This window comes from Telmatherina bonti, assembly GCF_933228915.1.
Source record: "Telmatherina bonti genome assembly, chromosome: 3".
Lineage (NCBI taxonomy): Eukaryota > Metazoa > Chordata > Actinopteri > Atheriniformes > Telmatherinidae > Telmatherina > Telmatherina bonti.
This window is the reverse complement of record NC_136621.1, coordinates 19,221,258-19,293,346: the sequence shown is the minus strand read 5'-3', so window position 1 is coordinate 19,293,346 and position 72,089 is coordinate 19,221,258. Positions and strand designations below refer to the sequence as shown.

Here is a 72,089-nt window from a genome sequence, read left to right as displayed (position 1 = left end):
AAAAACATTTTCCAATGAACAATATGGCTCATGACAGTTGCTAAGATAGTGATCAAAGTGCTCTGGGTGACTCAGCCTGTGTAAGACTAAGGCTAATTGTTATTCCTGAGTCACTCAGAAAAAAACAGTCAAACCGCTGATGCACGCATTGATTTCAGGGGAAGCGTTTTGTTCTGTCCTCCAAAAGTTGTAAATCAATAGGTCCTGACAAGCCGACACTTGTATTTTGCATTTTCAAAACAGGAATGACGAGAAAGGAAGGAAATGCTGCTACTTCTGTCTAATTTGAGGCCAAGAATAAATCCAGCATTAACGTGTTAAACTAGAGTGTGACAAATTGCACTTCCAAAAGTCTCACTGTGATATGTAAGACTTTTGAAACTGTAATAACACTGCTTGGACATGCTCTGCTATTTTTATATATTTGTTTTTTTAAAAATACAAGTTTGAAATGGCCAGCGTGTGCAGGGGGTAAAATAAAGAGCAGGTTGCAACATTGCTGTTGAAATTTGTTAGACAGACTTTTGTTACATTCACTTTCTTTTAATCCATCATTTTTCTGTCATCCCATTTCCTCTGACACATCTTATTTTAATGTCATATGAAGGTCTAATTGAGAAATACATTTAAGTGTAGTTATGGGTCTTTTTTTTTTGTTCCATCAGGATAAAAGATTAGCATTTAATGTGGCTCTAGCAGCAAGAGTGACTGGTCAGCTGTGATAATTTGTTTTTCTGCTCTACTGGGCCACTCTTCCAGCAAGCAAATCTTCATCTGTGTTTACTTTCATGCCATAAAAATCAATGTGGTTCATAAAAGAAAAAATAAAAAGATCGAAAAGGTAATTTCCTGTACCCTGAAAGTCAAGCCACATTTGCACACTAATGGCTGTTTTATCTGCCACTGCAACCAACTGAGTATTTCTCTATGCACTTCCTCCCTTTCTCTGAGCGGAGGCAGTTATGCTCTGTGCTGGCTTATCTTTGTTCTTTGTTTGTCTGAGCTGCTCCACTATAAATGTAAAGTTTGGAGTCTTGATAGAGAAGGCTCCTTGATGTCTGTTCATTAGAGAAGCCTTCAGTGCCCTGGAAATGAGTCATTCTACCTGAATTCAATCAGTGATGGGACCTGAAGTCTGTTATCATGAAGTACCTCTGATGAAAGGGGACAAGGCAAACAGACGTCTCCCATCTGAGAGGAGCCGGGCGAGGAGTAATGCTAGCAAAGGCAATTTCCCTGTCGAGTGGAATTCCTGGAGAGACTCTTTAAAGAGAAGGCAGGGCACTTTTTAAAAAATTTTTTTATTGGTATTGTAGTTTGTACTAATGGATTTCTAATTGAAATGAAATAGAGATGAAGAAGCCTCTGACTGAAAATACCTAGTCCCAATGAGTGCTTTCATTAACTTTTTCATACTTATTACAGTTTTTTAACTGCATGAACTCTTGTGGATTTACTGTCCACAGGGACACCTAACACTTCAAATAGAAGATAAATGTTTTGCTCAGTCTGCAAACATCTTTAAAATGTTTATTTTGATCAAATTATTTTGTTCAAGTTGAGATAAAAGTAAAGAGTGGCACTGCTGTTCGACTTTGAAAAGGAGCACAACTTTAGAAACAATAACACCTGTTGTTTTTGAACAGCTGTCAGGTGTTACAGTTTCACTCACAAGTTTCTCACATGATGCTGCGTTCGGACAAATTTGTGACATGAGCACATGGAATCCAAAACAGACTACAATCTAAAACAGACAGACTCTTCAGTTTATGTGCCTTAATCCAGAAATTTAGCTGGTTGCACACAGCATGTTTAATGAAAGATCAATTTTCCAAGTTTTAAATGTATTTATTCAGTATTTTGCTATGGTTCCACATATGTCACAGATTACAAAACTTAAAAAGTATAAACAAACTAACTTTTAAAAAATAACAAATATACTTTAAACTCAACTTCACTATATAATAACTTTAACCATAACAGCTAAACATCATAGTTGGTAAACCAATAAAAGACAACTTTGATTTACTCAAACTTTTCCAGAAAAAAAACTTAATTTCCACTTGTTAGTGTACACGTAGTTTGCAGTTGTGGGTACATATAAAAAAAAAAAAAAAAAAAAAAAAAAAAAAAAATATATATATATATATATATATATATATATATATATATATATATATATATATATGCTTCAATAATGACAGGCTGTCGGCATTCCGGATATTTTCACCGGGCCAAATTGTTGTTTGGGCCATGCTGTTTATTTTGAGCAGAGTAATCCATAGACTCAGCAGCCCCAATTAACACTGGACCTGCCTGCTCAAATTTTAAAACTCCAACCAACTTTTGCTGTGATTTCTATGTCTGAGTTGTTTATTCATATATTCAAACAGTTAACACAGAACTTTCTTTCCTGACCACCAGCCCATTAAAGCTTTGAGCCACAGCCAACTTGTTCTCTATTTAGCTGTCACCAGGCTGAACTTACCACATACTTTAAACCTCTTTTTGTTTTTTTTCCAGTAGATGCAGCAACCTGTCACAACCAGGCTAAAGTAAACAGAGAAGAGCCATAGTAAAACTAAATGAATAAAAAAAATAAAAAAAAAAGTTGAATCACCAAAGGACCTTAGTCAGTGATGTGGATGATGGTGGTAGAAGCTGTGGTAAGCTGCACTGCTTTCACATCACTGAGGTTCTGTTCTGGGCAAGAAACCCATTAAGCCCTGCAAGTGGTCCAGGTCTGTGTAAAGGCAGTTTGTTTTTCAGTTAAGACAGAAAAAACAAAAACAAAAAAAACCCCACTTGATTTGTTTGGTGTTTTATATAATATAATCCTAACTGAACAATAGAAAAAACCTATTGTACTTTTTTCCTTGAGCCATTTTTATATTTATGTATTTATTTTTAATTTTGGCAGTTGCAGTCATCCATAGTTTTGTACTTACTGTGAGTCAGAAAATAACTGGTTTTGTTGTTGCTGAATGCTGCTGTAGGCATGGGGTTTGACTCACCTAGCATAGCAGCTGCCATAGAAACACAGCCAGACCAGGTTCAATGTGACATTCCCCTGCCCCACTTTCTCATCTGCTGTACAACAACTGACATTAGAACACAAATAATGTTAATAATAAATATAAAACATAAAAAAACACTTTTGTATGGAGTAGCCATGAAACATTTCACATGCTTTTCACAAATACCCTTTTTGTATTTCAAAAGCTTTTTTTATTTTGTTTATTATAAAAAATACTTACTTTGTTTTTTTCAATATTACAAAATAAATAGAAAAAAGTATTTTCATTTAATTATTGATGACATCATGATGACATTATGCCTAATTGGTATTGATGGGCCTGAATAGTCGACTTGAAGAATCACCTAAAACGCCCATCCAAAAGGTAATTCAAAGAAACAGGCACCAGATGCAGAAGTTGGATAAACATAATGAATGAATCAGAGAAGGAGTCCACCCCCGTTCTACTGTCTGTTGTTCTCACTGACAGCTGAGGCCTTAAAAGCTTATTTTACATACTTTAATAGCATTAACCTTGCCTTTTGACTCATCTGCCAAACTTGCACTTAATTTCACCCATCACTCTTGCTTCAAACTGTTAAATGTCAACTCAAATAGCCTTCACTCTTCACTAGCACACTTCCCCACAGCCCCACATCTCACCTCCTACGTTTCTCAATCAGCTTCACCTGCTGTTCGCTTCCTTTGCTTCGAGCCAGTAGCACCTGACGTCACAATTTCTTTAATTAACTGGTTATCTCTCTGTCTCCCTCTCTGCATACAAACACTCCAGTCCACTCCAGCCTTCCAGTCGCTCACATCCATCTCATCAGGCTGTGGGTGTCAGGCATTGCCCAATGAGTCACCAGCTGTCACCACCCATCTACATTCACACTCTTATTAGCAGCTGGCCTCGTCAGAGTGGTAATGATGCTTATGACCTCGGTGGTTATGACCTGTAAGGTCACCGAGAGACTCCACTAAGCTGATTGCTTTGTTTTTACTCTAAAAGGGGGGTTGTGTGGAAATGGGATGGTTTTTTTTGGTACCATCTAAGTGTACAGCAGAGAGGGGTTGACAGCTTTATCTGTAATTTGAGGCTCTTTCTTTCATTTTTGTTTTGGTAGTTTGTGTTATAGTTTAGATATTTTAGTAAGAGTATGAAATTTGTGAAAGAGAGGTGAGAAAAGTGATGCTTTAAAACCTTTAGCGACTAAAATGGGTCAAACCTTGGCTATGATGAGGATCAACAGTAGTGATGGAAAACTTTTTTTTTTCTTAAAAACTTTATAGCTTAATTAGTTTGCCATGTTGTACTTTCCCTTAAAGGCAGGTGGTTTCTGTTTTTGTTGTAAATTCCCCTGCAGAGGAAACAGGTGTGTCGTGGTAATGCTGCTTTTAGAGCTTGCTCTTAACTTAAACAGATATTTTATTTTTTTAACTTGACATGCCAGTAGTTGGACAAATATCCTGGTGTTCATTTAAGTAGTACAAATATCTTTTAAATCTAGAACAAATCCTTTGACAAGGGGGTTCTAACTAAAAAAAAAAAAAGTGCATGTGTCTTTCTTCTTGTGGATGAAGTGATCTTGCAAAGCATTTACCTTTTTTTGTGTGGAAAAATGAAGAGAATGGAAATGTTTTAAAAATATTTCATGCACATGGACTGAAAGGATCAACAAGTTCAGGACTTTCTGTAAAATAAAACTGTGGATTCAGCAGTAACACAAATCAGATTAGAAAGGTTATCTAAACATTCCTCTAAACAATGTTTAGCATGCTGGAGGGAACAGTTTCCTGTTGGTACGCTTCCTGTCCTCACTGCAAGTGACGCTAAATTTCCTCTATAACAGGAAATCACTTGTCTTTTGTCAGGAGGGCGGGGAGTCGGGGTTGGTAGTCATCTTTGGATCAGGGAGGGATTTTTTTTCTCTCTTTTTTTTTTCTTTCTTAAACTTGTCATTTTTAACTCACTCATTGCAAAGAACACACATCACTACTTACTTTTTCAAAGTGTTTTGACAACATGTTGTAAACATTTTTGTATAAACTTCATATCTTTGAGAGGTATCTGAAAAGAGAAATGCTTTGTATATAACCTTACTGAAACTCAGGTGATAATGACAGTAAAGCTGACAGTGAGATAAGTAAAATATTTCATTGATCTGTGAATGGAAATCATTAGAATTTTATAACTTGACCAGTGCTTGACCAATTATCAATTATGAGCGTCTTTGTAACTAATTGTGAACACTGTTAAAATGAGCTTTTCAACTGCATTGTAAGTTTTAATTATAAAACCTAGTGATCTGCTGAACAAGTTTAACATTTATTGAAAGGGCAAATATAGTAGAAATACTGCTTAAATTAAATCTATAAAAAGTTTGGTGTTTTCAGCATTATATATTTGTGACTTTACAAGTACTGTACATTAAAAGTATTACTGTTTTCACAGAAAACGCTTGTGTAGTAAATTTTCTGTTACAAATGAATAAAATACTAAAAACAACAGAAAGTACTTTAGCAGATTTTTGCAATAATTTGCCTCTTATTGATGACTAATTTGGCATCCTGCATCCAATATAAGTCATATCCTGTTGCCCCATCTCTTGCTAAGTTTCTCTCCCTTTCTTTTACCTCCTTGTCTTCTTGAATGTCTTTGCTGAATCAGTCCCAGTGTGCGCTCAAAACCGGCCAATATATTTATGTCCACTTGCTGGTATGTGACAAGTGTGTAGAGTGAAACTCAGCTGCAATGTCATGTGGAGTCCTGAAAGAAAACGTTGTATTGTCCGGTTTGTCCACCTCGGGCGGCTGCTGGGCAGCGATAGCTTCAGAAATGCAAAACTGATGTTACTGTGCCAGAAGTCGTAAACATATAAGCATATACTTAGAAGTTGGAAACTTATGTTGTTTTATGTTAGGTTAACTGATTACTCTAAATTGTCCCTAGGAGTGAGTATGTGTATGGAGGTTTGTCTCTCTGTGTTGTCCCTGGGATGGATATCAACCTGTCCAAGGTGTACCCTTCCTCTCACTTAATGATTGCTATGATAGCCTCCAGCTTCCCGCGATTATGAATTGGACTAAGCAGTTCAGAAAATGGCTGGATGTAAACTTATATCATGCTTCAATAAATGTGCTGTACTAAACAGGAGTGTCTTGAGGTCTAAAAGTGCATGAATGTTTTCTGTCAAAGGGTTGTCAAACATTGTTGCACAATGATTTACTTGCGTAGATATTTGTACCATTTAAGACAAATTTCTGAAACAGATATATCAAACCCAGTCCTTTTTATTTTGTTCTTATCTTGCTATTCAGTTGTGTAACTTTCTGTAGCTGGCTTTATTCGCATGCCTTATCTAACTCTGAACATTCTCTGTCAAATTGTCTGGATCCTGGGGGGAAGGAAACAGACATGGGACATGGTATCTGGGCCTAACACTGTCTGCCCCTGTTTACCCACCAACATCCTGCGCGAACAGGCCTGCCTCAGAGTCTTCTGACAACAGTGAATAATCTTGACCAATCTGCTCTTCCATTCCTTTGGCTTCTGCTTCCTCCCAGCAAGCTGTAGCCCTGAGCCAGGAGCTCAGCTGGCGTCACACAGAGCTGCAGGGCGAGAGGTCTGCGTGTTGTATGCGCACACAGCCCACCTGGCTGTTAAACTGGTTGGAATCTGTGAGGATGATGGTAATGGGGACTGGTGTCAGTTAGTGTGGTCATAACAAAGCTGATATATTGCAACAAATGGTATTTCATCTGAGGAGAAATGCTGAGTAGTGTTTCAGCTGCTGAATTGGATCCAAAGTATTACAGGAAACATGTTTTTATGTGTTTCAGCCAAATGTCTGTGTTTGAAATCAGGAAATGAATCCAATGATGCTTTTTCCATTGTCCTCAGATTATGTCTAAAACCATATAGTCCAGTTACGCTGCACTGATACACTGATAATGCCCCCCCCCCCCCCCCCCATACGTTCTATACATACCAAAGGAACAGTGGAATAAAATCTTGTGAGCAGAGGCTGTGGTTACTCTATTTAGCTATCATATAGGAAGTTATATACATTGGCAGTATAGCCGGTTATTAGTATTAAATGAAACTATACTCTATAAAAGAAGTTTTAGGGAAATAGTATTAAAAATTGAGCGTGGGACTCGGCTTATTCCCATAATAAGGTGGTTGGTTCAGTTTAACATGAGGCATTCACTTTCAGTCCCAGGACACAGAAATAATTTGTTTTTACAAAATAGAGAGTGTTGCTAGGCGAGGCTCAGATCTGTGACTCAGCCATGACAAGTTTACTTGCTAATGAGTTTCTACAAAAATTAAGTCATCAGGATTTATCTGTTGCACAGGTATCAGACTCCTGTCCAGGCGGGGTCAGTATCCTGCAGGTTTTTGTTGTTTCCATGCTCCAACACGATTTGAATAAAGTGTGTTGGTGCAGGGAAACAACAAAAACCTGCCGGATACCGGTCCTTGAAGTCTGGAGTTTGAAACCCCTGATCTACTGTTTTCTTTTGAGCACAATAATTATTACACCAGTGTGTAATAATTACCCCCATCTAGTGGTGCACTGGCGCCTCACCATTTAAATGCATTGTTAGCGTTAGCGAAGCCATGGAGAGTCACAAACGTGAAAATGTCAACACCTTGCACAAGTTAGAGTGTCCTGTCAGGTAATGCAATACAGAACAATACATAATTCTGTTTAGTTATTAATACCGATACGTTACAGGCATGTATTTGGTACCACGCTACTGCTAAAAGCTAATGTCATGTATTTAATTGTGTGACTAGAGAGGAGACATCAATCCTAATCCCCTTTGAAAAACTCTCAGAAAATATCACTGAAAGAAGCACATGGTCAGCTGCTGTATGACTTATGTGAAGAGTAACAGCAACTGAAAATCTTTGCAATGTAGCTTTTCCACTGGAGGCTAACTAACAAATTAGGTGTCTCTGCAATTTTATACAGAAAGTGACAGTAAATTATCCAACTCAAACAAGAAGATAAAGAAGTTTCTGGACTACCTTCACTGTTTTTTTTAACATTTATCCAAATTAAACTCCACTGTTCGACTGAATTAACTTACCTGTACAGCAGAAAGCTGCAACCTCCACATCCATATTTAAAGATGGCGATGCAACAAGGCAGCCTGATGTTGGGTGCGCAACCAGATCTACACATGTGGATAGAATGGTTTGATGAAGTAAAAATGTTGAAGTGAACTCGTAATATTATATAGTAAAAAGTAAGTTTCTTTTATTCATAATAGCAATTGAAAAAGGAGAAAAGATTCTCAATAAGTAACCCGTCTTTGTAAGAAAACTTATCCAAGTAAATGCACTGATTATTATTGATCGAGTCATCTATGATCAGCTACTTTGGTCTTGAAATATAAAAACAGCTATGGAGTAGTGTATATGGTACTGTAATAATAGAGTTTGTTGCCCATTTGAAACTACAGCTTCAATTTACAGTTTATTTACAAAACAGTCAAGCAGCCATCAGCAAAGCTAACTGCTGTTAAAGTTTCAGTCTAAAAATGTTTTTTAGACGAGGCAGGCCTGCGTCGGATGACCCATAAGGCTCATCAAGTTAATTCATTCATTCATTCATTCATTCATTGTCTAAACTGCAAAGTCCAATCCAGAGTTGGAGTGAAGCTGGACCTTGTCACAGCAATTGGCAGGCAAGAGGCAGGCTACACTCTGGTCAGGCTGCAGTCAATCTCAGTCAAGTTGTTTTGCTAAAACTACTACTACTACTAACACTTTGGCTTAATCCCAGGATGAAACTCTCAGTAAAATTTTACTCAGCCTTAAGGCAACAGCCCTGCTTATGCAGGACATTTAGAAAAAAAAAAGCACCCTATCAAAAAGACAAAAAAAAACCCAAAACAAAACAGTTACCTCAAACAGTAGCTTCTCACCAATGACCCAATTAAAAAAGTGCTTTTAGGAAACAATGAAAACATTTGAAAGTAAAAGTAAACCTTCACACACTGCCTTCTGCAATAAATCTGATGGTAACATTGCGACTTGCAAAATGACTATGGTGCATTTTGCTAAAGTCGGTTGTTCATCTTCCTCTAACTGAATCCTCCTGTCCCTTCAGTATCTGAAGTCATTCACCTGCTTCAGGATAGCCTCCTTTCCTTTAGGCATAGATATGTCTCTGAGGTACTGGCTGAGTTTTTAAAGTTTGTTACACATGCTGCGAGAAATGGGAACTTTTTTCTTGTTCTTGAGGCCACAGGGGGCAAATGGGGATGTCTGTGTATTTACAGTACATGCAATGAACAACTGATCTGGTTATTTCTGTTAACGTGGAACTTCCTCCGTGGAAGGGTGGGCTTGTGCACGGGGCGGTGTCCTTGTCCTTACATGCTTTGTGTTGTATAGATTTTCGTACTTTCTCACCACCTCAACCAGCTTTTCATTAAAGGAATCCGTTCAACCTTGCATTGGAAAATGCAGAAGGAACAACTTTCCACTTCATGCTTTACCGTACTAAACAATGCCCACCTCAAATGTCCGACCAATGACACTGTCAGGAGGCACTAGCTTCTTTTGACATATTTTCAGTAATGTCAGTCATTCCTTTGCTAAGACAGTTTTTCTTCATTGACAGGGCCTGCCTACAATCAGTGCTGTTGCAGAGTGTGAATGGGCGGGTCTTGTTCTTCATTGAATAACTGATGGGGAGTGATTAGGGGTACAAAGATAACCACTGAAAAGTATATGAATGTTGAAATTAACCTTTTTGTATTATGAATTCGTGTGCTGAATTATGGAAAGTCAGCTGTTTTCAAAATCATGTTTTGTGATTAATATATATATATATATATTTATATATATATATATATTTATATATATATATATATATATATATAGGAGATGCTGCCTTGCAGACTGGTTGGTCTGTCCAGGGGAAACTTAGCAGTTGTGCAGTGATCAATGTTAAAATAAATGAAAAAGTGAATTTCTACCACTCCTTGGTTGAAAAATGGTCTTATTCTTCCTTTTGGATATGTCGTCGTACCACACACACAATTCTTCTCAGAGCTCCACGACAAGAAAGTTAATATTGAAAACAAGCTGCAAGATGTCCCCAATCAAGCCTGTCAGAACAAAATGATGTAGCTTTGTTCCCTCTCATGAATTGACCGGACCAAAGCAAACTTTGTCTTGTTGTTGCGGAGCTCTGGAGGAAGAACAAAGTTCTCGCTTTTTGTAGAGTATGTAACATACTTAAATATGCTAGTCTTGAAGCCTTAAAGATTTCTTTACTATTACAACAGCCTGAGGTGGTCTTGACCAAAATCCTTCACCACATACATGTCTATGTTCCTTTTTAAGACAACGTAATTTTAAAGAATTGAAAGTAATAACAAAAGATATACCTTGCAAGAGAAAGGATAATAAAGAAAGATATCACACATATCTAGGAAAGAGAAAAAGGAGCAAGAGAGAGAGTTATGCGCAACACCCAGACAGACAGGAAGTGGCTGACGGAAGATAAAGTCCAGCCGTTTGGAACAATGTGAGGCAGAATGAATGCAGGACCACAAATAAAACATTTATATAAACCTTTTCCTCTCCAAATGAATAAGAAACAAACATCCAAAAGACATTTTAAAAGGAACTTCTTTTTTTAAAATTTTTTTTATGTAAGATACGATGCAAGTAAGAAGTCGTAGTTGTGACTGTGCTCAAGCAACAACATCTGAACAAAGCACAGAGTCATTGTGTGTCTGGCACGTACTCTTAGTTTATGATGCCGTTCCTCTACAGTTGCCATCTTAGGCAGCAGTGAAAATGTGGCCTGAAACCCCAAGGGACTCGCCCTCTCCCTCGGGTCTTTTGATGACTCATGCCCTGATGTAGTTGTCTCCAGCTGGGGAGACAGTTTTGTTATCTCAGCCTCTCTTTGCAGAAGCTCTGTGAAAGCCAGAGTCGTCACCACCACTGCTTCACAACCTCCCACAAGCCCCCAGACGGCCTTTAAGGAAAGTTAGGTCCCACAGTGGGAGATGAAGGATGGGGTGTTATTTTGAGCTCCTGGCTTACGTATGAAGGTGTATCATTACGCAAAACTGTGTTAAGCCGCTGCTATGAACTGAAAAAAAACAAAAACTGTACTTAGACAAACATACGCAGTACAGATATACGCTGTTCTTTATAGCATAACTGGATAAATCACAGTTGTCTGCATTTTTAAACCTCCTCTGAATCTGTAGCGGCTTTAAAGTAATGTGGTTGTGTGATGAGCTTATTTAAATGTGTTCACATGGATGTCTTCAAAAGGTTTATGAATGACAAACCAGTCTCAGGAATCTGCTGTAAACAAACATTACACAAGTAGAAAAACACGTTTTGCCAGTGACACGCTTTAGTTCAACTCCAACACCAGCTGTTCCACACAGAAGATGCAGTAGGTGTTGCCAGAGGTAGTGTTATTGTAAAATGAAATATCCTAGTCTGGGTTATGCAAGCTGCAAGGTTTAACCAGTGATGAGATATTGTAATGTAAAAGTCTACCAAACATTTTATCAGTGTAGGAAGTAGACATTTTATATTCCATGATGCATGAACTAAAATAGTAACCTTTGAGACAAACACAGTGATTATATCTACCATGTCCGACGGTGGATCAGCTCCCCAGCTGCTGCAGCCTTGCAGCCACTCAGCACCATTCATCAGACAGCATCACTGCCTCCTTTGTCTGCTCCAGTTTGCTTGATGCAAAGTCATCAGTGACATCATTACAGTACACCTGCCTGCAGGCGCTGAGTTTATACAAGCAATTACAATGACAAGTGCAGTAAACCATCAAATCCCTGCCTCCTATCTTCAATCTAGAGGCAGTTTTCTTTGTCATTCACTGCCTCAGCACAAGTCACAGCTGAATGATGATGTCAAGCAGCACGCCCTCTGTCCTCACATCAAGTTCACAGTTTTTTTTTTAAAGAGTTAAACAAGTATAAATGACAGTGTTATCCTCTTGATCCACATAGAAATCCTGCTTCTTTGATAAGCTACTTTTACCAGCTGAAAGTGCTTCCAAGAAAAACTCATATAGATACAGTGTGTGAAAAATCTATATTTCTACATAAATTTATATTCTTAGTGAAATTTGCAAATGACTGTGTTTATCCTTCCATTTAGTTCAGAGAAATTCATGGTTTATACTTCATTCACACGTTATAATACGTTCAAACACGCAGTCCTCCAGACATACACAAATCAAGAAAGAGACAGAATCCTGCAGGGATTACCATAAACAAAATAAAGAAAAAGAAAGATGGAGTTAAAGAAAAACGCTTGCAGGGATTAGCACCCATTCAACGAAAGAAAATAAGGCAACAAAGACAGCGAAAGAAAAGGGAGAAGCAGCACACACAGAGGAAAAGGTTGTAGTATATAATTAACTGGTGACTCAGGCTCTTTGTTAAACCAGTCACATGCATGTCCGTGCGTACGCATGTAACCACACAGAACTGCTGCTGCATTTCTTTGTTAGCTCTTTTCAAATAGCAAATGAAGGAGGCAAGCTGCTGGAGGCCTGTGAGGCAAAGTGACCCTCCATTCAAAACTGGCTTGACGTAACTGGATGCAACCTACTCAGCTTTCTCTTTAAGATCACAACCATACAACTGAGTGCGTTTCCACTGGGCTTTTTCACCCTTCAAACTCCTTTTACTTTTTTCTTTTAAATTCTTCTTCCTTCAGAAACTACCCTTCAGGCTTGGTCCCATTACTTCCACTTGTTTTGCACAAGTGGAAGTATGGTGTAAATCTAGTTTGAAGTCAGTGAAGCTTTGCATTTTGACTAAACCTGGCAAAGAACCAACTCTTGGCTGAGAAAGAATGGTGAAGAACATCACCAAATTTGATCTTTCATAAGAGATACGCAAAAGAGGAGCTGATAAAAAATAAAAAATCTCTGCTACTTTACTTATTCTGAAGCAGTGGAGGCTTCTTAGAAAACACAAGATGCCCTGCCACAAATTTTGTATTGAGCTGCGTGGTGATGACATGGCTGCGTTCCTTGTGTGATTCACCCTTCCTCATGTTTTCTGTTGACCACTCAACGACAGCCCAAAGCCCCACAAGAATCACGGCAGACAGTGAGCAGCGTGTGGGGATCAGAGGCAGATGAAGTAGTGAAAACGTGACTGCTGCATCATCATGGATGCAGTCACCACGGAGAGTTCTCATTAGTGTGTGATATGATAAGGTGCGAATGACGCAGTGTCAGGCGTTCCAGATCTTACACTGTCACAGACTCGTATCTAATTAGACTGGTGGCAGCTTTACCCATGTTATTGTTGCTGTTGTTGTTGTTTGAGGGAGACGCGGCTTACTGCAGGATGCTCAGAGCCGAGGAGGAGAAAAAAAAAACAAAGGAATGTCTGTGATATCCTTTCACACAAAAGGCAAACCCACGCAGGATCCGACGACTAGCCACAATGATGATCACACAAATGAGTGCACTTGTTTTACAACAAAAATAAAAGAAAGAGAGAGAGAGTGTGAATGCTACACACACACAAATCCTCGAACTCAAAGCTGTGGTAGATGACTTGCTAAGTTTGAATTTTATTAACACAGTTTTTTGTACCTCTACTGTAAGATGCGGCGTTGTGGGGGTGTTCCTACTGCCACTGATGTAGCAATTAGCCCTCATTTGCTTCAGTATTACAGCTAATCCTAAGATTAGGCCCACAGAAGAAGACTTAGTCATCTTTATCATCATATAGTCATCGGTTGTGCAGACATGTTCATATAGGAGTAACAAATGTGATGACGAAAGGAGGGGGGGAGTGAATTACTGAAACTTCCTGTGGTTTTCACTTGCAATGATGCAGCTGCTAAAATTTCTGAATAACACCTGTATGACCAGCCGCTGCTATTCAAGCTAATTGTATTTGAGGATCACAGAGATTGTTTCAGTTTTGTACACAGGATCTAATATTATCAGTCATCTGTCTTTTCTTACAAGCCATTTTTTTGTAGCTCCAGACTATATGTTAATGTGCAAAGAGCTGGTCTTTCATACTTATTGCATCTTTTCAGACAGTGGTCTCCAAAGAAGGAGGTGCCAAAGCATTTATTTGCATTTATTCAGGGTCCTAAATATTAGGTGATTTGTTGAAGGGTCCTGTTAAATTCTGTAACAGACTTATAAATAGGGCTGCACGGTGGCCTCACAGCAAGAAGGTCACTGGTTCGATCCTTGGCTGGGGAGGGGACTTATAAACATGACACTGAGTATGAAGAATGACAGATATTAATTCTCTTTTTTTTTAATATTGAGTAAAATCTATTCACCTATTGTTAACAGTGATTCCAATAAGGATTAGGTTAAATTATGAATATTTATTTAATGACGAAAAATTGATAAATGTTTGGTCATGGAATTTGGTTCAAGTTCACAGATGACACACACTTGTTACCTATAACATACCTGTCTATGGACAAAATGGCATCATGAATGATGGGAGATATTCTGATCCAAAGTGTTTTCTGTCATTTAATTAACTGATGTTTTTTTTTTTTTTTTTAAGAATAAGGAAATGTCTGTGATGGACAGGCGACCTGTCCAGGATGTACCCCGCCTCTCGCCCAAAGACTGCTGGGATAGGCTCCAGCTCCCCCACGACTGTTAATCGAACGAGAAGCTTGGATAATAAATGAATGAAGAACGAAGTGTCTTTGTTCTGTGGCAAGATGCCCACTGTTACCATGTTTTATTTAGTTATGTTTGGCTTTTCTGAGTACATTTCTATCAGCTAATCTCTTACAATTCAGTATGTTTCCTTATGTTTTTTTACTTATATGATATTTTTTGCAGCTCTTTCCTTTGTGTCTGTACTTGTCTCTGTTTTAACTGACAGCTCTGTTGCTGGTTTCATGTTGCCTTTCAGAGATTTACAATGAATCAAACCAGGCGTTTGTCAGTAGTTAGCCTAAGATAATATTTGAATAAACATGTTAAAAGCTGAGATCTGTGTTTAACTGAATTGTGGAGGGAAATTTTTTACTGCTTTCAGTTGTTTTGCTAATGATTTTTTAGGACATGTCTGAATCTAAAACCCATAAAAAACAGTGGGATTTGTCTATAAAGTGAGAAAAAAGCTCAGCCTAATGTCATGAATAAGTCTACCATGATGTATGAGCCTTGGAATAACAACTAGCTAATCAACTGTTCGACAATCAAAACACTGAGATAACACCAGACATTAGATGAACAAATGATACACTTACCACAGACTTGAATTCAGATACCAAACTAAGTTCAAGTTACTTTGCTGTTTGTTCCAGGTGACTGGCGTCATGTTTGGGAAGGACTCATGCTGCAGAAGGCTTGAACGTGTTAAAGGGACTTTAAAGGGACAATTGATTTGTAGCTGTTTTGGAGGAGTGAACTGGCTCTGTGGGAACGGTGATGACTGAAGACAAGTGTGTGTTAATCCTGGGATCAGGTCCAGCTGCAGAAGGAGAGGAAGGTTAAGCCAAGTGAGAACAGGTGGAGTCAGGAAGGCAGAGTTTGACATAAAATCTTTCCTTCCTGTTTCAGTCCTGACATTAGAGACAAACATGTTTGACCAAAGTTTATACATGCAAGTCAACCTCCATCTCATGTAATGGTAAATATAATCAGGAAGAACATCCAGTATAGCTTTGTACATGAAAATGTCCCAATTTCCCAAACAGCCAGTCAACACTGAAATACAAGACTCAGTAGTGAATGAAACGTCTGAGATTTCAAGCAAATTTGAAAAACTGTGGTTTAGAGAATCGAGCTTTATGAGATAATTTGTTGGGGCATTAATATATAAAAGATCACAGTAATCCAGAACTGGTATAAATCAGTTCTTATTTCTTTAGAAGAAGCTAAACTTCAGTCTTTTCACCAGGTTATAAAGTCAGACACACATCCAACTAGATTAACAAGTATCAACAGTTTGTAACTATCTATTAACAACTACCATGACTGACTGAGAAGAGGAGCACGTAGCATAACGAGATGTTCATTTGTTGGTGATTTTTAAGTCTGACAAAATGAGGTAAACCTGTAATGTTATGTTTGGGAGCAAGTCCACGCCTCGGCCACGCCGCTAAACATCTGGTGAGCTTTCTCATACCTGGTTCGCCCACTCTCAACCTTTCCCCTACCCATCTCTGTCCTCAGTCCAGATGTCTCATTTCTTTACAACCGCCCTCATATACCCATCCATATTTCCCTCCTTTGTCCATTCATCCATCTTCACCCCCTCACATTTATTCATCCTTTCTTCCTTCTGTCACCTATTCATCCCGCTTTACTTTCTCTTCATTACCTTTCCTCATCTGTCCAATGATCCCTCTCACATCCATCCATCCATCTTTCCCTTCCTTGTCATCCTTCTTTCTCCATCTATCAGTTCAACCTTCTCCCTGTCATCATCCTCACCTGTCGTCCATCAAGTCTTCCAACCTTTCTCCCTCATACATTTGTCCTTCCTAATCCGCCCATCCTTCATTCCCTTCCTCTCATATCCTTTACCTCATCCTGACATTTTTCTCTCTTCATATCATTCATTTGTTTTTTTTTGTATGTTCCAGTTACCATCTGTGGGGTCCTGAGCTGATTTTGGTCACTGACATCCTGAGTTAGTTTCCTCCTTCTGGTGATAAACCAGTCAGAGAACTTTCAGATCGCTCCATAACTTCACCCATACTATTCATTTAACCAGTTAACCCACATTGTTGAGGTGTGGTCATTACTAATAACCGTGTTACAAAGGGTTTTTGGTAACGTGTCTTGGTGTTGCCCAAACGTAACACAAAAGAGGAAAAACCAGTTATGGTTTGTCAGAATTTGTATCCCATGGTTAAAAAAACGCTGAACATTATCACTTTTTCCATTCTTCATTCTTGCCTCTTTTATTGTAAAGACTTTAGGGTTGAATAATGTTTGCTCCGATGTGGAAATGCTCCAATGAATCATATTTTCCTCTGGCTACGGGTGATAGATCAGGAAACGCCCCAATAAGGGAGATTTAAAGACAGGGTGGGAAATGTGTTCCAGGAGCATTTTTATTTTATTGCTTAATCCATAAAGACCAAATAAATCAATTTTTCAATTTTTTTTTAAAATATGAGGTTTTTATTTGTCCCTTTAAAAAAAATCTAAAATAAAAAGTATCAAAACTTTTGCAGGGATTTTTGTGATACTTCAAAATTGTACTGTGACTTTCTGCTTTCTGGTGATCATTAAGGTGCAGAAGACAAAAACCTGATTTTGTTTCACTGGATTTTGATCAAAGGTTGAAGCATAAAGTGATGCTAATTTTCTCAGAAACTGTATGTATCATATATGTAATGCTGTATTCTTATGGGTTAAAACCCCCGTCACACCCAGACTGCAGAAGGTTAATTAAATGCTCTAAAAACCTGAGAAAAGGATAGGACTGAAAAAAAAGCACAATCCAATAATTTTAACTGGCCCATTCTGAGCGATGAATGGTGATATGTCTATCAAACTCAACATCTGTCCCTAACCCCCCAACCCTCTGTGCACACATTACATGCTCTCAGAGGTTTGAAGCGCTTGAAAAGGCAACGCAGTGAGAGCCAAAGCTTGGCTAGCAACATTAGCATTTTACATCAGAACATGGCACACACTTTGAAGGCGTGGCTTCGGGGGAAAGCTGTAGCTTTCTCACACCATTTTTCCAGGATCTCCCCTCTACGTTTGTGAATGAAAAAACATTTTATTTAGTTTTGATTGGAAAACTTCTTGTATTGAAAGAACCTGCACCATTCAGAAAGCCTTAATTATCTTTGCCCCCCCCCCATGAGTAAAAGAATCATACCCTCAGCAACATGTGGAACTGAAACCCACCCACATAGACAAACATCAGACGCCTGTGGATGATGTGACACGGACACTTTCCATGATGCAATCCCACCTCAGTGCTGAAATCTTTGCCGTTGTACTCAGACCGCCCTGCGCTCACTCAGTGTACAACAAACACAGAGCTACAATCACAAATCTGCTTTCATAAAAACAAACCAGGTGAACTTCTGGTGAATCAGCTAAGCAGATGTGAAGCAGCAGGTGTGTCAGTGGCATATTCAAACCGCCTTTTGTTAAGAATACTGTCTAAGATATCAGTCCTCTTAAGTCATCTTTCATTATATATTTGTTAAATTCATCCCTCATTCAAAGACAACAACCTCAGTTTAAATGTTAATGTAAATGGAGAATACTGCATTCCTTCAGTGAGACAGATACTCTACATGACGTGACGCTTGCTCATCATCCAAACAGGCATGTGGCTGTAGACATCACCTACCAAGCCCTGAGAGTCTGACTCAACAATGTTCGTGTGGATGATCATCATGTGAGACATCTTCAGGGCAGATGCTCCAGCTCGCTCAGTTCTCTTTCCATCCTGTGTCTTTTGAAGCTAAAAGAAAACCACACACACACACACGGAGTAATAGGGGGGATTTTGTGTGGTAAGCCCTGTGTTAGTGGATATCCCAACAATAAAAGAGCTCAGGATGAGGACAGGACCGAGCCCGATGGTTTTGTATTTTTGTGAGGTGGTGCTGCAGAATAAAAATGAAAGAGAAAAAAACTACACATACATCAATACTCACCAACACCGAAATGATCTAATCAATATATTCTTCCACTTGAAATCACTCACCCCGCATCTCCATTTCTTATAAAAACAGTCATTAAACAATTATTTAATTCAATTTAAGTGTTGGTATTTAAGGATAGAAAAACCTGAATCAAACCCTTTTAACACGGGCAGAACCACAAAGGAAAAACAAACCAATTTCATATTAGAGGCTGAAAATTTGTTCAGTACTTATTTTCCTCAGTGGTGTGATTCAGCTGCTGTCACACTTACTGATGGTGGTGAAACGATTTATTTTTACCCGACTTATGGTGTGTCTGCACCGAGGCAATATCGGCCACTTGATGTGAAAATGCAGACAATCAACTTTATGCCAAATAATCGTCTTTTGCTTTCTTTGGCTTTAAGTGTGACACAAAATGTTTTCCACAGTTTGTCACTTCTTTACTTTAACTTTATTTACTATTATTTACCATTTAATTTATTTACTATTGTAGAAGTTAGAAATGAATTTACCGCAAAAAGAGAAGGAAAGATTGGCGTTTGGTTGCTGGAAAAATACAGGAAGAAATCAAACAGTGAAATTACAGAAAAATAATAGGAGCTCAGGTTTTAATTTAGCGGTTTATTATTTTGTGAAAGTTTTTGGCTTGTATAATAATAATTTCTTTTGTCAGTTTAGGGACTTTAATCTGGTTTCTCCAGCCCCAAATCCACCTCCTTAATCACTACTTAAATACTTCACAAGTAGTTCCAAAAATTGCATTTATATGAAATTTTGGTACATCTGAAAATGTCTTCATATTCAGGTTACATTGTTACAGACTTCTCAAGTTCAATTTTAATGCTCAATTCTAACATTAAACAACTAAAAACTGAACTTTAAACTATAGTTTGTGACAAGCATGAGCTTGCATAACATACTTTTAACCAATCAAAATTAACCAACCAAAGCACCAGAAATGTGTGAAAACTGGCCTCGTTTCATGAGGAATATAGTGCAACGATTAACTCATTGTTTACCCAAGATATTAATGGCAATTATTCATTTATTTTCATTTTACTTTACCAGGCAAAACATTCAGAACAAGTTCTATTTTTCCAGTTGTAGAAATTTCAGCTGATCTTATAGTTAAGGAAAGACAAAGACTCTGATGCATGAGAGCCTGGATGAGTCTGGAGAATTGAATAATTTTACCAAAAAGAAAACTTTAAATTGAAATTAAATGAACCAGAATGATTTATGTCGTAAAATGTTGTTCATGACGAGTGTTGTGAGTCTCCACAACAAGAGGGAAGAAGTCGCGTATTCATGTTTGGAATACAAGTAAGTAAGTAAAGTTTATTTATAAAGCGCTTTTCACAGATAAAAATCACAAAGTGCTGTACATAAAAATGGGTACAATAACACAATCAGCAACAATCAGCAAAAATTAAAATCATCAATCAATACAAACACTGTGCTGGGACCAAGATGGAAAACTTTGGACACTTCAAGGACTCTACCTGCACCATGGCATGCCTCATTCAGCCCCATCAGTAGCACACAGGTTGGATCCTTTCATTCCTGATGTGGCCCATCAGGTCTGCGTCATCTGCATATTTGAAGTTTGACTAATTATTACTAAGAAATGTATTGTTAAGGCTCAGGCTGTATTGTAAGTATCCTGCAGGGCTGCATCATATGGTTAGATTTCACTGCTCTCTTTGTCATTCGGTAGTTGCAAACAGCCTTATTAGTGTTGCGGCTCCACGTGTTCCTGCTTACTGTTGTGCTGAACCGTCACCAGTTCATGTAGAGAAGAAGAAGAAGAGTGCTCTATCAATGAGAAGAAGGGGATGCAGTCAAGGATAAGAGAAGCAAAGTTGATCTTTTTGAAAATCTTTTGCCTCACTAGAGGCTATGAGCACTGACAGACAACGCTATGGAGATGAAAAACAAAGCAGTTTATAACACAGTTAAATACTAAAATGCAAAAGGCAGTAAACATTTGAGCTCTTACATAAATGCTCCCACCAAACCTCAAGTGTCTAACAATGACAGACTGTCTGTGTGACATCGTGACCAAGTCGGTGCAATGGGAAAGTGTGTGTGCAACCAAAATGTGTCAGTGGTTGTCTATGTAAAAGTGTAATGGGTGTGTGTGAGTGAAGCAGGACAGTGGAAATAACACATCACTCCATCAGCAAAGTGCTACTTTGCAATATTCATCACTAAAGAGATGGTGCTCAGCAAAACAGAGAGGGTAGAGGGGAGTTCAGGGCGGGAGGGAGGACCTTCACCCACACAGGAACCAGATTCGTCATTGCTGTTCATGCCGCTCTGAGAGGCAGAGAGGCAGAGAGAAAGGAATCAAACAGCGGCTGTTAGTCATTGAAAGCATTTTGTTTGTCCCATGCTGCTGCTTATTTTGAGTCATTTGCATATGAGCCACACATGTGATGTTAAATGTTGAGACGTGTTGTTTTACGTTTTATTTGGGATTAGAATTATTAGGTGGAAAGAAAAAAAACCTGGAAAACCTCAATATCCAGAAAGAAGGACACACTGCTCATTTCAGCGATTAAATTGAACCTGTAACTTAGTTTGAGAGCAGAACCACATCCCAACCGCACCTCTTGTCTGGTGAGCTTTCATAAGCTCACTCCCCCTGACTCCTTTAATATTCTCTCGACCCAACTTCGTCCAACCTCTCCTCCCTCATCCATTCATCCATCCTTCCCCTAAAAAGTCAGACTCACGAACATCTGCGATGCTAAGCCACATCATTCAGTCTTCTTCACCTGGCACGTCATCACAATTCCCCAGATGATCCACAGTATGGCACCTTGGTAATCAGATCCCTGAGAAAACATTTAAAACTCTTTTTACTAGCAGTAAATTCAAATAAACACAAAAAAACAAGAACAAACAACTCTAAACTAACTTGGATAGTCTTTCTATTCAGTTGAGTTTAAGGTTTATTCATACACATTTCATCACTAATGTAACTTTTATTGGAGTGAGATTGTGTTTTATTAAATTGTTCTTTAAAAGCATTTAAAGTATCTTTCATAAAGTAACAGTGTAAATGAGTTACAAGAATTCACAGAAATGTTTTAGTGGTAATTTAGACAGACAGCATGTCAGAAAGGGATGCATGATTGCTTCTGCTGTTATTAAACTGCTGACTGGTTTGATTGGTTGTGCTTTCATCTATCTGAGGTTGCTCTGATGGGCTCTAAGATTTCAGAAGCTGATAAGTTTCTGAATTATCTGCTAAATTGCTAATAAAAAAAAAAAGGCCTTGGTGTGCATTATGATGGGCCAGCATGCAAAATGAAGGGCCCCATTTAAAAATAAAACAAAATGTTTATTCTCATTTAAAAAAAAATCTTATTGACTGCTTATCTACAGGCAAAAATGCGTTGACAGCTTCTGTGGTCACATGAAACAAAGAACACTCATTTTTACTAAAGACATGTAAACATCACTGGAATTAATAAATAATAAAAATCCAGAAATGCTGTTTAATTTAATTTATACTTACATGCTCAGCAATGGTTTACAGCCTTTCATCAAAATGAATGAACAGCTTGCCTTCAAATGAGTCCACCTGTCTCCTTCGGCTTCTCCACCTGCTCAACAGGGAATGTCTTTATAGGCATGCGAATGGCTTATAGGAACATTTGTCGTGCTGCCAACCTCCTCTGCATGCACACGAACACAAAAGTATGCCCAGATTTATTCACAGAATGCACTGAGCACTTTAAGAAGTATTTCTTAACGCCTCACACTGCCCAACAGATGATGGAGGAGCCAACGAAACTTCCCAACTATTTTAAGGTTGTTTCAGTGGGAGTACAGGATGATCTGTGGACTTTTCCTACTCCTGCCAGTAGGATGTCAGTAAAAGCATCAGTCCAGAGAGCTGCAAGCACCATTTGCATGCATCAAACCAGCTTTTCATTTTGCAGGATGAGCATGAACACGGTAAACAACAACTGCATCAGAAAACACTCAAACATTTTCTGTTTGGTCTTGCTGACTTAACGGGTCACAGCCTGCAAAGTTTCCATCCAGGCTTTCCTCATTGTGTCAGCCTGGGGTCTGAAAAAAACGGAACTATGTGAGTTGAGGGACAGATCTACATGCCTGCTGGGTTTCCTCTTTCTGACAGCACGACTAAAGCCGCGGCAGAGACAACGGGGAAGGCTTGTGATGATTGGGTGCCCTGGAGCCTGGTTAGGGCATGACGTCGACCAGCCTCCAAAACCTGCCCTTCTCCCTGCAAATGCAATTACTCTCAATGTCTGTCACATCGCCATCACTCTATCTCTCTGTCACAGACAGCATACACACCTGCCCCCTTGTTTCAGAATAACAACACACCTCAGGTTTGACTAAGTGCTGCCAGTCTACGTAGAGGTTTAACACGTAACTCTTAGCGTGACCACCTCCCTCATCTTCCAGCATTGAAGGACATTTGTGGGGAATTGCTTTCCGGCTCTGATAAGACTGCTGTGATGTCAGCAGCTCAATCACCGTGGGGATGGTGACTCATGCACCGGAGGAACCCCATACCCCCTCCTTCTCCTGTAACATACCCCCCCCCCTCCTCCCCATACACAAAGCCCCACTGCCCTGCTTAATTTTACCTCCTCTTAAACCCCTGGAGCCTCCCACTGCTCTGTCAGTGCAGTAATTGGATGCATGGGTTTGCTCCCCCGCATGAGGACTTGGGTGGGGTGTTGAACAGCAGCTACAATATGTAGATGTGGTCCAGAGAATGACTCACAAAGGAAGTGAAGGCGCAAACATTCCTTCAAACAGGACATCTCTAGTATGTGTTAATGAAGGAAGGTGACCTTGACTGAAGTGCAACCAGCCGTGATGTGATAAAAAAAAATAAAAGCATTTCCATGCTCACCTACTGTGACTCTTTAACCCCAGTTCCCAGGCAGAGAAACACATCTTTAAAAAGAATAAATAAATACCAGCAGCAGCAGTTTGCTGATTTTACCTGGGTATAATCAGCCACTGACTGAGGGCTGATTTGCACCATAAGACGACATTATAATTAATATACGTAACACAGGAGATGTAGCATGAAATCTGATGCAGCATCTCGATTTAAGTGCTGACTGAGTCATGACATGTTTTGTATTATTGCTGACAGCTCTGTGTGGAAAGTTAAATAAATGTAAATACCTTAAACTGAGACTGAGCATTTTTAACTGCAGCAGCAGCCGAAGGGAAGGCACTTCAGTGGAAAGCCAGCAGCTATTATTGATGACATTTCTAGGACGGCAACATCACCGACAAAAGTAAAAATTCATGATGTGGAGTGCCTGCAGATCATGTTAAGATTCAGCCCAGGAATTTGTCTGTGAACTTTTATAATGTTTCTTAATTGTTGACATATTTTTTTTTTTTATAATCTGGTGATCCTTTAACATGAACTGACTCTCCCACATCTCTGTTCATTTTTAATATATTTTTAAGAAGCACTGGAATCCTGACAGATGGATAATTGTCGGCTAGAAACATTGTGTTGGTTTCTCTTTGATCAAGAGTCATACACTGCATTGTTTTGTACCAGCTATGCATTTTTCATTCTCTGATGACACAGGCAAGATGGGTGAATGTGACATTTTTAGTTGTATAGATTGATGGTTTTTGATGTAAGTTGGCGTCTGTGGCTCTAGGTTTTTGTCATATTTCTAGAAAACAGAAACTAATAGTTCCCATTATAATGTGGCAACTCTTCACACCCACTCTATTTTTTATTGTTTTCAATCACAGCTGATTTTTTTCTGATAGTTTCCAGTTTTCTGTCAGTTATGAGTCAGTTTTCTCTAAGTTATGGTTTGAAGTGTGTTTGTGCAGCCTAGTGGTGCAACTACACATTACAACTTCTAGTGAGGTTTGAGAGCTGTCACTTACGACTTGCAAGCATCACAGTCTTATTTAATTTCTGTCTAAAAGACAATTCAATTTTTCACAGTTTCAGTATGATAATCCAAAAGTCTGACAGCTGCTGAGTCTGTCAACAAGCCAAGCATCATGGTCACAGCTATAAAAGGAGGCTTAAAGGACCAGGAAACATGCCACTAAAAGAGAAACAGTGTAAGAGCAAAAAGCTGTTGTGAAAGGAAGTTAACAGCTGCTTGTGCTACATTCATCAGCAAAAACCAGCTGCAACCAAACACCTCTGATGACATATAATCACACCACTGAGAGATTTCTCCTGCAGGAGCATCTAATTCTGGTCCAAACTTGGAAAAGGACACAAAACCTTTACTGTGTCTTGTGAGGAATCCAGAGGTTCACAGATTCTTTTGTTTGGATCTTTGTCATGTTTATTAGTGATGACGCAACACTCTGTTTAGGGTTTTAATGCTGTATTTATGCTGCCCTTCTTTTAAAGGACCAACACATGAAGAAGATGCAACTTCTGAGGCAAGACTTGATGAGAGTGCATATTAAAATCCTTCATCCTCATCTGGATTTCATCAGTTTAGATTAATCCAGACCTTGAATCATATAAGACAAGTCCAGTCTGCACGAGTTCTTGCTGATCAGTTGAGCACTTAAAATCCTCTACTGCCCCCTAGTGGTTAATGTTGTACCGTCATACAGAGGTTTGGGTTTAGAAGATGTACAACAGCTGTGTTTGTTTTTCATGTTGCTTATTTTGAACACATTGATAGTCTGAAGTTATTACATATAGAGACACGATTGCTTCCTGGGATCTGAGTGGATCCTCAGTAGGCTGGCGGCTAGTAGGAACTCAAAGTGAATGCATCTGTCTGTGTGGGTGTGTGAATGTGTATGGGTCAGGTCTGAGACCTGTCTTCCTCTTGTCCATCTGGGCTATCCCCGAAGAGGAGGAGGTGAGGAGAAGCTTTGAGTATGGGGGGGGGGGGGGATCTGGTGGATGGGAGAGGTGGTCAGTAGGGGTGGGAGACCTGGGAACATTTCCCCGTCCCTGGAGCTGATAATCTTAGTTTTATTCTAAAAAAAAAAAAGCAAAAAAAAAACAACAAAAAAACTGGGTTTTACCATTAAACTAATAAATAGTCTGACCTCATTGTCTCTGGCCATTATATAAGAGACACATGGCAAACAGTGAACTCTACTGGTAGCTGGAGATCTGAGTGGGACCAGATCACCATCGATTATTCCTATCCAGCTCATTTTAAATGGCATTACTGATCTCTGGCAGTTTTTGGTGCCCCTGATGATGGATAATATAATGTCATTCTGGCATCTGGCCTTTTTTCTGAGCTCTCTCAAGCCAGTAAAAGTCAGTCCAATGTTGTCGCTTGGCTAGCCCTACCTCTTACTCTGCTATGTTCTCTATTTCCTTTTTTTTTTTTTTTTGCTTTCTCTATCGTCCTCTTGGGTTCCTTTGAATCAGACATGGTACACATCCAAATTGGCCATTCCGTTAAAATACAGCTGCTGTAATGTGACATAGTGCTGAAACCACAACAAGTTTGTCATGTGATGCCCGGACTGGGCATAAAAACACTGCAGAGTGGATGTTGTCATGCAGGAGGACCATGACAGCTCCAGGAACGTGTTTTGGGAAAATCAAAACATGTCAGAAACTCAAAGTTTTAAAATATGAAGGGCTTTAAGCTCATTATATTAATTCATTTTCTTCTTAAAAAAAAACAAAAACAAAAAACAACTATACAGAAGATGTTCAATTTTGATGAACGCAGACACATCCCCATGGTAATTATTCCTGCCAGAGTGGGAATCTAACTTTCTCATGACTGGAGGTAATAATTTTCCTCTGGTTACTGAGAAAAAAATATAGACATGATGCTGAGCCATTTTTCTGTTTAGAAAATAAATGTAAAGAAAATCAAATATAGTAATTAAAAGTTTTTTTCTTATACTACACATGACATACAGATGTTGCCACTGGTGTGAGCTGTTTCCAGCCTAAAAAGATTTAAGAGTGAATTAAAAATAGACAAAGGGTGAAAAAAAACAAAACAAAAGTGCATTCGTATGAATAATTTTGACTGTCTCATAACTTTGGTTTTGAGGATATAAAAGAAAGTTAGTTACATCGACAGAAACTATTGACAGCTATTGTCCACTAGGTGGCAGCATTTTGCCAGGTGTAATGCAAAGTAAAGAAAGTTTCCCACTGTTGGGTATTAAATAAATGGTTTTGAGACAATAGTTTGTTTCTCAACAATAAACACATTTTGCCCCTAGAAACAGGAAATAAATATGACTCTGATCATGGACATGATTCACAGCATTACTCATATTCAATTATGCAAATGTGTTGATCACTGCAACCATGAACATGTAGACGTATTCATTTAGATTCAGTATAAACTCAGGTATTTTTTCACTGTTAATGTTAACATAATATGTATATTTAATCATAAAACATATTGTCTCCACTTTTTTATTTTTTCACTTTTAGATATTAGACATCTAACATGGAAACAGAGTTGTCGAGTGTCACATCTAGAACTTAGGTGTAGATGCAATCAAACCCAGATTGCCTGAAGTCACAGTGAGTTCCTCCTTATGTGTGAAAAGCTACATCTCCATTATCACACATACTCTGAAGTAACACAGCACTTCTGTACAGCAGGAAAAACTGAGTTTCTAAATCTTATTTTCACAAACTGACCTTTAAAGAGTGATAACACATTAAGTACGTGCACATGCGGTTTGTTATTATTAAAAAAGATAAAGGATCCCGAGTTCTTCATGTGATGTTAAACAGATTTACAGCATGTGTGGATTGCTGGGAGTTGACTAAAAACAATGAGCACAGTGCTGAATTAAATGAAGACAATGATACTGTGGCTGCATAGTGATGGTGTGGTGGCCACTTCTGTCCTCTCACAGCAACATGGTTCCCAATTTAAATCTTAGTTCATGTTCTCCTTTGACATATGTACAGTGTGATATCTCCATGTGACTCCTACAATCCAAAACCAGGCATGTCAAGGATAACTGGTGATTCTGAATAGGGTTGTCTGTCTCTGTGATGGACAGACAACTTGTCCAGCATGCACCCTGCAGCTGAGAAAGGTTTCAGCCACCTTCATATGAACTGGAGAAAGTGGTTATTTGACTTTTTTTTTTTTCCATTTCTTTTAAAAAAATATTTTTCCAGCCTTTAAAGGAACGTGACAAGCCCGACTGTCTTTCTTTTATTGTGTGTGTGTGTGTTCTCGTGTGTTAAGAGTCAGAGTGCTCTCAGTTTTATGAATCAGGAGGTTGTACGATAGCTGAAAGCTTCTTGGAACGAGAATGGAGTCCTCAAAAAGATATTTTTCACTAATCTAAAACTCAAACCTCTAAAACGTATAAGTGGTTCAAGTGGACAACATACTGTGGCTTAATAAGTCACTTCTGCATCACATAGTTTCTCTGTTGCCACACACTGTTGCATAAAGATGCAGCAAACTGAGGTGCATGTTGCAACCAAGACTTTCTTTGGTTGATAAAATGTAGAAGCAAGATTTTAAAAAGCTTCCAACCCACAGAAGAGGTTTATATAAGGTAAAGAAATTAAAACTGGTTTAACACTACAGTGGGGCAAACAGAGCAGTATAACAAAACAATAAAAAAAAACCTTTAGTTTTTTTTTTTGTTTTGTTTTTTTTAATACACAGTGTTTTACAGTCACAACTTTTATTCATCGTTGTCAAAGTGAGCCGCTGCTCTACAGTACATTCAGAATGGAGACAATGTATTAACTTCAGTCCTTCAGGTTTGGAAATCTTGGTGTTTTTATTATAAGTATTGCATCTTCAACTTACAGGCTAGAATCATCACCATCGGAGAGCATTTTATCTTTTTTTTTTTTTTTTTTTTTTTTTTTAAAAACAAAGGATGGCCACAGGTTGAGAACAACAGGAAGGGCCCTACTGCACGCAGGACTAGCTTACCGAGTTAGGCTGACCCGTCTTCACAGACCCGTTTGCACGCTAGGGTGCAGCTTACAGGCAACACCGCAACATTCACCTCATCAGGTCGCTTCACTTCTGGCTGAGCTGCAAAACAAGAACTCGACTCTAACCAAAAGTTGAAACTTTAAACAGAATATATAGCTCTGTGGTTACCAGCTTATGAATCTGCAGCACAGCTAGAAATGCTCAGACCTTCCAGTCAGCTGATCCAGGACCAGTCCTCAATAAATTCTCAGTGCAACTTTGCAGCTGCAACTGGACAGATTTGTCATTTTATGATTAACATTCTTCAGCAGCCTGATATTCACCGCACGGCAGTCTGAAAAGGTCTGCACAGACCAGTCCTGGATCAGGAGCCGTTCTAAAGCTCAGCCTTAGTAAGAAAAAGAAGACACACACACACACACACACACACATACTGTACACACTCACATGAGAAAGGAGAGACCTGCTTCAGTCAAACCAGCTCTTAAAAGTTTGTGTCAAGTCATTTCTGAACACTATAAAGAGTACAGCGTTTACAAAGACTCAGATTTGTCCCAGTGCAGTAAAACAACATGTTTACACAGGTTAAAACTCAAGCCTCCGATTCCGGTCTGAACAGGGGAGTGAAACACATCTGTTGTCAAACATGGGACCCTTCTCTTGTCAGCAGTGCACGTTCATAAAACCGATATATGAAGAAGACAACAAAGCAACAATAAGATGAAGGTTAATAACTTAAGCGGGGCAGAATAAATGTAAACTGTCCCTCAGAGAGAGATAAAGAGAGGACACTGAGGTGTTCTGAGGTGTTTTTTGGCATGTTTTTTTTTTTCCCGTTTTTTTCTTTTTTAATATTCAGGCACCAGAAGCGGTGACTTCCTGATTCATTGCCAAAGCCCAACAACCTCAACAGGTTTCTGCAAAGAGTTTAAAAGTCAAACTCCAACACCTTAGCGACGTCCTTCAGAGAAACCAAAACTTTGTTCTGTTGTATTTAAATTTTCTTTAAATCCTCAGTCAGAGGCCTTTGTAAATGTAAGACACATTTTGTCAACTAAAACACAAGTCTAATAGAGACTACAGTCCTCCTAACAGAGGAAAGTGGAGGCTTAGACCCCTTTTTATTGTGTAGTAGCTGGCTCAGTATTTGCCAGTAAAGTCTTGGCTTTTGGTGAGTCTTGAGCAGAGCCAACTCCCCCCCCCCCGGCTCACTTTCCCGGTCTGTATTAGTTGTCGCTGGAGGAGGGGAGGCAGGGGGGGGGAAGCAGCTCTGGACAAGGCTGGTGACTCTAAACAGGCGAGGCTCAGCACTAGGAGCAGCTTAGGGGCCAATTACATTTCAAGTGTCCATTGAACAAAACATCAGAAAATGCAAACTAAATGGCTACAATATTTTTTTTTTCTTTTTAACATCCCCTCCCACCCTCCCCATGAAGAAAATAAAACACAATGACCCATAAAATATATAATTCTTAAAATAAGGAATGAAGAATATGCATCCAAAAATAATAGGAGTAAAACAAAATAAAACCAAAATAAGTTACTTTTTTCCATTTGTTGTGCTCTTTTAGGGATGGAGAAATAAATATTTAAAATGGCGGAGGTGTTTGTTTTTTGTTTTTTTATATCTTTTCACACACAAATGAATGGATTACAGCCAGACAATGGAATTGAGAATAAAGAAAATTGTGGTTGAAGTGCAATTCTTAATGCCAGTGGAGATGGAGATCTTTGACATCATACAACCCGTTTTCTTCTTGCCACTCTTCATGAAACACCCGAACCCACCAGTGGAATGACACGTGCAGCTTCTTACCCCAGGTTATGAGTCACACAAACAGTGAGGGGAGGGGGTCTACTAAATAAAAACAGTGCCAAAGAAAATCTACATTCCCCACAGGGAGTCTTACTGGATGGGAAGCTGCTCCGTCGTTTTATAACATGGGTTTTATGAATGTTTCAACCAGCTAACAGATGGTGCATTCACTGTCATTCAGAAAAAATAAGGAGATTTTCAAAAAAAATTTGAATTTAAAATACACAATAAACATAAGTCAAACAGCAACAGAGGAAATACTTCTAAGCACAAGCTCTAACTTTTATAAAACTTATTTTTAAAGTTTTGTTTGTTAAACTATTTGTATATACAAAAAAAAAAAAGACCCAAAAAAAAAGACCCAAAAAAAAATTTGAAACTTGTATTTTTTTTTTCTCGTTTTGGACGGTCACAAAAAACATGAACAGGAAAGAGTTCAAACCAAGGAGACAAAAACAACCAGGAGTTATTGCTTATTACTGCTGGATAAAAGGATGGTTATTTATTCCAAAATTTGTAGCTGTTTGGAGTTTTTTTTTCCTTGTTGCTGCTGCTGTTTTTTTTGTGTTGTTTACATTTCTTGACTTGTGCCTTTTCAGCTCTAAAGTAAGCAAGAGCGGGATGGCTTGTAGCTGTTTATCGAGGGGAAAGAAACCAAAACAAAACACATACACAGAAAGTTACAATTTCCACTCTGAAAAATGCACAAAGAACCCACGTTGGACAGGAATGATGTTTTTTATAAACCTTTTTTTTTTGTTGTTGTTTTTCTTAGTTTGTTCATCCTCTCTCGTGGCCATTTTCCTGCACATCTGGTTGAAGACAAGTACGGCAGACACCCTCTGTTTGCTTTAAAAGCTCAGCGGTGATGGATCTGACTGATCTGCTTCCCCGTCCGTTGGTTTGTTTCACAATAGCACCAATTCAAGAGTTTGATTTTCTGCCGTGTCCTGCAGAGGTCGTAAGCAAATAAGACAGGGATCAGATTCAGGGGGCCGAGCTATAGCTGTGTTGATATGGCAAAGATGACCCTTCTGGCTGATCCGGGCCCAAGAGCAGGATGTTTAGATGATACATCAGGATCAACTCAACACACACCCACAATACCAATAACTAAATAGAAACTCTGAATTACTTCCATATCATAAGAATTTAAGTGCATTTCAAGTTAAATAGGGGCTCGTTGAACTTTTAAAATCTAATTTCATGGTTCAGACATAACAGAAGTAAAATCCAACTACTCTTTTTTTTCTTGTGGGTTTAAACATGAAGATGATGTGTTTCTGTGAAGCGTCTGATCTCCCTTTAAAATAAGCTTCAAACCAGTTTGCAGTCTCGCATCACTGCGTCTGAGTCCCTTGTACCGGCGTTGGTCCGGGGGGCTCAAAGTTCAGAGGCAAAGGAGGACTCTCAGAGGAGCTCCTCCAACAGTAGGTTCAACAGCATGGCTGGAAGGACGGACAGCAACTAAAAGGCTCAGATGGGGGAGAAAGAAAAAAGGAGGGTGAGGCGGTGCAGTGGGAATGCCCGTTAGCTGGGGGCGTGCCCGTCGTCGCAGGTGATGGCATGGCTGGATGGATAAACAGATGGGAGGGCAGGCGGGTTTGGCAGGGGTGGTTGGTGGTCGTGGCGGCGTGGGGTTCTAGGAGGAGAAGGCAAGTTTGACACTGCAGGAGGAGTAGCCCTCGTCACTGGCCATGCTCTGCAGGCTGCTGTGGTCGTCCAGGTCGCTGGTGCTGGCTGTGCTCACACTGTCCAGGTCTCCATGGGAGAACTCGGTGCTTTCCACGTCAACCTCAATCTCTTCTGCAGGAGAGGATGGAAAATTGAACAGATGATAAAGTGGTTTATTTTTCTGAAATCAGTTCTGCAATGACAAAGAGAAAAATTCTGTGCTGTGTTGCATCAGCTGGAGATTATTCATTTGTTGCGTGATGATACATGTGTTGTGATTCCAGTTACTTCCTTTTATCACATGAAGTATGTTAACTATATGTACATATAAAAGAAACTGTCTCCTGAAGACCAGGCGGAAGTGATAAAATTAACATCTATCTCTGGACATGCTTCTGCTTTACTGTGAAAGTTCAGCAAAGCAATACAAAGCAAACACAATTCTTCACACTTTAACAGACTGGTACCAAAAAAGAAAAGAAAAGAAAAGAAAAACAAATTGTATTTTTTCTCTCTCGTTCCTGATATTTATTTCCAGTTTCCAGGTCCAGAAGACTTTGGACCCAACCGTCCTCTGTGTTGTAAAATGAACCTGAGAGCAGCTATAAGCAGGGATCTCGCTCACCTTGATCAGAGTCAGAGCGATCGGAGCAGAGGGTGGAGCCCACGCTGTCCATGCGTATCCTCTCTCCCTCCCCCAGGCTGCTCTGGACTGCATCGTCGCCACCTCCCCTCAGCAGCTCCAGCTGGCGCTGGAGGTGCCTCTGCTCGCGCTCCAGAGACTCCAACTGGTACTGGCTCTTCCTGTCTGCCTCTTCAAGTTTCTGGTCGGGACAAAGAGGAAATGTTCACCGTGGTGATGAAGAAATTCAACTCGACAGCATGCAGATGCAGTTTAACTGTTTCATTTCCACACTTCATCATCAACAAGTGAAAAAGTGTTTATTTAGAACGTGTTTCTGTGTCTGAGGCCTTTAACAGGAATGAAACTCAACACAGAAATAAATATTAAAGACTCTCAAACCGTCATACCATCCTATAACATCTATATTTAGAGTGCTCAGGGCTTATCTCATTAGAGAGTCAAGAGACAGCAAGGTGGGATGACATCCAGTAAAAGGCTCAAAACTGGTCCTTTGTACTTTTTCATACATTCAGCCACTTAACTACTCGTGTCCTCTGATTCTTGTCCTGCCAGCTCTGATGCCCTTTAATGATTTTCCTCACTTGCTTTATTTACACCGCATTGACTCGGGACCTCCATTTACGCCTAACGCCATTACAATACAAGCAATGGCCATGGCAGTGCCTGATACAGCAGCGTTGTGCTCTAACGTCGTAGCCTTATGTCACGGTCGCCAACGCTAACAAGCCTGACTCCCAGCAACAGCTAAACAATGGGCCATCAATAAGCAAGTGAGAGACTCCAGTTGACAGCAGCAGAAGTGCAGAGTGGTGGTAGTGGAGAGGAACAATATTGGCTTTATACTCCCACCCCACCCCGCCTCTGTCACGTGAATACTACTGAACCAGACTTTTCACATGCAGACTGATCAGTCTGAGGCAGTCACATGCTTGTATTTACAGTGGATAGGAAAGTGTACTGCAGAATGTCTCCGTGGTTTCTGCAACTCTCAAATATTAATTATCGTTCCAGCAAACAGGTGGTCCGCTACCTTACTTTCTGGTATTAACTATCAATACAGTCATTTACTAAATAACTATTATAGGGATTATGATATAAGCAGTTAGTGTAACTTAAAAGGAGCATAGTACAGTTAAAAAAAAACATGTAAAGCTGCATGTGCAGGGAAGGGCGAGAGACCTGAGGATTGTGCAACCAGCAGCGCAGGACAAAACACAGACTATACTGTTCTGTAAAAGTTTATATTTTTGAGGAATTTTAATCAGTAAATACTGATAGTGACAGCTTTTCATTCTGTTGTTAAAAAATAATTCAAGCAGGGTTTAAATTTCAGGGAGTTTTGATGTATTTGGTTCCTTCAAGTGGAAAATAAAATCAAACATCATGTCAGGTAATGTAGTTCCATTTACTTGCCCTTTAAAGACGCATTACGCAACTTTCTGACCTTAAAACTCCGAGGCTTGGCCTCGCTCTATGACACAATGACAACTATTGTGCATATTTCTAGAGCCGCTGCTACCCAGCAGCGTCCTGGCTGAGAAACCGCACCGTGCAACTTTTACATTCAGGACGTGACGTGACGTTGCAGCAGAGTTTCGCTTCCCGGTGTAATAAAGAACTGGCTGTTTTGAACACGCCACATCGCTGATTCAGCAAAGAAAAAGCAAAAAGATTAAAAGAGACAAAATGACAAAGTGAGAGTCATTGTTAGATCGTCTTTTTCAGGCTGGAGAGAGCTAACAGCTCAGGTAGGATCAGGGCCGGATTCAAAGTGCACAGGCCCCTGGGCCCAGAATGTTCCAGGGGCCCCCCTTCCCCACCGCAACATTGTGAAAAGTGATTCTATTCTATTCTATTCTATTCTATTCTATTCTACAGTCATTTAGCAGACGCTTTTATCCAAAGCGACTTACATAAGAATGCAAGTGGGAATGATACACTGTGAAACTACATTTCTAACATCTCTCAGCCAATGGTACCAGTAGCAATACACTAGACACTGTGGTGTAGCTATCTGGCTGTTATGTACATTTTGTTTCATGTCCAAAATGCTGGTATTTGCCCCACATTGGCTGCACATGGGCCCCTGGGTCTGTGCCCATAATGCCCATTGGATAATCCGACCTTGGATAGGATGCAAGATGGATGCCGAAATAGCTGTCAATGGGAGGGGCGTGTGACGGGGAAAATTATAAAAGTTCTCTAGTGTGTCTTTAGTCAGTGAAACCATGCAGGTGGTTTTGATCTCTAAATGAAGAAAGGCATACTTTTGTATTTTTCTTTTTTCTGTATACAAGTTCAGGAATTTACACCACAGTACTCAGCAGGTGAAGATGTTAGGCGCGTGCACAGCCAATTAAAGAATGCAACAAATGGAGAGCATCACCGGTTACAAGACCTGACTGTCAACGTCTGCATCGTGGCGGCTCAACTATGGCTATGATTAATATTTGGTCTTTGCATCAGGAAGATGGCACCATCCGTACGGGATGCTACAGGAAGTGAAATTGCTCCAAAGAGACACAAAAGCTGAATACGCACAGTGTATGAGCAGAGCAGATGTTAAGCTAACAGAGCTCACGTCTCAATAAATGAGCCTAATTCTAGTGTACACCTGACGGTGTGATCCAGTATGTTAACTATATGTACGTATAAAATAAACTAAGTAGCATTTTTCAACTGTACTTCAGCTTCAGTATATGTACCTTTATATGTGCTTTGGCTTTGGTGAGTAGGCCCAGGGTGGTGTGGCGGGTGCAGTCAGGTCCAAGAGGTATGAGGGCCTTCAACCGCTCCAGACACAGCCTCAGGTGAGCTCGTCTACAAAGGGAAGACAAACAGAGAGATACACATAACGATTGGATGATAGTCTCGAGCCTTGTTTTCCGGACTCTGCAGGTCATGTGGTCATTTTAATTCGCCACAAAGAGGTTAAACACATCTACCGTGTCGTCCATTACAACCCTGAAAATAGAATCTCCAATTTTCAGGTCAAGAAGACAGAAGGTCACATCTGATGCACGTCTAACACAAAGCCTCAAGGTGATATGTTGCGTTCTGTATGTGCTCCTTGTGCCCTGCTTTAGCTGGTCTTCTCATCTGCATTGCAAACCAGATCCAACTGGTCTGGATATGAGGGCTGCGGCTGCTGGTGGTTGTGGTGCTGTAATGGTATTTTCCTGGATCCTGCTCGGCTCATGAGCTCCATCACCCTGACAGTACCTTATTCTGTGAGTGGAGACAGACACCAGGTACTATCTATCCTGCTAATGGACCAGAGCTGAGAGGTAAAGGGAGATAATTGTAGCTTTAACACAATCAGTGCTCCATTAGTCAAGATGCCCTTACAGCTAGCCTGTAGGGAAGGGTGGAGAGACATTAAGAGTTCGGTGGAGTGACCCAGACTTAGGAATGATCTCCAGGGAGCCAAAAGGAGACAAACCCAGAGGACCAGAGCAGGAATTCTCTGCACACGCTGGGTTGTTCAGCTCTCTGATATGCTCTGCTGCTTATAGACTGGCAAATATGTGCAAATGCTAACGAGAGCAGCAGTTCTCAACCTTTTTGCAACACGATACCCCTTATAAAATATTTTTTCAGCCAAGTACCCCCTAACCCCTGCAAAGTGTTTTTGGTTAAGAAAAAACATGAAATAGAAGACTTTGTCATTTGTGTTTGGTTTATTAAACTTTAACCGTGCAAAATCTCTACTACGCTTTAACCATTGTTTGTGTTGTCAAGGCAACAGTGACTGACGGATATGATTTGGCTCGTAACGGGTGGGGTTCTATACACGCCGGAACGTGGAATTTAGAGAGGAATGAAATGGTATAAATCTAAATGTAAATTCAGTTTATGAATGTATATTTACATTTATTGAAATATATTCAATATTTATATATTGTATTTGTATTATTTTGTTTAAGGGTGTTTTTAAAAAAAAAAAAAAAAGAAAAAAAAAAAAAGATATGTTTTCAAAAAAATTTAATGTACCCCCATGAATTCGCGTACCCCCATTTGAGAAACTGTGAACTAGAGCATACCTGCTTATGGGTTTGTAGTGGGTCAGCGATGCATGGATGGTGCTGATAAGAACATAAAAGCCAGCCATTCCAGTAATTACACAAGTATTATATGGGTTATTGTAGGTAAACCAGCGCTGCATGGTTGCAGCATCAACAAAAAGGTGCCCTAACACAGCCTGTGGTACTACAAGTTTGGAAGTTACAAGACACACACACACACACACACACACACATGCAGAGCCTTTAATACTGAAGGTCTGTGTGATGCCTATCAGTCTGGCTTTGGTCCTCCATGTTTAATCACTTCTATTCAACCCATCTTTTCTCTTCATCTGCAAAATGTCTTATCTGTAGCTTTCATGCACACATAACACAGATATCAATCACCACCTATTCACAACCTACTCTTTAACAGCCTGAGGGAGGATGCACACAGCCACAGCTTGGAGACAGACAAAACATGGCAGAGTATTTATCACTAATCGCGTTTTTTACCATTGTGATGCTGTAATCATAATAATTAGTTCTGAGGAAATGCAACATTCAGTGCATTGAACTGCGATGTGCCGTATTTGCCATTTCGCCACATAAGGTAGGCCATACACGTGGAATGTTTCAGCACAGCATACGTTTCAATAAATCATTCATCCCAATTCCGTGGCTGAAGACTTGACACAAATATAATTTGACATAACACCAACATTACATTTTTAGCTTATGCTCTCACTTCTCATACACAGAGACACTTCAAGGGCATGTCGGCCATTAACAACTTAGTACCTAGTTATAAATACAAACATTTTTATTCACAAATAGTCTGATAAAGAGAGAAGTAAGAATGGAGTAATTGTGGATCGGGCATAAAATGAACTAACCATTGACTTTGGAGACTCTAATTTGAGATTTAAATACCTATTTTGGCAGACAAACCTAGACAACCCATATTTACAGGTCTCTTGTTCTTCTGCCCTTCACCCTCCACCCTGACCTGCTGATATTACAAATGTTCAGAGGGAAAAGCAACACTAACTGCACAAGCACCTGAGTGCAACCGCATTTACATCTGAAATATTTCATTATGGCTCTTCAGACCTACACCATAACAAGAGGTGGTGTATGAGGTGTCAGTCAATAGGTTTGCTAATCACCACTTTTTGGCTGAACCGGAATAAAACCACATACCGGTACGTCCCTCTGCTTGTTTCAGAGCAGTTTGAAGAAATGTCTGGCAGCATTCAGACACCCTGACTGTATTTCTTATTGATGGTCAGATATGAAAGATGGTCGCTGGCATTTTATCTAATCTGTAATGTGAATGACACACTCTACTGTGTAGCACTTTGATCATTACAGATGGCAAAGAAGCCCAGAAAGCATTAGAAGGGATGTCCAACAAGCAGTGTGTGACTGTGAAAAAAACGAAACAAACAACTGCATTACTGAAACTCACGACAATCACACTGGACAGCCAGAAAATTAACCCTCAAACTGTAAATTTCAAGCGTTTCCATGCAAAAAAAAAATCACCTGCATGATCTCTAAAACTATCCAGAAAGTAAATGCCCAAATGTTTAAGGTAAAAGACTTTTTTTTTTTTTTTTTTTTTTTAAAAGATAACCTTTAAATGTCGACATCTTTATTTTCTTTAGAAGAAATGCCAATTAAGCAGATGCATTTTGACCTCCAGATTTAGACCCCTGTTTAATAGCGTCGGTACGAATGAGGTAAAACTGCTTTACTGAGGGGCTAAAGGCCATTAGCTCCCGGTGATGCCCACCAACACACACGTTAAGCCCTGAAAAAGGCTTATCATGTAGACTCACAGCCAAAAAAGCTTAAACCACGCACGGCTTAAAATATGAGTGGCAGCTTGTGACCATAAATACCTGCGTGCTGCAGGCAAAAAAAAAAAAAAAAAATCTGTTTTTGCCTCCGCCCTCTTGAAGCTGCGCAACAGGCAACAGATCCTGCTGTTTCCAGAGTTCCTAGAAAAGACTGATGCTAGTTACATAAACAGCTATGGATTTACTGCGAGCTCTCATAACTTTGTGTCCTCATCTGCTGAGGCCAAGGATCAGTTAAGTACACCTGGTTAAAGGATGTGACATCACTGGATCACAGGTAGTTTTAGTGGATGGCTGCTAATGCAGCTGATGGGGAGTCACCACCACTATGAGCTGGTTTTTTTTGTTTTTTTTAAAGGGGTAAAACTTTCTATTGAACAAATCAAGATGATATATTATGGAGTCTGGTTCTTCAACACCAGCTTTTCCTCTAACTTCTAAGCAGATGCTGAGAAGATTAAGACAAATATCAACATTTAAGCTGAGATATGAACAAGATCAAATGCATTTAAAATCAATCCACAAATGCAAAACAACAGCCAATTACAGGTCTGTAGCTGAGAAGTCCTGTGCACTTTGAACTTCCCGTGTCAAGTCTCTGATGAATGGCACGGTAAGATGCAGGTTGCCTGAATGAGGAACTCTCCATCTGTGGCGGATTACATAACACGGGGCTAGTTGCAACCAGGACCTTTGGCTCCAAACCGTCACGCACAGCAGGGATATCAAATTCCTCACTGTCAGTGAAACAACGTAGGCAAAACAGCTTTCTGATGCCCGAGAATCTAAACAAATATAACAGCGCAACCCTCTTTTGTGCTGTGTGGGTACACCGAGGCAAACGGGCGCTTTTGAAACTGCTCTCTTTGACAGTGACCATCTATGAACAGATCGATCTATAATGTAACTGACTATTCAAAGAAAGGCACATCTGAAGCTGCTGCTGTAGCTGCCGATCTCCCACAAGTTCACGCACCTCACAGAGAAAACATTCAAAGCATTTATGAAAGAGCTTTTCTTACTTTAACCAACAAAGTGGTGAAATGTCATTTACTTTGTAGATTTAAACAAAACAAACACGCAAGCACTTAAACTTAGTTGTTTATGCCACTTTCTCCGCTTATTCCGTCGTTTGTCGGAGGACTTTGCTGCATTTATTTTCATGACAGCTTTGCAAACAAACTTTTTTCACCAGAAAAATCTGAGCAAATGATGTCATTTAATGTTTTGATCTGAATCTAACTACCCGGCTACTGTGCACAAATACAGCTGAAACAATCAGCTCATTTATCAATTTCTAGCTCAGAAAAGATAAAACTAGAGTGACATGCACTCCTCTCCTATATCCCTAATAAAAGCTTGGAAAACAGCCAGCCTTCCTCTTCCTCCTGAGCGTTTCCACTCTACCAACTCCACCAATGTAAATTTGCATGTGTTGCCTGAGATTATGTGTGTATTCTTGTGTTCCTGACAGGCCCCAGATGGGTTCGCAGGCAGGCAGCTCTGCCTTTTGGCTCTGACATGTGAGCAAGCGGCCAGCCAGCACTGGGTCTCTGCACCGCACCTTTCCTCCGTATCTGCCCTGCTCTCTGAACCAGACTGCTCATGAATCATGGGCGCATTATTTTCTTTCTCCAAATCTCACAACTTGTCGCGTTTTTTTATGCTTCTTTCCCTTCTCTCTACATCCAGTATCTCTCTTTGGAAAGCGAAACTGACCGATTCCAAGATTATTTTTAATGGTGATTGAGTATAAATTATTCCAAATTTCTGCTGTCATATCTGAAATGCCATTTCATTTCCCACTGAAATGCATCAAACTGCTTTCAGTGTGATTGAAGCGGAGATTTTTGAGACGTGGCCTTTGAAGCTCTCCCTGCTGGTATGGAAGCGCTGCCCACCATAACTCTTACAGAACCTACGCACATCCTATGCGCAACAGCTCAGCACTCACCTCCCATTGTTCCTGCGTCATCCATGCACACAATGCAGAGCACAAACCTTTAGAGGGGTACTGAAAGGCACACACACACACACACACACACTGCTGTGTGCATGCTGAATATTCTCAAATACACAATGGTAGAATCGCAGCACAAAGACAGAAAAAAGCACTTTAAATATTAGGTAATGTGATGTGAAAAAAGAAAAAAAAAAGTTGTCATTCTCACATCACCCAAATGACAAAAAAAGAAGAGGAGCAGCTGCGGTCTCTTGGACATTTCACAGACTGTGGTGGAATAATGCACAAGAGAAATGTGAGAATATCACAAACAGCAGCCAGAAAAGTAACACAAGCAGCTTTTGTATTTTCATTACAAACCGATCCAATGCCGACACCACCAAGCCAGTTAAGGTGATAAACTGAAAGTTAGACTTCATCTATCTGACAAACACAAATATTTGTTGCCTCCCTGCTCTTGAGGTTTAAAAAGAGATTTCCTCCATTTCTCGCTGGTAAAATGCTGATTCCCAGTTATGATAACCTGCTTTTTGACAGTTCTCTGGAAGTGAACATAAACAGCAATTAAAAAAAACAACAACACCTAAATATGAGGAGGGATGCAAATAGACATACATATGTGTATAAAGACAGAGCTGCCCTAGATTCAGAACTTGTGAATACATAAATAATTTATCACTTCTCAAGCTGCCCAAGATGTCTGACATAATTACTGGACATGCTTTTAAAATACAGGGTCAGATTCCCAGCTCTGATACCAGTCAATATGCTTCTCTTTGACAAATCCCCCACTCTCCGAAACCCTTTTAACACTCACACACACACACACACACACACACACACACACACACACACACACACACACACACACACACACACACACACACACACACACACACACACACAATTTGACCTACTTCTAATGCATGTCAAGACCTGAAATGTGACCATTTACCCAGTTATTATACTAATTACAGATCATCAATGACTGCCTGTGAGATAAATCTCTTAAATTGACATAAGAAAGGAAATGAATACATCATTACATGGGTCTTGTTAAACGGGGGTGAAAAAAGTTGAATTTATGAGGGATCTAGGTCTCCTCCTCTGCCTTTCTCCATCGGCAGCAGCATGAGAAGTCTGAAGAAGCCACACATTAAGATTCACAGGGAGGTCAAAGATTATTGGAGCGATTAGAGTATCATTTAAGGCAAAGTCTCATTTAAAGCACACTAAGCCCTGTCTACTGAGCTCGACATCAAATCGACAACTAATTATCTCACTGTATGAAGGGGGCGGGGGGCGGGGGGTGATTCAATCAATACGAATATGTGGTACTGAGAATTTTTTCCCTTTCAGTGCATTAGGAAATATTTTTATTTTTCCAACATTTTCCAAATTATTAAAACAGGCTTCACCTCCCATCTCATACATAGTGAGTACATGAAGGATTGGAGCCACGTTGCAGATGGTAACATGCAATATACATGGAGTGGGGCAGGTCTAAAGCCACTCGCTAACCCATACATTCATCCTCCATGATGCTCGGCTCTGACTGTGGCAAATGAACAGATTGCAGCGGGTAAATTTGGGTAAATTTCAATTCATGGCGGTAAATAAGAAATTTAATGCATGTGCTGGGTGCGTGTTACCACAAATGGGGAGAGCCGTCTTTTATCTGACAGCGGTGCCTCGTCTAGGATCCTGTTTGTTATGTCTTTCTCTCGTTCTTTGATGTGGTGGTGATTTACCTCCCTTCCCCATTCTGCTCTTTCATACGACTCCTCTAAAGTCACATGTTTACCCATACAGAAAATGGCACCTGACTACACAGATTATCATTTTCCTCCATGGCTACTCGCTCGGTTAGATGATGGAAAAAAAAAAAGTCATCAAAGAGGCACCAGCCTGGCTGCAAAACTGGAGCTGTTCTTATGTGTTTCGGCCAATTACAGCTTTATTATCCGAGCTAAATATAGCAAGTTGATGAAATGAAAAATGCAGCAGGAGCCCAGATCAAATGTCGACAACGTCTGGATCAGAAAGTCATAATTCTTGCTTTACTTTCATGTGACAAACTTTGTAATACCAAGTTATAATTTGATAGCTGCTTAAAGCATTGGTCCATAGCTGATTTGTGACATTTTTTGTCATTAATACCCAGTGAACTGTAAATAGCTGTTATAATCTACGCAGCTTTAACATTTAAAAAGCCCAAGAAACCTTTCTACCAGGACCGTGATAATTGAGACTAATGTGGTGAGTTTCATTTCACCCATTAGCTTGTTTGGAACATTTCACCCACAAGATTAGAGCGATCATTGCCCGTCAGCGACTGTAGGTTAGTTTTACTTGTGGGTTTCCCCCCCCCCTTCATCTGACTCCTTCCTCATCTACTCTATGAAACATGGACAGATGGAGTAGATGTAGAGAAAATCGGAGTGAGATAGAGAGGGTGAGACATATAGAGTGGGGGAGGAAGGAGAGTGTTCTGTCTGTATAATCTGCCCAGAAACTAGCCATGGGCACAAACACAAGCCAATCCATCAGGAATTCCTACTGGGTTTAGTCACGGCAAACAACAAAAAAAAAAAAAAGATCTACACGGTTTACACTAAGTTTCCATCTCGTATCCCAACATAAACGCAACATGTCACATGACAACAAATATGTGCCTTCCTTTAACTAGGAGTGCTTTTACCCATTTATGGTATGCCCTTTTTTTTTTTAAAAGCATTTTCACAGTGAAAGCAGCTGAGTGCTCACTAAGCTGCTTCAAGTTTAAATAGTGCAGGGAGGGAGGGAGGTGGTTTATTGTTGATCTGGCGGTAAGTACAGAACATCTGCATGACACAACACAAAACTTTTCCTCCATTCTACAACTACGGCTGTCCCTCTGCTGCTCATCACAGCAGAAACAAGAAAATGTTGATGCACTGATGTTGTCTTTTGTGGCAGCTCACATCCTGAGAGGCTCTAGCACCATCTAAAAGTTTTACACTGCTCCCTGAACTGATGACCCAATCCTAAATATGATGAAAAAGGAATGAAAAAGCAAAGCTGTGTTTTAGAATGAACAATTATTAACAAGTTTTGGAACTGGATGGGAGCGATGCAGCATGACTGAAGCAGGAACTAAAAAAATAAAAGGAGGCTGGGTGAAAATCCGTTGGTGTGTGTGGTTGACTGGGAATGAGATTTCTGAACATTTAGGCAGTTGTGACCTCAATCCCGAAAACAGAGATTCAGTGTGTAGCAAAAGATTTTTCCAACAGGCAGAAAGCACCCACTAAAAAATTCATTTGGGCTTGTGGTTAAAACCACACCAGTAAGTGAAAGTAATAAAATGCAAATGAGAGTTCAAAAATCAATGTGAATCTGAACATCCTCAAAAAAACCAATCCCACAGGTCACAAGTAGTAAATAAAGTGCAACACAGTTAATTACTATGTAAAACAATGCTGCTGTCACATGAAACCCACGGAGGCCATGTTTCTGACACATGGCAACGATGCAAAGGAGGGGTGGGGGTAGACCGAGCAGAGATGGAAAACATACAAACAAACATGAAGTAGAATGACTGAGAGCAGAAAGGATGAAAGAATATTGCTGCAATTTGCCCTTCGCAAGCAGCCGCCATTGACACAAACACGTGCTCACACACATACACACATGTTTGGAGTGTGCTGGAGTTGAAAGGGGGGGGGGGGGGTGCACTCTGCATGGCTGGGCTGAGAGACTCTGGGGCTGAAACCCATCACTAACGCACGGATTAGTTCACACGTGCACACTGCCTTTTAATCTGCTCCACTGACAAAGGTTGTAAAAACGAGCTGAAGAAAGGAGGAGAGACAAAGCAATGGAGGAAACGAAAAGGACGGCGGTAGAAACCGAGCCAGAACAAAGGTGATACGAGGAGGGAGATGGAGTTGGTGTAACAAAAACCGAGATGTAGGGGGGTGGGGGGGGCATGCTTTTAGGTTCACAAAAGGTGAGAGGAATAATGTGATCGATTTATTTATCTGTAGCAAATCCCATTCATGACATGGTTTATATGGCTGGATTATCTGCTCAGAACAAATGACAACCCCCCCCACCCCCCCGCGCGTGTCGGGGCACCACCTTTAATGACGCACTTGCAACTACTCACATCCACTTTCTTTCTGAATGCAAACCTGCACAACATCGCTCGCCCACCCCGAGCCCGCTAACCTTCTGTGAGTGGACGAGTGTGGGCAGAAACTTTGGATTAGAAGTCCAATGTGGCCTGGCTCCAAAAGTGAGCCTAGTTTAAAGCCAGGGAGATCTAGCCAGATGTTGGTTCTGCAGGCAGGTTGGAGGATGGGTTGGTGTGTGTGTGTGTGTGTGTGTGTGTGTGTGTGTGTGTGTGTGTAAGTTAAGGGGTTGTTCTGTCAGCACATGACCTTTGGTGGGGGTAGGACTATAATGCAAATATTCTACAATAATTTTCAATGTGCATGTTACATCTTCTAACAGTGCACATACAACTGTGTCTGAACACACACACACAAACACACACACACGCACACGTATACATATATTCTGATTCAATCTAAGAAAAATGACATCACCAAGTCACTTATCACTGTTGGTGGCAGGTAGATGCACTGGGTACTGCACCTCGGTTATCAATTAAATGTCAAATAATGACATTCAGTAAATGCTTTGATGATGGGAAAGTACGTGATGTAGCTTTGGTGGTAGAAAGGGGTGGAGACTTTTCTCGCCTGCTGCTTCAGCTCGCTGATCTCATTGGCGAAAAGATAACCTCTCTGATTGGTCAAAAGGCGGTGGTGTTTCCCCCTTTTCCTCAGCTGTGCTGCTAAAAATAGAAGCCAGAGTCAGATTTACCCTAATTGAGAGAGTCCTGCGTGTTCGAGAAGCACTTTTATTTTTTCCCCCCTTCTATCCAACCTAAGATAATAATTTAGCATGGCAGGTAATGTAAGAAACAGCTCCAGGAATTAGAAAAGAAAACTAACAGGGGAATTTCTTCTGCAGCCCAGTCGTGTCACGATGGAACAGGTTGTCCAGAAAACACAGCCCATGCAGGAAGAACTGAACAATTTGCTGAAGCAGAGGAAGCAGTCCCTACCAAAACCGACTGATGGAAACAACCACATGCAAAATGGAAACTAAAACAAGCTGAACAGACAGTCTAACAGTTTATAACTGCTAACTAATTTTATATCCAGCTTTATTGACCATATAGTCACGCTGTCCCTCTGCAGATGGCTACATGTACACTTTGGCATGATAAGGACACAACAGGAAGGCGCCACGACGATCTGAGACAAGGGTTATCAGAGCAAGACGTGAGTGATGGGTGAGCCATTAAGTGGCGACATCCCATCCACTCCGTGGGACATTCTTTAACTTTGTGTACAGCACATCTGTGTGGGGATGGTTCCTGAAGCAGGCCAAAGGTGACCTTTATGTTGCACACTGTCCTCTACCTTTTGACAGTAAGCCAGTGGGGACGTCAGGATATGCCAGATTTTTACAGGTGCGCACTCCTACTAAAGCTCCTATGAGGTGCTTTGTCAGCACATTTTTTTTTCAACCTCACCTTTGATAAAGCATTTAATGCAGAAATTATGCACATAAAAAAGAAATGCTGATTCAGACAAATAAAGAAAGGAATGGTGTAGTTAAATGCCATTACTCCACACACGCACCAACATTCTCTATAAAGTTGCTTTGAAGCAGCTGCAAGACCTGTAGTCTACTCTAACAATAGATTCTGTGCAAATTTTCAACTCATTTTTTCCATTTTTCATCCTCCAACTGGTTTTTCCACTTCTTAGTAAACCCTTAATGACCCAGTTACTTTGATTAGAAGTTTAATAAGTGCTCTATTTGTTTTGATTTGTTGGTTTCCTTATGGCAAAGGGTGGACTTTGACACATTCTGAAAACATCATATTACAAAATGGTTAGCAAGCCAGAAAGCTGAAAACTGAATAGGAATCTGCTGCTTGAAGTTGCAGCTATACAAGATAAAATTAACTTGTTATGACTATATAGTTGTCTGGTTTGATGGTAACGCGTGAACTTCTGAGCAAATTGCATGAGTTATAAGTCAGGTAAACCTTTAGAAAACACAGTAGTTTGGGGTCTTCGACTGTAGTAGGGATAAAAAAGGCAGCTGAAACCACAATCTGACTGGGGTGGCAGGTGTCAATATCCTACCCTGATAATGGCTCATCCCTCAGTGTGGTAATTACAGAGCAGAAATGCTCACAGTATGCAAATCGGGAGCACAGATTGGGCTTGCGTGCTCGAGGCTTCCATTTGTCAGGTGTGTTTGTCCGATCACACTACTAATAATATCACCCTGTCAATTACTTCCATGCCTCTGAGACTATTGCTAGCTAAGCCAAAGCCAATACAGGCTGTTAAGAACAAGTACGTGTAGGCTCCGAGAGAGGGGAGCTGAAATGCTCCAGCACGTGCGCATGCTCTAGCTGGACTCACCAGACCAAAGATCAAGTCCCTTAAGCTGCTTTTATGTGCCAAGAAAAGCTTATAAGTTGTCACGTTGGTCAGAACAAATGGTTCCAGTTTTAGGCCCTGCAGCAGAGCCTGAGAATAGGCAGCACTCACTGGGCAGGCAGCAGAAAAACTGGAGAAGCAGATTTGCTTTCTTCAAGAAGCATCAGCACAACCAGAAAAAGTAACCCAAGCTCATTCTCGTTTAACTGCTTAACCAAGCCCAGGGCTGAAAGGACGCTTCTGACTTTCTGGTTCACTGCTTACTGAGAATAAATACGCAAAAGTTTTCAAATTCAACAAACATATAAGCCATTTGAAGTTTGCCGTTGGCAGCCAGTCTTATTCAGGTTCAAGCTACATGCACAAAATCTTGTGGTCACATTTTTATTTGGAGATGATGACTAAAAATAAGCAACTTGAGGGGGTGATGGGAAAATATACCTTCAGATTGTCCAATAATTGATCTTGGTTGTAAAAAGGAAAAAGGTTGTTTTTTTTTGTTGCTTTTTTTACTGAAGCATTGTTTACCTTTTCCTTTTACTTTAATATCCAAATAAAAATCTAAATCACCCTCACAAAAGCTTCCTTATATATAAACAGACACATACTGGATATATAACCAATTTTTCTTCCATGGAAATAAAATACTTTTTCTAATTCTCCTTATTTGTGTAAGTAACTTAATATAAAAGCACCAAATAACTCATAACTAAAACAAATTCTAGCATCATTGATACGCCTACGTGCCATTGTAGCAGGGCAACCCGGGCCAAGAGTTGGCCTTTTTAATATTCCACAGTCAAACAATGAAATGTGTTTAACTTGTTTGTTCTGCTCCTACAGAATCAAGCTGACAAAATAATAATACATCCACTACCTAGTTATTACTTGCCAGGATGACTGGAATAATAATACTAGTGCCAGTAAAAAAAAAAAAAAATAAATAAAATGACCAAGTTGAAATAGATAAGGAACAAAAATGACAAAGGTTCTTGCAGATTTAATTAAAAGCTTGTATTGATTATCCATAAGTGCAGTCAGGCAGCAACAAGCATGTACAGACTAAAAGCTGAGTAATCAAAATCAGTGCCATGAACACACATAGCAACACAAAAATCAACAACTGGAGCTTTTGGGAATTTATTATAAACATGTTCAAAAGCAAATGACTATGAGGCACGAGGGTAGATCAAAGTGGTAGAGATGTAGGCCTGCAAGCCTTTTCCTGTTAAACCCGACTAAGGTAGAGTAATTTAGCAGCGACATGTGGAAGTTAAATAGCACTGTTAGGAAGCACAAGATCAAAGCAGCAGTGCCACCACTTTATCTGGTCCCACCGCAGAGGCTAAGTATCTGCAATGTGTATGTGTGTGTGCACATATATTTTTTATTTTTCTTTCTCCTTCCAGCGACTCATCCTTCTTCCGAGGTCTCGGCTGTCACGACAAGGCTACATGTTCCAGAGGTTATCAAGACCTGTGCTAACCACACAAGCCCAAACACCTCACTGGCTGTGAATAGAACGGGCCGATGAGTGTTGGAAAACATTTTGGTCTGTTCTGTCTAGAAGGGGAAAAAAAAAAGAAAAAAAAAAAGACTGCCGCTGCTGTTGTAGAATCACCATACAAGTCTGATACACTTGGGTGAGCGACTATACCGGATACGTATAACTTACAGACGGGCAGGGGAATTGGATTAGCTGCTGGGAAAATAGGGGGGATTATAAATGAGGCTGACTTTAAATGCAGTTCTTAAAAGATGGATTACCATGTACATCTAGACATCCTTTCTTTGCCAACAGAAATCTTAATCACCATCCATGAGCATCATGCTCGCTGTATCAAGCTGAAAAAGTCTAAAGTAAAAAAAAAAAAATGCCTGGTACGTATGTAGATTTGGAACAATAAAGAGGTATGGATCTGTCTGTTCGTGGTGCTCTCATTCAGCTCCATTTCAGTGATTTTGCAGATCTCAGTATGTGGAAATATAAATATATAAAATCCCAAACTAATGTTGTTTAATGCACAAATAAATAGGCAAACCTTTGGAGTCCCATTGTACATTTGGCTAAGTAATTACCACTTTTCAAATGAATTTGAACCTAATGGTTACAATAATATGCAGTAGCCTTCCTTCACTCTATGCCCCCACTCTTAACCAGTTCCCAGTGATCCTTTCCGTCCTGCCATCTCCAGGCTTTGCTGTAGCTGGTGGAGATGGAGACATGCTTTAAATGGCCATAGTAACAGACCATACGACGACTAATTTGGAACAGAGCTTCAAACATAGTCTTGATTATTTGTTGTAGGAACACACAAATAAGCTGGTACCTTTTTTCTGACATGTATCTGCGTGGGTGGAGTGCTGAAAAATGCAACCCTGCATTTGTGCCGCAATCTGCTGAGGCCAGTCAGCCGAACGGCTGGCCTTAGCTGGCTATGCGTATGAGCACCAAGATGACACAACAACTCTTGTCTATATTTAACTCACTGGATCTCCTTCCAATGTTCCCATCCTTTCAGAGTAGGCTGCCAGGGAGCATGGTGAGAAAAGCAGGCTGAAGTGATATGTAATTACGCTGAATTGATTCAGCCTCCTACATCCCATCATTGTACCCACACATTTTGAGATAATGAAACGGAAAGCACGCATTTTATTCTATTTATCATAAGTCCTCTAAATAAGCCACTCTTCCTCAGGGATTCTACAAAAACCCTTACAGCTCGACTTTTCAAGTCTGCAAAGTCCCAAGAAATAAACACCAGCAAGCATCCTGGTGGTAGCAATTTCAGTCAGATAAGAACTTCTTCAAAAACCAACTCTTGCTCTTTTCAGGAGATGCAGTGATGGCTATTACAAATAAAGGTCTCTCTGAGTGTTCCACTTCTTACATTATAGATAGATATCATATTAAATATTGAGCTCAAACTTTGTATACAAGCATATTACGCTGAAAAACATGTTGTTGTTTTTTTTATCTGATTTATAATTGGTTTTGTTGCAACAACATACTGTAATATGATGCAACATGCACTTACTTTTTTTTTTTTTTTTTTTGCTCTTTGCCAGCAGATGCAACTCAAATGCCCACAAGCTTTCAGGTCAGACACTGATTGCAGTTTGTTCTAATTACTTCCATCCAGCTGTATTTAATAGCACAACTGGCTGGGTGAATAGTCGGGATGGGTGACGCTTAGGTCATACTCACAAGAGAACATGTTGGTGACCACTTGACAACCAACAACCAAGAGACCTTTGTTGTTTTTGCCCAAACAGCAAGAAAAACTCAATAAGACACGTGCAAGACAGCTTAAAGAGAATAGGCCTTGAGGTGGTGAAATACAGCGTACACATCTACTCAGCTGTGTGTTCTCAAACGTTCAGGTCCATGCAGACACAGATACTGACATTTGCATCACATGAACCACACAGGCTCACAGACGCAACCGAAGTGTTGCGCACTCAATGTCTGCACAAAAGGTTGCAAAGAGTGCAAAAGAAGGAAAAAACGAGGAGGACGGACATAGTTTAGCAATCTCTTCTATACAGCTTTAATGGCTTGTTGAAGAGTGTGCGTTTACATGAAAGAACGCAGAAACCCTGCAGAGCAAATTGTGAGAATAGGACATAAAAGACTTGTAGAGATATAAGGGTGTGATGCAAATGTGGGCGGCAGTGGCTTAAGAGGTAGACCAGGTCGCCCAATCACGGGAAGGCTGGCCAGACACTTCACCCTCCCTGCCTCCAGTGTCGGCAACGCTGGTGTATAAATGTGAATGAATGTTTCGGTGGTGGTCGGAGAGGCCGCTGGCATTAGCATTGGCTGCCGCATTTCCGTCAGTCTGCTCCAGAGCAGCTGTGGCCAGACATGCTGCTTACCATCACCAAGTATGAATAAGGACTGAATGAATAATGGATTCACTGCAAAGCGCATCAGGTGCCTTGAAAAGCCATATATAAACCTCATTCATTAATGTTGTGTAAAGAAATCGTGCTTTGTGATGAAAAGAAAATCTAATACTATATAAGAATTATCATTAACTCACCTGTTCTTTTCCAGCTCATTATGTGTTGACCTGTAAAAAAAATAGAAAACATAAGCTGTCAAATAAAAAGACACTGTAGACATTTAAACACTGGACAAGCTAAATATAAATCTTGTGTATATATAGAGGTCAAATCAGATCAGATGAGAAAACTGTTGTGAAGTGAAGACAGTAAGTATAAGATATCTACAAACGTGGGCTCAAATGGTACATGGTGAACTGGGATGTCTAAAATGAATTATGAGTTTATCAACTAATCCCAAAAAAGTCTGTTTTTAAGTCCAGCGCACCAATGCTTTTATACCAACAAATGTCAACATGGCATCCAGGGATGCACTCCGGCATTATATAGTCTCTTCCTCAACAATACACAACATGACACTGGGAGGGTGTGTGTGTGGCACTGCAGGCGCACGTCCACAGAGCATTAAAAGGACTGCGTGTGTGTGTGTGTCTATATGCTGATGGGCAGGTACAAGCATGCACATACACACAAGCAGCTGTGGTTCAGTGCTCTGTTAATAATGTAAAGTGAATCAGCTGGTGCCTGAGAGAGTCTTTGTGTGGCAACATGGGAACACAAAGTTCTCTACAACACAAACAGCACCCCACATCATCTGAGTGGCCACAGGGCTGATGGATGCTGTAATGAACAGGTTTGTTCATTACGGGTTCACGCAAGCACTTTGCACATTGCACTTTAAAATATTCACAGCATTTAGTTATTCACTCTGCACTTGGGGAAGTGCTAATTTGCACATAAAGAAATTGCACATGATTGTCGTTTTAAAATAAATATATTTGTTTGTTGGGATGTTTGTTGCCCGTGGGTCCGGCCGGGGAGGCGTCACTTCCGGTAATGGCGGCCGCCGGTCCTGCGGGGCAGCACGACAGTTATGATGGGATAAGTGCAATATATGTGTACATCTTTTAAATTGGTACTTTCTTTTAGGTGTGGGGCACATGCGTGAATGTTCGAAGTGTGGAGTGTAGGTGAGAGTGTATGTCGGGTTTTGTTTTTATTTATGTCCTCCTCTTGTGTCCAGGGAGGCGGTGTCTGGCCAAAAGATTTCCCGGGGACCAGACGCCGCTGGAGAACGTTCCGGGCTGGACCAAGGGGAGGAACGCGACGGGGGGGGGTGGTGGTTTTAGGATGTAGTATTATTTAGTCTTTAGTTATCATCTGCGTGGTTTTGTTTGGGGGTATATTTCGGTTGGGGGTTTTCTTTTTGTTAGTTTTGGTTATGGTTTGGCGTTAGAGAGTCTACATATGAGTTTATGGTTAATGTTGTTTTGTGTTACCCCTGTAGAGTTTTATGGTTTATCCAATTTCAGCAGATGGCATTTAAAGCACCGTGAACAGATCAGGTTTTTTTTTTTTTCTGTCTTCGGCTGCTGGAGAAGCCATCTTCTGGTTTTAACTCTCTGATGCACTTTATTGCACTTGGCCCTTTACAAAGAAAATAAAAAGAAAAGACGTGGACCACCTTCAGCCTGCCTCTGCCTCCCCTCGTTAATGGTACTCACTCCACCGCTCGTGTCTTTCCTGGCTTACAGATGCAATGTAACAAAACACGTCTTCATTTTCTGGTAGATCAATACTGCAATATTTATACTATTCCCAATACTGTTATATTTTAAAAATACCAAGCTTGCCTGAAGAACTGACATATATAAAGATGCAGGTAACGTGAAATGCAGAAAATAACTAAACAGAGGACTAGTTGACTGTCTATCACCATATTTAGTCTGATCAACTTGGTCCTACATCATGGCAAATTATTGTTCTCAAGATGAATTATTTATTTTATGCAAGTCACATCACAAAAGCACCATGTCAACATGAGAAAGCATTGTTAATTTCGTAGGTTGGGTATAAACAGATCGCATAATGAGTTAACCACGGCAGTAAATTTGATTTAACACAAAAAGACTAAGTCGTTTCTATTATGGCAAAACACATGGCTCACATGGAAGCTGGTTTCTAGAAAATCTATAAGTGCTTAAGTGCTCACATGTGCACTCTCGATATGTTTTCACACACGACAACTACAACTAGACTTCCATGGTTGTTATCGTTGGCTGCGTTCACATCCTGGTTTTTGCGGTCAAAAAACACAGAAAATCACATAAGTGTTTAATCTAAACTCGTGTCTCAGTTGTTTAGCTTCTACCTTCACGTCAGAAGATGAGCTGATGGTTCAAACATGTGCTCTTCGTTGGAAAAAAAAAAGGCAGTCTTGAGTTTAATGTATACTTTTGGACATGCGTTGCTATTTTCTAATGGCAGTGTGCAGGCCTGATGTCTGATTCCATCAGAACATTACTTTTGCTAAAAGATTATGAATATTTACTTAATTTGAATCATCTACATCAGATGCTGACACAGTGAATGTAATGCATCTGATTTTTAGTAAATTTACAAAGCAATTTGTGAAACTTACAACCTTCTATGAAATTATTTTACCAGGTCATTAATGCTATAACTATGCCTGCATCAGCTGATTATAAAGCAGTGAAAACTTTTTTAAAGAAGCATAAATAACTGTTGAATTAGATGTCAACCTTACAGTGATGCGTATCTTATTTTATTACTGCCCAAATCAGGTGGGCCTTCGGTCTGCAGCCCCTTGAATTCAAGCTACAAAAACACATGGTTTATCTTGTGTTTAGAGAATCTGTTAAGTTAGTTTCTCATCAGCTTTTACCATCGCAAATCCTTTCCCTGCCCCCTGAATCAGATATCTGCAAGTCTGGAGTGTGCCAACAATACAATACAGATTATAAACTGGCTCAAGGCTCCACGTAACAACATCAAGCTTCCTCCTGCTGTCGTACATGTGTACGTGAATGTGTGCATGTATGCGCATAGCGCACACGCAGAGTGGGTCAACCAGATAAAACATCCCTGCTATAAACGGTAGGCAGGAGAGGACAGAGTCAGATAAGCTTTAAGCCTCAATGTGCTACTGAGAAGGGAGCTATAACTGGAACAAGCAAGTAACAGTAAAATGTGTGTGTCAACTTCTAAGGTTGATGTATTTGTTGTAATAAGTGCATTATAATAATCTCTTATAAAACTGTTAATTATTTGGAAAGTCTTAACTGTGGTTGTTAGTGAGGAATAGACAAGAGCATTTCCCACCGAAGTGCAGCTACATAATGTCATTCATGAAATTACATTTCTTTCCCATCTTAAATATGCAGAAACAGAAGACGAGAAAAGTTGTCGATATTCAAGCATCTCTTATAATACGTGACACCTTTATGTATTTGAGAAGTGTAATTTGCCATGAGAATATAGTCAAATTACTCACATTTATCACCAATTTGAAAAAATACCCCCCCTGCATTGACTAGTCATGTATGTATGTATAGGAAAACTTCATTAAAGTTATTCACTACTGGCAGAACATAAGCAAGCCTGACATCAGCAGTGAAATCCAAATAATGCCATTTTTGTTGGTCTGCGAGGTGCGCAATTCAACTGGGAACATAATGAGTCATATCACAATATGCACATCTGAAATAGTGTTGGATAGTAAATGCGTCAAATAACAGGGTGAGTTGTGAACACTCCTGCAAAGTCTAATCTTTAGCGCTTCTCTGTGTTATTACGCTTTTAAAGACCATATCTGTGCTGTTTTGCTGCCATTTCTGTTCCTTCGAAACGCAGTCTTAAAAGTTGCCCTTCTTTCTGTACCGATTTAAGAGCAAAGATGCTCATCGGATTTAGTTTACGTTCAACAGCAAATTCCTCAAAAACACAATCTCTTGAGGTATTGCTTTAACACAATTCGTTTTGGAATAAATTCATACAAACCACTATAAATAGTGCTGCAGTCTTACAGTTTATCTGATCATGACTGTTGCCATGCAGAAAAAGGCAACATTCAGGGCTTATGATGAGTAATGCACAGTTCCTGTTTGTGGTCCCTCTCATACATTAATATTAAAAGGCTCTGAGAGAGCCAGAGAGGAACTTGTATTTGATGTATGACTGTCAATGGGCAGATTAAAGTAAGCACCCTAACACCAAGGGAAAACACAATAACGGCAGGTCTTAACTTGGGAAATCCTCTCTACTTCCACCACTACATACTACAAGTTCCTCTCTTTCTATGTGCCAAGTAATGAAGCGTGCTCGTAAAGTCTTATGTCAACCTAAACAGCAAAGCATAATATGGTGGAGGTTTCACTTTCGGTTGCTTGAAAACAACACCACCCATAAATAGCAACAATTCCTAATGGTCTATGAGAGAAAGGTCAGCTGCCAAATCAAAGCTCATCTTTGCAGTAACATTTTAGGTAAAGGTATGATGGTAGTTCATGACAAATGTAGCATGTCATTAAAAAAACCCCTGCTTTCACAGAGATCCCTAACCTGGGCCACTGTAGTACATCTCAAGCAGCTGGTGAAATACCTCAAAACAATGGAGTAGATGGCCAGATGTACACATTGGTATTTGAGAAATACTCTATGAAAATCCAATCAGACTTATCTCACACATAAACTAGCAATCTTGACATAGTGTAAAATTATTAAGGCAGTATTTGATTACAGCTCGCCTGTTTATCAGACATGCTGGCGGCGATCACATGGTGTCTGCGGTTCAGTCTTCCAGCAAACTGACGTGTAAAAACCTGTCCTAATATCGGAAACACCAACAAATATGTCGAGCTAAAAATAACAAAAACGAAACTACTCCGTCATTTTCTCAGGACTATGAGGAGAAAGATTGTTTCTTACCTGTTGTGGTTACTGTTGAACTTCTTATTTCGGAATTTTCTTTGCCTCTGGTAGCTTGTGCTCTGGTTTGATGGGAAGGTCGACGCGTACCCGTGTTCACACTCTGTTAAAAGAAAACCGTGCATTAAAGCAAAAGCCATCGGCACGTTTTGTTACTTCTTTCAGCTATAGACCTTAGATGACAAGAAGGAATGAGAAATTATCTCCAGATGACGGAGGCGTTTTTTTCTGACACTTCTCTCTCTTTTTTTTTTTTTTTTTTATCCATAACGTATCAAATTTTTAAGCAGTTAAATGTGACATCTAAACAGATAATCACCTCTTTCTCTTCTTTCTAGATATTCCGCTGCCTCCAGTAACCGCTGAATGTTTATTAGCTGTACAGCAGTCATCTTTCCTGAGACTGGCCGCCGCGGTTCTTGGGTCAATTCAGCGTTCAAAGTTAGCTTTGTAAACAGGGACGACCCGTCAGTTTTCAATAAAAGGAGGACGATACATCAGTACACGACGTTATGATCTTGACAAGTACTTTTAGTATCTATTTGCTGAAATGAATGGGGAAAAGTCCAGTGTTTAGAAGCTAGCAAGCTACAGCCAATCCTCGCAAGACTTCTTTGTTAAAAATGTAAAAAAAATTGAATGTAAAGTATTACAATTTTCTAGGAAACGGGATATTAAATATATACAAAACAAATATAAACTATATAAAATTTCGCCTATGGAACCGAAAGCCAGCAGTGTGCCTGCTCGTTTCCTCTGCTCTCCTGTTTGTTTACCTAGCTGCTCAGCTGGGAGGCGGGACATGGCGGAGAAGAGGCCGGTTTAACCGCAATGTATTCTGGGGATCTGAGTTTTTCAATACATTTGAGAAATACAGGGAAACACAAATTTTATTATTTAAACTCAACTAATCGGGCATCCTTTGTTTTATTGTCATAGACTATTAATACTGCAGTATGGCAACCTAATTAATAAATGTCTCCGTCAATACTGGGGATGCACAATTATACCTGGAGCCACTATTTACAGAAACAATTTACTATCTAATCTGGGAGCTTGAAGTAGGTTACTGTTGCATGTAACTACAATGAGGAGACGTGTGAAAATGAAATAATACTTTTCAAATTTCTTAACTGGTGCATTTGTTTATTGTGTGTTCAGGTTAGGCTTAAACATTAATAGCATTTCGTCGAGTCATCAGACAGTCTCCCCGCACGAAAGGAAAAAAAAAGACAGCAATTCCCAACATCAACTGGGACTGTGGGAGGGTATTTGCCTGTTGAAGCCAGGCCCAGCAACACATGACGTAGATGAAGAACGGGCAGCTGATTGGCGGATGTCTTTGACAGGCATTGAGGGTTGAGCTCGATCCTGACCAACCGCAGAGGAGGTTTGCGCCATGTGGAAACCAAGGCGACACGCCTCCAAATAGCAGGAAGCAAACAATCGAGACGAGAGCTGTCTCCTGCGATATTATTAGATTTCCCACGTTTCATCATAAGCGGCGAAATTACATAAAAGCACTCTCTATGCTAGCGTCTGCTCACGTGATCGACATTTCCTCACAGTAAAGGTCCTTCATGTATTTATGACCAATTATTTATTGGTCTTAATAAACCATGATTGGTCGACGAAACATGCGCAACATGAATAAATATACTAAGAAATCGACTTTACTAGTGCAATTCTTCAATGTCATTGGATTAAATGAAGCCATTTTAAGAGATTTGCCATCTGGAATAAGTCCCATAACTTATTAACAGTGCTTAGTCCTTACAGACATATAATGTGGTGGTTTTAAAAGCCATGCCACTTATTATCTTTTCTATGAAATATATATTTCATATTTACCTGTGTCCTCTGTTTGTATCTATATACAGTAGTGTTTTTCGATCGAGCCTGCGGGGGCACAATGACATCATCCTAAAACTGAGCAGGAGGACGCCGCAATGTGATCAGATTTATTATAACGCACTGGGAGCCAACATCCACACTCACAAACATCTAATCATTATTAGGCTATGTCATGCTTTAGGCTATCTATCCTGCAAAGGGGGATACTGATTTCTCGTTAGAGAGTTGTGAAACCGCAGAATGTCTAAGCACGCAGAAAATGCACATGGAAATAGTCCATGGATTAATTATTATTAAAGCTTGCAGTTTTATCCTCTCCAATAAGCGCATTTTTCTATAGATCACCCACAATTGTCTGATGCCCTGTCATACGCTGTGCTTATTGCCAGCAGAAGTGCTTAGTTGAATGAACTCAGCCCTTTGTTGTCTGAGTCTGTTGACAATGAAGTCTTGTTTTTTTTTTTTCGTTTTTTTTTTTTTTTCTGTAATTCAGAAGAAAAAACATGTAAAGGATCAAACGCAGCACAAAATAAACTCACTTCCGTCCTTCCGCTCGGCGCTCTCAAGAAATCTAGCAGCCTCCAGCAAAACTTGGACATTTTTCAGAAAAGTGTTGATCTGCTCCATTTCGGAGTCTTTGGAGTTGAAGACGTCATTGAAAGGACAGCTAGACATATCTAAATCTTGCTGATCCAAGAGAGATGCCTCGGAATCAAAGAAGAACTCCTCACTCTTCAAACTTCTTCTTTGCCTCTCAGTTTTGGCCATTTTTTCCTCTAGTTTCAGCGGTTTATGGCGACGTGCTGAGCGTAAGGAGTGAGGCAGCGGCCAGTGGACAGTGCTCTTGTTAGAGGGTTTCTCGTTTCTGTTCTTTTTCTTTTTTTCTTTTTATGAATGCAGGGTGTTTAATGTAGAGCAGGGGCCAATGTCAGTGGATGCTGGTGCATGGGAAAACGAGAGCCCGGCCCCTCTGTGCCCAACAATTCCGCGTGGTCCTTAAGCCCGCCACTTTCTGTCATATTCAGGCGACATAAGAAACCAAAGAAAGAATAGTCACATAGTTATATGACAGCATTTTGCAATAAAAGTAAGAAACTACATAGCAAAATTCTGGTAGTAATAGCAGAATAAGCCTCAACATTATTAATGAGATGTCATTTTAAGCAATGTATCAATGTAAGCAATGTAAGCAGAAACATTTTATATTTCATCAATGTGGCACATTGGGTTAGGGGTGTCCAAAGTCTGTCCTCGATGGCCACAGTTCTGCATGTTTTCAGTGTGCCTGCACAGAACCAGATGATTTTCCGGTCCAAGCCTGGGAGACACCCTGAGCTCAGGCTGGTGAAACTCTTAAAGATGCATTCTGTAACTTTTTGACCTTAAAACTCCACATCCCAGACTTGTTTGATAACACAGTGACATCCATCATATGCTACATCATGTGTCAAAAATGGCAAATGATCATGGTCTATTTCTCCGAGTGCTTTTCTAGTATTAGGTTAGGTTTGAACATGTCACTCGGAGAACGCAAACCTCTACCACGGGCCAATGGCCCTGCCTCACAATGTTAAAGAATCCTTTAAAAAAATTCCTGAATCCAAATGGTGATCCTGATCTTCACCAAAATTTGATCAATTCTTTCTTTTTCACATTTCCAACAACTCTGAAAAATTTCATGAAAATCCGTCCATAACATTTTGAGTTATATTGTACACTAACAGACATACAGGCAAACAGATAAACGGCAGGTAAAACATAACCTCGTTGGCGGAGGTAATCATAGAGTTTATGTAAAAGAGATGGACCGAGCCTGACGTAGGTTTCTGAAGAACTGAATTGAAGCTAAATGGGCGGTTTCAACCATCGCCATCTTGGCAGCGTCATGCTTGTTGTCTCTCTCAGAAATCACAAAAATGGGCAAAGAAGTAAAACTGAGAGGGGGGCTGTGAGCGTGGGGATGGATGATTGACATCTCGAGATTTTTCTACCGGCATGTAGCAAAAAGCTAACTGGGCAAACCCGGCGCTAACAGGAGCTAACCAGCTAACAGAGGTAAGCGGGCTAAAGCTAAGTCACACTGTTAACCGGCTAAAAAGGACACACCGAGTTAGCTCAGATAGTTCTTAGCTACAGGCAGGTGGGAGTTTGCTAGATGAACTCCGACCTGCATCAATCATCCACCCCACGCTCACAACCCCCCTTTCACCTCTACCTCTTTGCCCATTTTTGAGAGACGACACGAGTGAGGCTGCCAAGATGGTGATGGTAGGAACCGAGCTTCAGTTCAGCTCTTTAGAAATCTATGGGTGACGTTGCAGAGGCTCCGTCCATTATTTTATATACAGTCCATGGTCCCGAGGCTGAGAAACCGCACTATACAACTTTTACATCTGGGCAGCAACATGACGTTTTGATTTGCAGTGAAATAAGGAACTAGCTGTTTTGAACACGCAACGTCTCTGATTCAGCAAAGAAACGCAAGAAGATTAAAAGAGAGAACACTCATCATGAGATCATCTTTTGCTGACCGGGAGAGAGCTAACAGATCAGATAGGATGCAAGATGGAAGCCGAATTAGCCATCGATAGGGGCGCATGGCGGGGAAAATGGCAAACGTCCGGTAGTGTCTTTAAGGAGTGTTAGAACACAGTGGACCCAGGTGTGACTCATGCCACACACTATAAAAAGCTGTTCTCTTTACTTATCACTAGAAATAGTTAGCGTTAACCATGTTTTAGTGATAAGTAAAGAGCAACAATAAGTAAAGAAAAGCAAAGATCAACCAAAACAGCTAATTACATTAAATTAGACAGTTAATGAGAATAGGAAGTGATATAAAAAAGCTGGCGTATTATGTTTTAAAAATCATATCTTATTTACACATTAACTCATTTACTGAATTACACAACACCCATCATTACTAGCAAACTGAAAGGTTAGCTTAAAATATTTTGTGTTTTCAGTCTGAATTTCAGTTAAAATCAAGCTTACTGATATCTTTATATATTACATAGCTTGTTGGTGTTATTTAACTGAAACATGTTGAGGCACTGGCCTGTATTCAGTTCTGATACCCCCTACCCCAACCCCCTCTGCTGCTTCAAAGAGCCAGGGACAGCCCATGATCATTTGATGTAAAGTTCACAGCAACAGAAACTTTCAAGTGCAACACACAGGGGGAATCTCTGAGGTCCCTCCTTCCCCTTCCCTTCCACCCCTTCGACATCAGCGAGGGGTAGCTGCAGAGGAAGGAAATCCATTTGAGAGTGGTCAATTTTAGACTGAAATCTGCTCATGAAAAAAATGGATGTGTCTAGAAAAAAAGGGCTTGGCTACAGTCATTTTTGGATTTTAGCCCAGATTACCCCCTTTTAGGTCACTGGGTAAATTTTTATATGGATTTTGAGGTTGCACCACCCCACCCCACCCCCTCTTCCTGCAGTGCACATACCTGTAGCGCAATTCACAGTTTATACAACAGTGTGAAAGTATAGTATGAGAAGTGTTTAAGGCTATATTATAGTATTTTTTCTCCAGAAGATAGTTCACAAGTCGGGTCAGTCAGGTCACTTTCTGCAGGGAGGGAGAATTATGGAACTCTGTAAAGCATGAGTCATGTGTCCCAGTAGGCAACACTAGAAACGGTGTGAAGGTAAAGATTTATGGGAGACTACTGCTCAAGGGCACAGATGTCCTAAAGGAACACAGTCAAGTCAAACTAGTCTCCTTCACACGATCCCTTTGATTAAAGGCTGCCCCATGATCCTTTCCTTTCAGGCAATGTCCATGTCAAAACAAGCTGCATTGAACTAACTCAGACATCCAGAGGAGACACAGGCACAGAGGTCAAACTCTTGCAAGAAAACAGATTTTTTTTCAAACCCTGCAGAGCAAAAACAGTCTGGTCTCACAAGAAAAAAATGTCATATGTATGTATACTCATGTCCAAATCATAATAATGTTGCAGAAATTGTGATAAGGCAATGTACTGGATATTGTTTTATATGTAGCAGCACCCACATGACAGGGTTGCCTTTCAAGAACATGTTAACAGAAGAATTAATCATGTATTTAATTTGAACCCCAAGTTTGTATTTCATTACATGCAAACATAACCAATATATATCAGTTCTGACCCAAACCACATGTTTGGTTCTATGTTGAAGTTAGGCTGAAAATATACTTGCCAACTGACTACAATGTGAGCATTTTCTTTCACAAACTTGCTTGTGTGCATCTCTTGATACTGGAGGAGTCCACTTGGAGTTATGTCACAGAGTTTATACCAAAAAGTGATGATGAATTCGAAACTTTCTGTCATGCTTACCACTATCAACCGTTTGACTTAACATCAGGTTCAATCGATCCTTTCACTGCTCCTACTGGTTACTTGCACATTTCAACTGGTGTTAATCTCTGAGGATGTGCACGGACAATGCTTCAAAGAAACTCAGAACATGAGGCAACCATGATAAATGTGCACACGTTTCAGTAAGAGCAAATAAATTGTTGATCTTTGAGCCATTCATCAACAAGATTCATGAGTGTATTTATGAGCACTGGAAAACAGCAACGCTCCTCTAAGATTAATACAAATTTCTGATTCTGAGAGCAACATGGGAAAAGACTGTGGAAATAATTGTGAATTCAGAAAAAGAAACATAGGTTCCCAGAGTACTTCGGTTCACACTCAAATATAGCACATATTCAGTGGATGATCATCATTTCCGATGTCCATAGTCGTTGCATGATTTAAATTACTTTTAGAAGTGCCCAAACATTTCCAAACCATGTTGTCTGGCTTGCTGAACAATAATCTATGAGCATTTTACCAAGGGAAAACTTTGGAGTTTGTTTTACAGAGGCCATTTTCCATCATCCCAGAGTCAGCTCCGTCTCCCGAGTCTTGGTAGACAGCGGCCATATTAGTTCCCTGCAAAATTAAACTCCCAAATCTTACAGACACAATCACAGTAACGGTAAACACATTGCCACAATAAGAATGCTTTAATGGTTCTCTGTACCCCTTTCTCCTGAAAACTCACTGACATTTTCATAAATGTCGCAGATTTATATCATTCTCAGAGGACCACTTCAGATGAAGCTTGTTCACGGGTAATTACACAACGTCACCATGCACAGCTCGGCACTCAGGGTGGTCGAGTGAGAGTAAAATGGAACAAAAAAGTGGGATGGTGTGATACAAAGGGGTGGGAAAATTAGTGAATAGACTATAAAGAGGAAGCAATGGTTGAGAATGAAGTGAAATGAATCTTTGTACAATAAACAAGCAGGACTGTCCATAGAAACACTCAGAGTTTTGAAGGGTGTCCATTCATGTCCCCGACCTTTCAACAGCCTGTATGTTTAGCTTTCCAAATCACCAGAAGCACCCTTTTGCTTTTCATTCACTAAGTCGACTTTTTGTCTGTGAACTACACCGTTTTCTTAAGGTGGACTGCTAACTTTTTCACAGCAAATGGAATTATGTTAAAAAAAAAAAAATACAGCAAAAGAGGAAATGAACAATAATCTCAACATTTTTAAGTACGAGACACACTATGTGAGTTTGCATTGCAGACTGGCATAACCTTAAATCAGCCCTTTTGTTTTTGCCTCTGTTCACCAGTGTGACCTGAAAGAGGTCCTCACTCTGTGCCTTTATGTCCTCTTCTCATGAGAAACAATAAGTATTTGCTCTCCGTGGGAGGTCAAACCTGATCATACAAACACTAAATACAAGTCATGCTTACTGTTTTTCTCCTCCAAAGATCAATTACTGTAATTGATGGCTTACATGTGAGCCTGCTGTGGTGGGTTCTTTACACTAACATACACAAATCCGCAAATCCCTGTTTGAGTTGTCCAAGTTACACCAATAATAGCTGTGCGCTTTTGCTAGATCTTATTTGCAAAACCCACTGCTGGGGCCTGTTTTAAATCGATGCCTGTGTAAGACGACGTCCATCAGAGTGATCTCTTGTCCAAGGAAAATTACTGGGTGAAAGTGACAAAGCATTTTCTGTCTTTTTCCTTTCTACTTTTGGTTGGATCCTCTTCTATTGACCTCATGTTGACACTGTCAGTGTGCTTACTTTCCCAAGGGCCACAAGCTGTGTGGTTCTCTGCTTTGTCAGGGCTTTCCAGCCCAGATACAAATCTGTCTTCCATCAAGATTGCAGTCAGGCTTCTCTTTTGTTTAGCTTGAACTGTGCAGTCGCTGGGGAAATGCTTTCTGGGGTATTATCACTGTTCCAGGATATTCTCAGCCTTCCCTTCTGATACAGTATCAAAACAACACATTATACTGCTTCACCCCACCCTGTTCCTCAAAATTAGCATTGCTCATGCAGCTACAACTGTTCCTCTCAATCTTATTTCTCACTTCCTGTCACATTGCCCTCCCATATGTATATTTTCTCCACTTTTAAGACGAACACTTCAGTGTCCTGTTGTGGGAGAACGCACTTGAAAAAACCACAGCACCCTCTCTGTCACAAATAAGCTGATGAAAAGGCACGCTGGGTGAAACGTAAACCTGTTGCCCCTCCCCAGGCAAATTGCCTTTTGGCTCTTAGTGACCATTGTTTGCTTCAGTTCCCAGGCACTGACATCTGGTGACAATAGCCACATAGGGAAAAAGGAAAGCAAGCACATGCACACACCCACAATAAAACATGGATGCGTTTGCAGGTGTAGGAGAAACTTGGATACGTGCATAAGTGAAGCATAACTTAGTGAATGAATAAACACAATTATATTTGCAGTTGACTTAACCTCGGCACGGTGGAGACAATAAACACACACAGTCAAGCAAACAGGCAGATCTCAGCGAAATATGTTTAAGTAATAGGTGTAAATGCTTATTAAGAGCTTAAGAGATCACATAAAAACAGCATGCAAACACACAATGACACATGTTCTTGCCCATTTAAGGAGGAAACTTGGCAAACAGGTAGTGTTGGGAAAACACACGTACTGAACATGTCCTCTCTCAGCAGGACAATATACAACACATCAATGAGAAAATAGTTCAGATGCTTAGCTGTCATGTATCCACAGGGGTTTCAGACTTCTGTCTCTGCGCCTTCGCAGCTACACTGGAGGTGTGGCACCTTCCTTCTCTGCCATATTAAAACAATCCTACCCTCAGCCGCCTGCCTCTACTATCTCTCTGATGTGGGACGTTGCCAAATTAGCCTGGAAGGCTTTGGGGCAGCGTGTCTCCTGTGTAAATTAGAGAGCAGAGGAAGATCAGAAAAAAAAAGGGTGTGCATGACAGAGAGAGAGACAGCAGGTTCAAAGAGCTAATGAAGCGGGGCAGTAATAAGAAGTTGTGTAAAAGGAGTTCTGAGAACAAAAGATGGACCTAATTTTGTAGCTTGTTGAGCTAGATTACAGGGACATCTGGATAGATTTGGAGTGTAGTCTTAATTCCACAATGTGCTGTACACTCTGAGAAAAAAAAACAGAAAATGTTGTATTTTCATAATATATGCCCTGTTGCATTCAAGAATAGGTCTGTTAATCCAACAATTGATAATTCAGCACTTTCTTTATATGTGCTCTGTTGCATTCACAGATAGGCACCACACATAACAACTAATAGAATACTTTAATCAAATTAAATGATTCGCCTCAATGGTAACAAGTGACTGAATTGAGTTTATCGAAGATCAACTATTGTGTTCATATCCAGCATAATTTCTGTTTCCACACAGAAACAAGATTCTGTGGTGCTGGTGAGTCTCTCCTATCCACTACACTCACAGTGCCGACTTTAACAGAGCTGATCATCCCAACATCACTGTCTAAATGTAAACATAACACAGGAAGTACACCACATAACTGAAATGAATAGAGGAACATCACAGAAGGTTAAATTCCTGCTAAATGTGCATTTCCTACGAGCCTTTGCAGTCTCTGCACGCTCTCTATTGTATTGTGTCTGTGCAACTGGAGAAAAGTCATCATGACACTCATGCTATGTTAAACTTAATTATTGAACTTTGGGAGTAGAAAATGAATCTCAGATTACTAGAACACAAGATTACAGATAGGTTTAGTCCTTACAAGAGTTTTTGCGCAACAGATGCAATGTATGAATGAAATGAGTAAAGATAAAAAAATATGGTGAAAAGCTATACTTCAAAATTCCTTCACATGTTTTTACAGTACAGTTGGACCTATTTTACTGGCATTTCTCGTGTACCAGCACTGGTCCCCAGTGTAAAACATGGGAGTCAATATCTTTCTGATAAATCATAGTTACCTACATGTGCATTTCACATCTGTAAGGTGTGTATGTTTTGAATTACATGAAACTGTTAGCAAGTTTAAGTCTGATCCAAACCAACACTGTGGAGCAAACTTTCACTTTGCCATCAGTGTCACAAGATTTCTTGGATGATAGGTTAAGATAAAAGAAGAACTACTGAAAAATCATGAATGATAAGATAATTACTTGTGGTAATGTATTCGAAAGTAATGGTTCCGTTTCAGTAGATTTGACTAAACTGAAGTCAGTTTTTAGGGTTTCACAATCAGTAGTAGCACCTGGAACCAGGTACTTTTCAGAATCTACTTGGCTAGGAATCAAAGTTGAGTGGAAATAAAATGATATGTTATACCAGGATTCAACGTCTTTCCATGTCGTCTCTTCTATATCTTCTTGTAAGTCTCTTCCCTAAGCTCCCTGGTGGCTTCTGAGTTTTGGAGGATGGGCGGTTTTCGTCTGATTATAAAAACTAGAGTACAGTGGCAGATCTACCATATAGCAGTAACAGTTGTTGGGCAATATTTTTGTTTTTCCCCTTGTGGTAATTCTATATTGTATATATATATATAAATATATATCTATATATATATATATATATATATCTATATATATATATATATATATATATATATATATATATATATATATATATATATATATATATATATATATATATATATATATATATATACATACAGTACATATACATATATATATATATATTTATATATATATATATATATATATATATATATATATATATATATATATATATATATATATATATATATATATATATATATATATATATATATATATATATAGCTCTGGAGCAGGCCCTGAGCACCAGAGCAATCAAGGCCTAGATCTACCATACGAGGCAGGATCCCAGGTGCAGACTATGCAAATGAGCTTCTGAAACAATCCAGCACCTCACAGCAGGGTGTAAGATACTGGCAGGCAAAGAATACATGGAGAAACATAACCAAGTAGCCGGCATAGTGTACAGGAACATCTGTGCAGAATATTGACTGGAGACCCCTAAGTCCCAGTTGGAAACTCCCCTCAAGGTGGTGGAGAATGTGAGGGCGAAGATCTCGGACTTCCAGGTCCAAACAGATAAAATGGTGGTGGCCAACCAACCGGACATAGTGATCATGGATAAGCAGCAGAGGAAAGCTGTAGTGATCGATGTATCCATCCTCAACGATGAAAATATCAGGAAAAAGGAGCATGAGAAACTGGAGAAGTACCAAGGCCTCAAGGAAGAACTGGAGAAGGCCTGGAGGGTGAAAGCGACAGTAGTACCTATAGTGATCGGAGCACTGGGGGCCATGTCTCCCACACTCGAGAAGTGGCTCCAACAGATACCTGGTTAAACATCAGACATTTTTGTCCAGAAAAGTGGAGTCCTAGGAACTGCTAAGATATTGCGTAGGACCCTCAAGTTTCCAGGACTCTGGTAGAGAACCCGAGCTTGAAAGATGAACAGCCACCTGCCCTATACCTGGGAGATGGGAAGGGAGGGTGAGAGAGGAGTCTATATATACATTTATTTTGTTTTATTTTTTGTAAAGAGTCGATCTTGTCCTGTGTTCTGGAACTCCTCTAAACTGTCTCTAGGAACCTAGTGCAAAGTCTTAGCTTCTTCCCTAAATATTTTAGACAACTGGCTCAGAGCAATAGCATAATGGTCCCCTTTAGGCAACCAAGACCACTGTCCTCATTGGCATCATGCATGTTTTTATTAAAAATCTGTCTTTTAACTGCCCATAACTAGTCCACTGCTTTGGCACACATAGCCCTGGTAAGGGCATTCCCTTTGATTTACCGCAGTTTATTATAAATCTGGAGACACATGACAAATAATTCATCAATGACAAAAAAGGTGGTGTGGCAGTTTTAGTGTTTAATAAAGAAAACATTATTGACATACAACAGCTAATTATTTTCTGATGCACCTGCTTTAACAACTATATTTTCATTTCTTTTCATGACAGCTACCAAGGGTTCTAATAGCAAGGCAAAAATCCATGGACTCAGGGGGCATCCTTGCCTTGTGCCTCTGTGTAGGTGGAAGAGCTCTGAAATTACACCATTGGTAGATAGAAGGATTATGATAGAGTAATTTAATCCAGTGTAGAAATACTGACCCAACTTCAAACCTTTTGAAATGTCTTGGACACTTTAAAACACAGCAATATGTTATTACTCAACTAAAAATTAGCCCACCTAAAACACATTGCTCTCATCTGTTCTGAAGCTGTAGATGAGCACCCTGGCTCCCCTGGAGACACCAGATGATGGTGTGCTCTCAAAGTAGCTGAAGGAGAAGTGAGATGCAAAAAGAGATGCTATGGGAATACACCCTCTATCTTTTTCACACCAGCTTCCTGTTGTCACTGTTCCAATTTCCTGTCTCACAGGAACTCTTCTATTCTTCTCTTTGCACATCCCATAATTCTCCTTTCAGTGTTTGTTTATTTCTCTGCCAGGTCTGTGAAACCCATTTTTATTTTGGGTTGAATGCCTGCAGTATTCTCAACTCAACAGAAATAGACTGTTCTCAGGTTAGGGCAACATTATTTAGAAACTAAATGTTATTTACCTCTCGGTGGCAAAAAGAATAAAAGATCATTTTGGTTGAATCACTGGATGCAGATATTTCAACCTGTCTCCTCCAAATCTTCTAAGATTTTTAAAAAAAGGTAGTTTCACTGCTTCCCATCTCACTCCATCACCTTGTCTCCCCCCTGGGTCTGTGAATCATCTCCTCTCCCTCCCCTTCATTGCCCAAAGTGGGTTTTGTCTGTGTTCTGTGCGGTAGCAGAGTTTGGAGGGGAGGGGGGCTGTCTGCAGTCTGGCTGGAGATGCTGCCTGTGAAAGGAGTGGTAGCCTTTCCTTGGGTCTTTGCTGATTTCATTATTTTCATTATTGAGAGACTTCCACCATGGCAATCCCATTAGGATAAGACGGGGCCCAGCAGGAGGGGGCATGCTGCCTGGGGGTGTCATGTCTATGTGTGTGTATGTAAGTGTGCATGCTAGCATAGGGAGTGAGTGTCCCGCAGGATAAAAGACTAAACTTAGGCATGGCTGTATTGAACCAGATTGTCAAAGGGTTTTAAATTGCAAATGTCTCTTTTTCTTTTTTGCCTTTTCAGCTGCTTTGTGTAACAGATAAACTGTTCATGTTAGTCATCACATGAGCGAAATGAAAATGAGACTGTTTAAACCTTCCAATAGTACCTTACCTGCTGGTAAAATACCAAAGGCTGCTAAATAACTGTAAAATCAGCTAAAAGTGAGAGGAGTTACAACAGTTATAGTTTAATGCCACTTTGTTAAAACTTGTAGAAAAGTAGGTTTCCAAGCAGTCCGCAGGCTGGAAGCAACAATATATAAAGGTGAGCCTTTTTATTTAGAACAATTTGGATTAAAGCACTGAGCAGATCAATTAAGGTGAGTTTGGATATGCAGCCATACAGTTGTGCTCATATTTATTCATACCCTTTCATTAAAGAAGGAAAAAACAGCTGCCTGTAAAATAAGCTGAAATTGCCTAAAGTAATAATAAATATATATATATTTTTTTAATGAAAATCATTACATTATTTTCTAATTCTTGTTCAATAAAAATAGTTATTTAAAAAGCAAACAAATAAGATAATTTATTACATATTACATCACTCCAGTTGTCCAGGACCAATTTGTTTGTTTGTTTGTTTTTTTCCTTTCTTCAACTCAATTAAATGAAAAAACAGTGTCTTATGTTACTAATTATATTTTTGCAAATTTTTAGTTATTGTTCATTTTTTAAGTCTCCAGTTATTTGAGTGACTGTTGTAAATTCAGCCTTCTCTTTAATGAAAGGGTATGAATACATATGAGCACAACTGTACATGCTGCTCATAAGCTAATAAAAGATCCACTTCAAATCTTAGTATGATATACAAGTAATTAACTAAGTGACTATTACAAAAATAAATAAATAAATTAAAAAAAAATAAAAAAATAAAATAAACACATAATACATCAAGTTACATGAGTGAGCATAAGAAATATAAGTTAAAATGTATCTTTCTCAGAAACATGGCAGGAAAATGGGTGACAAAAACTCTTAAGAGACCAGAAAACAACATTTGCTTTAATAGCTTCTGGTGAAATGCACTTAGCTTACTTAGATAAGGCTGGTTTAAATGTATGTGACCCGGCAAGAGTCCAATCCAATTAACACAACAAACTTTCCCCTGCAGTTATACAAGGAAGTTCATGAACCTTTTGAATGCCTGACATCTTATGTCCTGTTCATCTAATACGACTCAGAAGATTAAATTCACATGCAATAAATCTTGGAGGCTCATATTCATTGAAAGCATCTTGTCAAGTTCTACACATTAGCAATTTAACGAAGTCAGTCAATCCTCTGAGCAGTTTACTTAATATATTTGCTGTATAGTACAAATGTCTACGAGTGTGCCATTTATGACCATTTTCAGACAAACATTTGCAATTAACAGCCATACCCCTCAGATCTGCTCCATCTCTGATGATACATAGAAGGAGCGGAGGACCATAGTAGCCAATGATTCATTATAGAAGTCAGGGAACGTGGATCCCACAGGCCTCCCTCCAACATCATCATGTGGAGCCGAACTCCCACCAAGCACTCATCACCCTGACAGCTTAAATACCCCATTTAGTGCCCTTTTGTGTATGTGTGTGGGTGAAATAGGCTAAGGACTGTCATTTAAACCAAAAGGAAAATGTATTAGGTACAATTATACACACCACACATTTTAACATACACCATAGCAACGGTGTTTTGGATTAATGCTGTCACATTCATGCTTAAGAACACAAGACCTTGCACACAAGACTGCAGCTTTCACAAGACTGCTGCTTTCAAATTCTTAGAAGTCTAATTCTTCAGTGTTACTTTTAGCAAAGCAAAACCCTTCGTGTCTCAAATTGAGTGTTAAGAGAAGCTCATGGAAAATACAATCAGAGGAAATATACAATTTGTACCATATGTACTGTTGCTTCATCTTTGGTCTGAAGCACACGTTTAAACAAGATAGATTGAAGAACACAGATAAAAGCCTGGTAATGGAATTAAACTGAGACTGCAGCATGATGGTTGTTATCTTTGGTTACCATGGAGACTAAGATCAAGCGTCACAACTAAACAAACATCTATCTTTATGAAGATCATCCACTGACAAAACTCTTATTTTTCCTAAGGATCAAGTTATATAACAGGGCAACATCATGTGATTTGCTGTCCAATTACATCTGAAATAAAACATTTTAAATAAAATAAAATTATTTAAAAAGTTTGGAGCAAATTCTGAAAGTCTGTCTGTCTTTTGCCTGTCAGATGGTTGACTTTCAACCATCTGACAGGCAAAAGCCTGTGCAAATAGAGGAATATATATCAGAGTACGTGGAAATCACATGTGGAGAGCTGCATGGATCAATATTAGGTCTGAAGTTATTTATAATACACCACCAGTCAAAAGTTTGGACACACTTTCTAGTTGGATTTAATGGGAGTGTGTGTCCAAACTAACACAAATATTTTCTTCTCTGGGGAAAATTTGCAGCAGATTTTGGAGATGATTACAACAAAAATAAACAAACTAAAAGTGTAGTTTGACTACTAATAAGAGTGTAAATGTAAATGCATACAGGGATCAGTTGAGAAAGCCACTTGTACTGTAACATGTTGTCAACTCTCAATTAAAAAAGAAAGTGACACTTAATAAAGCTAGAATAAAAAACAAAGAAAATATTCACAAAAGGTTTTTCTGTTCCAAAGCTATTTAGGGTCTCAAATTGTCAATTTTGCCTCTCATACAACAATTTCTCTCCAAGGCATCATCGGTTACAAATATATGTAACATTATGATAATGTAAATTAGGTGATGATGTCATTTAGAGACTTTTAGTGACTTTTAAGACATCCAAACACTACTTTTTTTTTTTACAAAGGAGTTGGTAAAACTGGTCTGTGACAGAGCGGGGTGCTAGGAGCAGAGAAAGTTAAACAAGTTAGCTGTGAAACACTGCCTGT

The 72,089-nt window shown here is 39.8% G+C and overlaps 1 protein-coding gene across 2 annotated transcripts; it reads right to left on the bottom strand.

Moving 5' to 3' along the window:
• Positions 1–30,057: 30,057 nt before the first annotated feature.
• mxi1 (max interactor 1, dimerization protein) lies at positions 30,058–58,574 on the bottom strand (the record flags this gene model as incomplete). 2 transcript variants are annotated; one of them, XM_079264685.1, is made up of 6 exons in its annotated part: positions 30,058–32,222; positions 32,716–32,914; positions 35,442–35,556; positions 51,130–51,159; positions 55,880–55,982; positions 58,273–58,574. In XM_079264685.1, the coding sequence occupies 6 exons, from the start codon at positions 58,499–58,501 to the stop codon at positions 32,059–32,061; spliced, it is 840 nt and encodes a 279-aa protein (XP_079120811.1). In that variant the 3' UTR covers positions 30,058–32,058. The 2 variants fall into 2 exon arrangements, with proteins under 2 accessions (XP_079120811.1, XP_079120812.1); XM_079264686.1 differs by lacking the exon at positions 58,273–58,574 and adding an exon at positions 56,199–56,271.
• Between the last annotated feature and the right edge of the window lie 13,515 nt (positions 58,575–72,089).